Genomic DNA, 72,089 nt, shown 5'->3' with positions numbered 1-72,089 from the left:
AAAACAAAAGGAAAAATTTAAACATGGGACTATATCCAACTAAAAAGCTTCTGCAAAGCAAAAACAAACAAACAAACAAACAAATAACAACAACAACAGCAACAAAACCCAGTTAACAGATCAAAAAGGCAATGTACAGAATGGGGAAAATATTCTCAAACTATATATCTGACAAAGGATTAATATCCAGAATATACATAGAACTGAAACACCTTAACAGTAAAAAAAAAAAAAAAAAAAAAAACAAATAAGCCAATTAAAAAGTAGGCAAAGGAACTGGATAGTTATTTCTCAAAGGAAGATATACAAATGGCCAACAGACACATGAAAAAATGTTCAACATCACTCAGCATCAGGGAAATGCAAATCAAAACCACACTGAGATATCATCCCATGACAGTTAGATGGCTATTATCAAAAAGACATTGAATAACAAATGCTGGTGAGGATGCGGAGAAAGGAGAACTCTCCTACACTGTTGGTGGGACTATAAATTGGTGCAGCCATTATGGAAAACAGATGGAGTTTCCTTAAACAACACAGATAGAAATGCCATATGATCCAGCAATCCCAGTGCAGGGTATTTACCCAAAAGAATAGAAATTATCATGTTGATGTGATACCTGCACTCTCATATTTATTGCAGCTTTATTTACAATAGCCAAGAATTGCAACTGACCTAATTGTCCATTGATGGGTGACTGGATAAGTAAAATGTGGTAAATATGCTCAGTGGAATACTACTCCACCATAATAAATAATGAAGTTCTGCCATTTGCAGCAACATGGATGAACTTAGAGAAAATTACATTAAGTGAAATAATCCAGGCACAGAACGGGAATTACCACATGTCATCACTCATAAGTGGGAGCTAAAAAAATTAAAAAAACAAAATAAAATAATATAGAAGAAAGAAAGAGAGAAAGGTCACAATAATAAGTTGAAATTTCTAAAGGAGAAAATAGAACTGAAGTTACCAAAGGCAGGAAAGGGGGCGGGGGGTGTTAGTGAGAAATTGGTGAGGGGCCACAAATAATGATTACATTGTGTAATGTTGAATATAGCAATCATCCTAATTTGAGTATTGCATATTGCCCAACAGACATGTACAATCAATTATGTTTCAATACAATAAATAAATAAATAAATAATAAATAAATAATACATAAATAAATAAATATACAAATAAAATGGCATAAATGTGTCAGTTGCAAAAATAATGAAAAATAACAAGCTAATATGTTTAAAGTTCTAAGGAATATTACCAGTAATTCTAGAGTTCTATACTAGTGATGTCTATCTAAAATATAATTCATAATGAGACTGGGATAAAAACATTTTTCAAAGGGAAAATACTAAGTTTAATACTCAACCCCCCCACTAAAAGAACTCCTACGGTATATAATTTAAGTAGAAAATTGCATTCAAAAATTTAATGTAAGATTTAAAAAAAGGAGTGGTGAGTGGGTGGGACTTTATGTGATGGAATGAACCCTCATGAGCCCTCATCCTGCAAAGCAACAATTTAATTTAAAAAAATCTTAAAATAAGTATTTAAAAACTGATGGAATTGTCCCAGAGGCATACAGCCAATAAAGAAACATTCATTCAAGGAAATCTACTAGTAATGTTTGTAAAATGGCAGAGTAAATTGTCCTGAAATTCCTCTTCTCAATAAAAGCAATAAAAATACTGGAAAAAAAAAGTTCATTGTCAACTTTTTCAGAATTCTGGAAATTAACCAAAAGAGCGTAAAAATTTAGAAGTTATTTCTTTCAGGTAAAAATGGCTAAATCTCAGTGAAACCATAAGGTTTATTGTGTTTTAGCTTGCTATACTCACATTTTCTACTACCCAGATGCACAGTAGTCTTTAAATCCCATATACTGTGCACAAAAGACACACTTTTGATCCAAAGACACAAGTAGGTTTGAAGTAAAATGATGAAAACTGATATACCATGCAAGCAGTATTCAAAAGATGGTAGGAGTCGTTATAGTAATATCAAACAAAATGGACTTTAATACACAAATTGTTACTAGAGACATAGATGGACATCTAATAAATACAAAGGGCCAATTCATTGAGTATATAAGAATTATAAAGCTATATGTACCTGTATTGGGCTGAATTGTGTCTCTCTAAAGGTTTATATGCTAAAGTAATGACCCCCAATACCTCAGTATGTAAGCGTATTTGGAGATAGGCTTTTAAAAGAGGTAATCAAATTAAAATAAGTTAATTAAGGTGTGTTATAATCCCATATGACTGGGGTCCTTATAAGAAAAAAAAAATTGGACACAGACACAGAGAGAGGGAAGACGATATGAAGACAAAGAGAACAGACATCCATACCCAAGCCAAATAGTGAAGCCTGAAACAGAATCCTCCTTCATGTCGTTTAGAAGGAACCAACACTACTGACACCTTGATCTCAGACTTCTAGCTTTCAAAACTGAGAAAATAATTTTCTCTCGTTTAAGCCACTCAGCCAGTGGTACTTTTTTATGGCATTTAAGACAATTTCACAGCTAGTGTCATACTTGATGACTGATACCCTAACAACAATGATAAAAAATATATGAAGCAAAAATTATCAGAATTGAAAGGAGAAATAGATAATTCAACAACAATAGTTGGAGAATTTAATGCTCAACTTTCAATAATGAATAGAAAAACTAGGCAGAAGATCATCAAGTAAACAAACATGAAAAACACTAAAAAGCAATGAGAGCTGGTGCATATCTATAGAACATTCCTCCTACCAAAAGAATAAACATTCTTCTCAAATGCACATGGAACATATTGCAGATTAGATTATACAGTAGACAACAATAAAAGTCTCTAATTTAAATACACTGAAATAGTACAAAGTGTATTCTACAACCAAAATGGATTAAAATTAGAAATTACTAAAAGAAATATTTTGTAAAATCACAAGTATATTGAAAATAAGCAACACACTCCTAAATATCCAGTGGGTCAAAGAATTCACAAGGCAAATTAGAAAATACGTTGAAATAAATTAAAAGATAGAAACACATACAGAAGCATATGGAATGCAGCTAAAGTAGTGCTTAAGGGAAAATTTATATATACATTTTAAAAGTTATAGCTTAGATTTAAAAGAAAGACAAGTATCAAATAAAAAAAAACTATACGTTCCACCCAAAGACAGTGAAAAAATAAGAGAACACTAAAACCAAAGCAAGCAGAAGGAAGGAAATAATAAAGTAGAAGTAAATAAAATAGAGACTATGAAAACAATAGAGGAAATGAATGAAACAAAAAAAATGGCTCTCTGAAATGATTATATATTGGTGGATTTTTAGCTGATTGGCCAAAAAATAAAATAGTAAACTAAAATTACTAAAATATGAAACAAAAGAGTGGGCCTTATTACCAACTTTAAAGATCAAAATTATTTTAACTGAGTACTATAAGCAGCTCTATAAAAACCTGTTAGATAACTTTAAGGAAAGGAACAAATTCCTACAAAGAAACAAAAATAATGAAACTGATGCAAGAAGAAACTGAGTATCAAGTAGGCCTACAACAAATAAAGAGATTGAGTTAGTAATCCAAAAACTACACAGTGAAGGCTTAGATGTCTTTGCTGGTGCATTCTACAAAATGTTGAAAGAATAACAAACACCAATACTTCACAAACTCTTCCAGAAAATATAAAATGAGAAAACACTTTTTATCTCATTCTATGAAGCCAGTATTACTCTTATATTAAATCCAAAGACACCACAAGAAAACTGTAAACTAATGTATCTTATAGATATAGATGTCAATATGTGCAGGGAAATATAAGCAAACTAAATGCAGCATAATGTCAAAAAGATTATGCACCATGACCTAGCAGTATTAATCCCAGGAATATAAGATTTAACACAAAAAATAATTATTATTATGTCATATTAATGGAATAAAGAACAATATTTACATTATCATGTCAGAGACAAAAGAAAGGGATTTGATAATATGCCACACCATTTTATAATAATAATCAACACACTCAGAATAGAAGGAAACTTTCTCAACCTAATAATGAACACCTAAGAAAATCCCACAGCCAACATCATACTTGATAACTGATACCCTAATATCAGGACTAGAAAAGGATGTTTGCTCTACCCACATATATTCTACATTGTGCTGAATGTTCTAATCAGGGAAGTTAGGTAAGTAAATAAAATGAAAGTCATCCATAATGGAAAGGAAGAAGTAAAAATATTTCTGTTTGAAAATGGCAGGACCTGATATATATAAAAAATCATACAGATTCTATAAAAAACTTTTAATATTAATAAATGAATTAAACAAAGTTGTAGGAAATAAAATCAACATTAAGGCTTAATGTTGGCTTAATATTGGCATTAATATTAAGGCTTAATATTGCTAAAATGACAATACTTCCCAAATTGATCTAAAGATTCAATGTAATCCCTATGAACATCTTAGTTGCTTTTTTGTTTTTTTTTTTTTCAGAAATTGACAAGCTGATCCCAAAATTCATCTGAAAAGTTGCTGGACTTAGACTAGCCCAAAAATCTTTAAAAAGATGACCAAAGTCAGAGGACTCACACTTCACAACTTTAGAAGTTAATACAAGCAGCAGTAATCAAGACAGTGTGGTGCTGACATAAGGATACTCATGTAGATCAGTGGAATGGAATTTACTTTACAGTATAAACCTATATAACTTACCATCAATTGTTTTTCAACAAGGGTGTCAATACTGTTAAATAGAGTAAAAATCATCTTTACAATAAATGGTGTTGGGACAACTAAATATCCAGCCACACGCAAATAATAAATTTGGACACTCATCTCACACTATATACAAAATTTTACTCACAATAGATCAAAGACCTAGGTGTAATAACTAATAACTAAAGCTATTAAACTCTTAGAAGAGTTTCTTTCTGATTTCAGATCAGACTATGTTTCATAGATGTGACACCACAAATTTAAGCAATAATAGGTGAAATAGACAAATTGAACATTGGTAATTTTTTAAAAATGCTTTTCAAAGGACACTATCAACAAAGTGAAAAGACAACCCACAGAATGTGAGAAAATATGCAAAACATATTTGATAAGAGTTGAAGTGTATTAAAATACATTAAAAATCTGACAATGTGTGGAGATTGCTATGGCAAAGAATAGTGGAGTCTATCAGTATGAATCATGTTGCAGTGCCACTGCAGCCCCTCTTGGCCTGTTCTACAGAGGATAGTGACAGCCTTCGCCAATGAAGTAACCAAGCCATCCCTGCCTCCTAACCACCCAGAGGTACATAATTCTGCTACCCCTATCACAAGAAGGCACCACTGTTGTGCCATCTTGGGATGGCCACCACTTACCACAACCCTGTCCTTGCCTACATTCCAGAACCCATCTCTGTGGCCATACCATGAGGATCTGCACTACAGACACTAGTGTCACCTGCTCTGACAACAGGTGTTTCTGTATCCTGCTCCCAAAGCATCAGTAACCCTGCAAACACCTATTATTTGGACTTCATCTTCACACCTCTTGGTGGTTACATGCACATGGTGACTAAGGCAGTAGCAAGGGTGCCTGAAGCCTGGCTGCTGGTTCCACTGCTGCCATAGACCCCAGAGCCATGCTCTCTCCACATGTGCCCAAGTTCCAAACCCCAGACCTATAGCTGCTCCATGGGCACTGCTCATTAGACACTGGTGCCAACATCACCACAAATGTGCCTGTGAGCCCTGGCTAGGCACCAAGAGGGATGCCCACAGCCCAAACTTCCTTCTTGGAGGAAAAGTGATCAAGAGAATCCTAACAGCTTCCACTACTAAGAAGCCAATGACCCTTGCTGCCACTGTAGCACCCACAGCCTTGGCCATTAAAGAACCCAACAATCAAAGATAAATTGATTTCAGCTTAAAATGACCTGTCATAACTATAAGATATTCTGTGTAAGCCTCATGGTAACCACAAAGCAAAACCTATAGTAGATACATAAAATATAAGGAGAATCAAAGCATACCACTAAACATCATCCAATCATAAAAAAAGGCAGTGAGAGTGGAAGTAAAGAACTAAAGATCATCAAAACAATCAGAAAACAATGAACAAAATGGCAATAGTAAGTCCTTATCGGTCAGTATTACCCGAAATGTAAATAAAGTGCTCCAATCAAAAGACATCAATTGGCTGAGTGGATATGAAAAATATTCATCTATATGCTGCCTACAAGAGACTTACTTCAGCTTTAATGAAACACATAGACTGACAATGAAGGGATGGAAAAGGTATTCCATGTAAAAGGAAACCAAAAAAGATCACGGTTAGCTATATTTATATTGGGCATAATCGACTCTAATGATAAAAACTATAAAAAGGAGAAAAAAGTGTAAAATATAATGATTAAGGGGTCATTTTTATCGAGACTGTAAGAACTGTAAATATATATATGTGCTCAACATCAAAATATCTAAACATATAGAGCAACTGTTAATAGATCTGAAGAGAGAGATAGGCAGCAATACAGTAATAATATGGGACATCACTGTCCCCCCTTTCAACAATAGATAGATCATGCTGGCAGAAAATCAACAGGAAATTATGGGACTTGAAATACACATTAGACCAAATGGACCTAAGAGACATGTACAGAACATTCCATTCACAGATGCAGAACACATATTCATGCAAAATGCACATGGATATATCAAGAATGCATCACATGTTAGGCCACAAAATAAGTCTTACCAAATTTAAGAATATTTAAATCATACCAATTATCATCTCAAATCAAAATGATATGAAACTAGAAATCAATAAAAGAGGGAACACTGGAAAATTCATGAATAGGTGTAAATTAAACAACATGCTTCTGAACAACTAATGGATCAAATAAATTAAAAGTGAAATTTAAAAATAACTTGAGACAAACAAACATGGAAAACAACTTAGAGGATGCAGCAAAAGCAGTTCCAAGAGGGAAGTTTATAGTAATAAATGCTTATGTTCAAAAAAAAGAATGATCTCTAGTAATCTAATGTTACATCTCAAGGAACTAGAAAAGAACAAACTAACGCCAAATTAGCAGAAGGCAATAAATACTAAAGATCAACCAGAAATGAATGAAATAGAGATTAGAAAAACAATAGAAAAAAATCAACACAAATAAGAGTTGTTTACATAAACAAAATTGATAAATGTTTAGCTAGACTAAGAAAAAAGAGAAGACTAAATAAAATCATAAATGAAAGAGAAGTGATTACAACTGATACTACAATTAGTAGGTGTATAATTGACCATTGTAGTCTGCTATGCTTCTTTTTGAAGTACCTTCACACAAAGGAGCATAATAGAGTACAATGAACAATTATGAACCAATTAATTTGAAAACCTACAGGAAATGTCTCAATGAGAAACATACAACCTACCAAGACTGAATCATGAAGAAGCAGAAAATCTGAATAGACCAATAATGAGTAAAAACTTTGAATCAGTAATAATAATAATAATAAAATATATACCCATCAGAGAAAAGCCCAGGATCTGATGGCTTCACTGGTGCGTTCTACCAAATATGTAAAGAAGAATCAATAGTAATCCTTCACAAACTCTTCCAAAAATTTGAAAATCACACAACACTTCCAAACTTATTTTACAAGACTGGCATTATTCTGACACCAAAGCCAGAGATGGATGTCACCAAAATAAATAAATAAACAAGCAAATAATTAAAATTGCATGCCAATATCCCTGATGAACAGAGATGCAAAAATCCTAAACAAAATACTAACAAACTAAATTCAACAGCAATTTAAATGATCATACACCATGAGCAAGAGAAATTTATCTCTGGGATGCCAGAAAGGTTCAGTATATGCAAATCAATAAATGCAATGCATCACTTTAACAGAATAAAAAATAAAAATTATATGATTATCTCAAGGGATACAGAAAAAAAATTGACAAAATTTGACATCATTTCATGATAAGAACTCTCAACAAATTAAGTACAGAAGAAATGTATTTCAACACATTAGAAGCCACATATGCAAAGCCAACAGCTAATTTCATATCAATGGTGAAAAAATTTAAACTTCTCCTCTAAGACCAGAAACAAGACGAAGAGGTTTACTCTATCCTCTTCTATCAACATTGCATTAGAAGTCCTAATCAGAACAATTAGGCAAGACATCAAAATCAGAAAGAAAGAATTTAAGTTGCTTTTCTTTTCAGGTGACATGATCTTATATATTAAAATTCTAAAAGCCACCAAAATGCTGTTAGAACTAGAACTCAGTAAAGTTGCAGGATACATAATCAACATAAAAAAGCACTTGCATATCTGTAAACCAACAATTAAATATCCCCCAAATAAATTAAGAAATCGGTCTCATTTACAATAACATCAAAAAGCATAGAACACATAGGAATAAATTTAACTAAAGAAGTAAAAAATTTGTACACTGAAAACCATAAATCATTGATAAAGGAAATTAAAGAAGACACAAATAAATGAAAATGTATCCCATGTTCTTTGATTGAAAGGTCAATATTGACAAAATGACCATACTATCCAAAGCAATCTATGGATTTAATATAATTTCTATCAAAATTCCAATGCCATTTTTTACAGAAATAGAAAAAAGCAATTCCACAATTTGTATGAAATCACAAAAGATTCCAAATAGCTAAATCAATCTGTGGAAGAAGAACAAAGCTGTAGGAATCATATTTCCTGATTTTACATTACAGTACAAATCTACAGTAAATAAAACAATATGATACTGATATAAAAATAAATACATAGACCAATAAAGCAGAATGAAAAGTCTGTAGAAGAAACCATGCATAAATGATGAACTAATCTTCAACAAAGTTCACCAAGAATACATGATGGGGAAAGGATACTCTTTTCCAAAAATGTTGTTAGGAAAACATGATATACATATGCAAAACAAATTAAAATTGGATACTTATCTTACACCATACACACAAATCAACTCATGTGGATTAATGACTTAAATATAATACCTGACACTGTAAAACTCCTAGAAGAAGCACAAAGAAAGGCCCATGTCACTGGTCTTGGCAATTATTTTATGGGTATGATAACAAAAGCACAGTCAACAAAAGCAAAAATACACAAGTGTGCTAAATCAAACTGAAGTTTCTGCACAACAAACAATCAGCATAATGAACTTTTTTTTTTTTTTTTTTGTGACGGGTAAGGGGATCGCAACCCTTGGCATGGTGTCGCCTGCACCGTGCTCAGCCAGTGAGCGCACTGGCCATCCCTATATAGGATCCGAACCTGTGGCGGGAGCGCCTGCACTCCCAGCACTGCACTCTCCCGAGTGCACAACAGGGTTGGCCCACAATCAGCATAATGAAAAGGCAATCTTTGTAATGAAAGAAATAAATAGTTGGAAACCATTTATGGAAGAAACTCATACAACTCAATAGTTAAAAAAAATAATAACCGTTATGAAAAAGAATATGGTGGTTCTTTAAAAAATCCAAAATAGAATTATCAAATGATCCAGCAATCCCTCTTTCAGGAACATGTCCTATAGAAAATAAATTTAGTATAGCAAAAAGATGTCTGCACTTTCATGCTCATTAAAGCATTATTCACCATAGTCAAGATAAAATCTTAAGTGTGTGTAAACAAGTGAATGCATAAAGAATAAGAGTATATGGCATACATATACAAGAGAATATAATTTAACCTTGAATAAAAAGGAAATTCTGCCATTTGTGACCACATATATGAACGTGGAGGGCATTATGCTAAAGAAAATAAGCCATTCACAGAAAGACAAGTATTGTATGATCTTACTTATATTCAGAATCTTAAAAAAAAAAATTGAGCTCATAGAAATCAGGTACAAGGGTGGTTACTAGCGGTGGGAAGGTGAGGGAAATGGGGAAATTTTGGTCAAAGTATATAAACTTTCAGTTACAAAATGAATAAGTTCTGGAGACCTATGGTATTGAAAAGCTTTTCCTGTGCTTGTTGGCCATTCATGTATCTTCCTTGAAGAAATGTTTATTTACATTTGCACATTTTCTAACCGTGTTGTATTTTTATAGAAATGGAAACTGCAACAGAAGCTACTTCTCATTTACTAAGATTGCTTTTAAAAAGAAAACATGAGACAAGATTAAGTGTTGATTAATTTGTATGTGGAGCTTTGTAGTACAGTTTAAAGCCAGGTAGTGTTATGCCTCCAGTTTTATTTTATTTTATTATTATTATTTTTTCATTCATTCATTCATTCATTCATTCATTCATTCATTCATTCATTTATTTATTTATTTATTTTGCTCAGAATTGCTTTGACTATTTGTGGTCTTTTGTTATTCCATATAAATGTTAGCATAGTTTTTTTCCCATTTCTGAGAAAAATGTCATTGGAATTTTGATGGGGATTGCATTGAATTTGTATATCACTTTGGATAGTATGGACATTTTCACAATGTTAATTCTTCCAATCGAAGAGCATGGGATATCTTTCGATCTTCTTGTGTCCTCTTTAATTTCTCTCAACAGTGGTTTGTAGTTCTCATTGTAGAGGTCTTTCACCACCTTTGTGAAATTAATTCTTAGTTTTTTTGTGTGACTATTGTAAATGGGCTTGCTTTCTTGATTTCTTTTTCTGCTAGTTCATTATTGGAGTATAAAAACACTACTGATGTGGGAGAAAATATTTGCATACTATACACCTAATAAGGGATTAATATCCAGAATATATATGGATATTATACAGTAAAAAACAAACAAGTAACCCAATTAAAAAATGGGCAAAGAAGCTAAATAGGCATTTCTCGAAGGAAGATATATGAATGGCCAACAGACACATGAAAAAATGCTCAACATCACTCAGCATTCGAGAAATGCAAATCAAAACCACACTGAGATACCATCTCACCCCAGTTAGGATGGCTAATATCCAAAAGACTGTGAATGATAAATGCTGGTGAGGTTGCGGAGAAAAAGGAACCCTCCTACACTGTTGGTGAGACTGCAAAATGTTGCAGCCTTTATGGAAAATGGTTTGGAGGTTTCTCAAACAATTGCAGATAGATCTACCATATGACCCAGCTATTCCACTGCTGGGAATATACCCAGAGGAATGGAAATCATCATGTCGAAGTGATACTTGTACTTCAGTGTTCATTGCAGTGCTATTTACAATAGCCAAGAATTGGAACCAGCCCAAATGTCCATCATCAGATGAGTGGATATGAAAAATGTGGTATATCTACACAATGGAATACTACTCTGCTATAAAAAGAATGAAATACTACCATTGGCAGTAAAATGGATGGACTTAGAAGAAGTTGCATTGAATGATATGTCAGGTAGAGAAAGAGAAATATCACATGTTCTCACTTATTTGTGGTAGCTAAAAATAAATAAATACACAAACAAACAGGGTGGGGCGGGAGAAGACACAACAATCACAATTCCTTGAAGTTGTTAAGACAAGCAAACAGATATGATGCTGATGGGTGGGAAGGTGGAGTTGGAGGGGGTGGGAGGATTTGGTAAAGGGACAAAAAAAAAAAAAAGATGTATGCAGAGAAAGTAATATCCTCGTACATTGTGGACAGGCATGTAAATGATACACGCGCTTTGGAAAATGGTTTTGGCTGTTCCTCAAAAAGTTCATCATATGACTATATGACCAAAATTTTCACTTCTATGTATCTATTTATGCAAAAGGAAGGCATACCTCCACACAAAAACTTATATGTAAATATTCATAACAGCATTATCAACAATATCCCGAAGTGGCAACAACTTTAAATGTCTATCAACTGCTAACAAAGTGAATAAAAATTGCTGTATCTGTGTAATGAAATATCATTTAGCAATAAAAGTGAGTGAAATACTGATACATGTACAACATGGACAAACCTTGAAAATGTTATGTCAAGTGAAAAATGCCAGTCACAACCCTACATGTTATACTATTATATTTGTATGAAATGTCCTGATGGGCCAATCTATAGGGACAAAAAGTAGATTAGTGACTGCTTAGGACTAAAGAGTCAGGAGTGGTAGGCAGATATGAAAGGAAAAAGAAATGTTCACCAAGTACTTTTTCAAGGTTTCAGAAATATTGTTACATTTTTTTTTTTTTTGTCGTTTTTTCGTGACCGGCACTCAGCCAGTGAGTGCACCGGTCAGTCCTATATAGGATCCGAACATGCGGCGGGAGCGTCGCCGCGCTGCCAGCGCAGCACTCTACCAAGTGCGCCATGGGCTCGGCCCAAAGAAATATTGTTACATTTGATTGTGGTGATGGCTGCTTAACTTGTGAAATATCAAAAACTACTGTACAAGTTAAATTGGTGAATTATTGGTATGTTAATTACATCTACGTAATTCTATTTTATAAAAAGGAGCACTGGTGATAAAATACATTATAAAATATGTGGCTAAATCTATATAAACATCAGCAATAAAAGTAACAGTGACTTACAGGATATTTAAAACTAAAGTGATGTTAAAATATGAAAAACTTTAACATGGGAGATTGCAGGAGGGAAGAGTCATCAGAATAAACTGTTCTAAATACCTTGTATTGAAAGTAGAAGAATCAAAATCACAATTGATTTTTCTTTTTTCTCTGATATTTTTCATCTATATTTTTTAGTTTTTTTAATTGAACAATAACTGATTATACATATTGGAGGAGTACAGAATCAAATATCAATACATTTGTATAATATGTGGTAATCAAATCAGGATAACTAGCACAGTCATATTTAAGAGATATAATCAGTCATTGTAGCCCTTAAATACTTTGTTGCCAACCTCTCTCACCCTCCCCCTTTCCCACCTCTAAAAACCACAGTTTGATTCTCTTTTTGTTTGTTTTGAAAGTTTAATGCATTGTTGTGACCCACCCTTCCTTCCTTCCTTCCTTCCTTCCTTCCTTCCTTCCTTCCTTCCTTCCCTCCCTCCCTCCCTCCCTCCCTCCCTCCCTCCCTCCCTCCCTCCCTCCCTCCTTCCTTCCTTCCTTCCTTCCTTCCTTCTCCCACTTATGAATGAGGACATGTGGTATTTCTTTTGGTGCCTGGCTTATTTCACTTAACGTAATTTTCTCTAAGTTGATTCATGTTACTATGAATAGCAGAATATCATTCTTTTTTATGACTTAGTGGTATTCCATTGAATATATATACCATATTTTCCTTCTCCAGTCATCTGTCAATGGAAACAGGTTAATTCCAACTCTCGACTATGGTAAATAGAGCTGCAATAAACATAGGAGTACAGGTATTCCTTTGAAATTAAGATTTCCATTCCTTTGGGCATATACCCAAAAATGGGATTGCTGGATTGTATGGCAGTTCAATATGTAGTTGTCTGAGGAACATCCATACCATTATATATAATGGCTGCAACAATTTACACTCCCACCAACAGTGTAGGAGGGCTCCCCTTTCTCCACATCCTTGCCAGCATTTGTTATTCTGTCTTTTCGATAATAGCCAGTCTAGTTGGAATGAGATGGAATCTCAGTCTGCTTTTAATTTGTATTTCCAAGATGCCGAGTGATGTTGAACATCTTTTTCATGTGTCTGTTGGTCATTTGTATATCTTCATATGAGAAATGTCTGTTCAACTCCTCTGCTCATTTTTTAATTGGGTTACTAGTTTTCTTACTGTTGAGTTGTTTGAGTTATTTGTATATTCTGCATATTAATCACTTGTCAGATGCATAGTTTGAAAATATTTTCTCCCAATCTGTAGGTTGTATTTTCACTCTATTAGTTGTTTCTTTAGCTGTGGAGAAGCTTTTTAGTTTGATATAATTCCATTTGTTTATTTTTTCTTTTGTGGCCTATGCTTTTAGGATCTTATTCACAAAGTCTTTGCCCAGTTCTACACCCTGAAGTGTTTCCTCTATATTTTATTTTATGAGTTTTACAGTTTCAGGTGTAATATTTAAATCTTTAATCCATTTTTATTTGATTTTACTATATGTTGACAGGTACAGGTCTAGTTCCATCTTTCTACATATGGATTTTCAGTTTTCTCAGAACCATTCATTAAAGAGGCAGTGTTTCCCCCAATGTATGTTTTTGCTGCTTTTGTCAAAGATCAGTTGGCTGTAAGTATGTGGGTTGACTTCTGGGTTCTCTATTCTGTTCCGTTGTTATGATTGTCTGTTTTTATGCCAGTGCCATGCAGTTTTGGTCATATAACTTTGTAGTATAGTTGGAAGTCAGAGAGGGTCATGTCTCTGGCTTTATTTATTTGTTTATTTATTTTTATTTTTTTATTATGCTCAGGAGTGCTTTTGATATTTGGGTTTTTTGTTGTTCCATATGAATGTTAGAATTGTTTTTTTTATTTCTGTGGAGAATGTGATTGCTATTTTGGTGGGGATTGCTGTGGGCCTGTAGATCACTTTGGGTAGTACGAACCTTTTCCTAATGTTGATTCTTTCAATCCAAGAGCATGGAATATATTTCCTTCTTTTTGTGTCCTCTTTAATTACTTTCAGCAGTGATTTGTAGTTCTCATTATAGAGATCTTTTATCTCCTTAAATAAATTGATTCCTAGGTATTTTACATTTTTGTTATCTATTTAATTTGGCTTGAATTCTTGATTTCTTTTTCTGTTAGGTTGTTATTGGAGTATAAAACTGCTACTGATTTTTGCATGTTGATATTATATCCTGCAACTTTACTGAAATCATTTATCAGCTCTAAGAGATTTTTGGTAGAGTCTTTAGTTTTCTCTATATATAGGGTAACATCATCCACAAATAGGGACAGTTTGACTTCAGCATTTCCAATCTGGATGTGCTTTATTTCTTTCCCTTACCTGATTGCTCTGGCTAGTACTTCCATTACTATGTTAAATAGAAGTAGTGACAGTTGGCATCTTTGTCTTGTTCCTAGCCTTAAGGGAAAAGATTTCAGCTTCTCCCCATTCAGAATGATACTCTCAGTAGTTTTGTCATATATGGCTTTTATTGTGTTGAGATACTTTTCTTCTATACCCAATTTGCTAAAAATCTATAATGAGAAGATGTTGAATTTTGTCAAATATTTTTTCTGCATCTATTGAGATAATTATATGATTTTTGTCCTGGATTTGGTTGATATGGTTTATCATTACATTTATTGATGTGTACATGTTGAGTCATTCTTGCATCTGTGGGATGAATTCCATTTGATCATGGTGCATATTTTTTTTTGATGTGTTGCACTATCCTGATTGCTAGTATTTGTTGAGAATTTTTGTGTTTATGTTCATCAAAGATATTGCCTGTAGTTTTCTTTTCATTATCATTGTTTCTTTGTCTGGTTTTGGTATGAGAATGATGCTGGCCTCATAAAATGAGTTTGAGAAAATTGCTTCTGTTTCAATTTTTTAGAATAGTTTGAAGAGAACTTGTATTAATTCCTCTTTATAGGTTTGGTAGAATTTAGCAGTAAAGCCTTTTGGTCCTGGGCTTTTCTTTGTTGGGAGACTGCTGATCACTGCTTCAATCTAGTTGCTTGTTATTGGTCTATTCAGGTTTTCTGTGTCTCCTTCGTTCAGTCTTGGTAATTTATATGTATCAAGATATTCATCCATTTCCTCCAGGTTTTCAAATTCATTAGCCTATAGTTGTTTGCAAGAGTCTGTAACGTTTCTTTGTATTTCTGTGGTATTGTTTGCAAAGTATCCTCTTTCATTTCTGATTTTGGTTATTTGGATATTCTCTACTTTTTTTTTAGTTGGCTTTGCTAATAATTTGTCTATTTTCTTTATCTTCTCAAAAAAACATAACTTTTTGTTTTGTTGATCTTTTGTATCATTTTGGGGGGATCTGTTTCATTTATTTCTGCTCTGATCTTAATTATCTGTCTACTAATTTGGGGTTTGGATTGTTCTTGTTTTTCTAGTTCTTCGATGTGTAGCATTATGTTGTTTATTTGAAAACTTTCTATTCTTTTGATGTGAATGTTTATTGCAATAAACTTCCCTCTTAGTATTGCTTTTGCTGTATCCCACATGTTTTGGTGTGATGTGCGTTTATTTTCATCAGTGTCAAGAAGTTTTTTGGCTTCCTGTTTTATTTCTTCTTGGACCCATGGGTCATTCAGGAGCATGTTGTATAGTTTCCACATGTTTGTATAGTTTCTTGAGTTTTGCTTCTTATTGATTTCTAGTTTCAATCCATTGTGGTCCAAGAAAACACTTAAAATTATTTCAGTTTTTTAAAAAAAATGTGTTGAGTTTTGATTTGTGGCCTAACATGTGGTCTGTCCTGGAGAATGCTCCATGTGATGATGAGAAGAATGTATTTTTTGTAGTTGTTGGATGAAGTGTTCTGTAGGTATCTGCCAAGTCCAGTTGTTCTAAAGTATAGTTTATGTCCTGTGTTTCTTTTTCATTTGTTGCCTAGATGCTCCATTCAATGCTGAGATAATCATGTTCAGGTCCCTGACTATTAATGTGTTTAGATACATCTATTTCTTTAGGTCTAATAGTGTTTGTTTTATATATCTGGGTGCTATGGTGTTGGGCCCATATGTATTTATGATTGTTATGTCTTCTTGCTGAATAGATCCCTTTATCATTATTTAATGGCCTTCTTTTTCTGTTTTTATGGTTTTGGTTTAAAGTCTATTTTATCCAATATGAGAACAACTATTCCTGCTAGTTTTAGTATTTCTTTTTCCATCCCTCCCTGATTAGTCTGAGTGCATCATTTTTACTGGTGAGGTGATTCTCTGGAAGACAGCATATAGTTGGGTCTAGCTTTTTAAACCAATCAGTTCATTCTGTGACTTTTGAGTGTGGAATTTAATCCATTTACATTTAGGCTTGTTATTGAGAGGTACTGTCTTACTCCTGTCATTTAATTACTTTTCCAATGGCTGATTTAAATATCTTTTGTTCTTGTCCTTACCTTTTATTATTTGTCTTTATTTTATTTTATTTTTTTTTTGAGTTTGGATGGTATAGTTTTCTTCTTTCTAATTTACATATGTGCTGTACCAGTGGTGTTTGTTCTTTCTAGTGTATTCATAGTGGTGATTATCATTTTGGGGGTTCTGAGTGCAAGACTCTATTAAGAATTCCTTGTATAGCTGGTCGTGTTATGGTGAACTCCCATAGATTTTGTTTGTCTGGGAAATGCACTATTTCAGAAAGATAGCCTTGCTGGGTAAAGTATTCTGGTTGGCAGGTTGTAGTTTTTTTTTCTTTTAGCACTTTGAATATAACATCCCAATCTCTTATGACCTGTAGAGTTTCTGTTGAGAAGTCTGCAGCTAAGTCTCAGGGGGATTCCCTTGTAGGTGACTTGACCTTTACCTTGTGTTGTACTTAGCATTCTCTTGTTGTCTTTGACTTTTGAAAGTTTGGCTACAATGTGTATCAGAGAGGACTTTTTTTTGAGTTCAGTCAGTTTGAGGACCTTTGAGCCTCTTGGATCTGGTAGTCCATATCTCTACCAATACCTGGGAAGTTTTTCACTATTATTTCATTGAATGTGTTTTTGATGCCTTTTCCTTTCTCCTTCCCCTCCAGAACACCCATGATTTGAATGTTTGTGCACTTGAAATTTTCTGCTCTCAGATTCTCTTCATGTTTTTAAATTTTTTTTTTCTTTTTCTTTTCTCTGCTTGGGCTATTTCAAAAAGACTATCCTAGATAGAAATTATTCTGTTTGCTATAGATGGCTGTTGACATTCTCAATTGTAGTTTTTGCTTCATTGAATGAGTCTTTCAGTTCCAAGAGTTTTGCTAAGTTCTTTTCTATGGAATTTATCTCTGTAAATTTCACCCGTCCTGGATTGTTTTCATTGTGTTCTCTGAGTCTTTCTGTATCTCACTGAGTTTGTTTATGATCATTACTCAAAATTCCTTTTCAGACATTTCAGGTTTTTCCTGCTCTATGGGGTCTTGTTTTTGAGAATTTTCATATCCCTTCAGTTCTGCCATATTTTCTTGTTTTTCTTTTTTTCATATTTCTAGTCCATATATATTGATTTCTAGTCATCTGGTTGAGCAGCTGTTTCTTCTATTACTCTGAAATGGGCTTTGAGGAGAGAGATTTCCTACTGTAGATGTATTTTATATTGATTGTTAAGTAGAGTGTATTAGTATTGGTTCTGGGTGCACTCATTAGTGTAGTCTCTGTGTGGGTACTTCTACTGTATTTAATGTTGGAGCTGTGTGTAGTGTCTCTGTGGTGTAGTCACTGGGGCACTTAGTGGTGTCTTGTTGAGGTTAGTTGGGATGTTGAAAATGTGTGCTAGCTCTTGAGGTCTTGGGTGAAGTGCTGGGTTTCCTTGTAACTCTTTGGCTGGGATGAGTGACCCTAGATTGACTTGTTGGTGCCCTAGCTAGTACCACGATGGGTTCACTGGGGTATACTGGAACTTCTCAGCTTGAATGAATGACCCTGGGAAAGATTTCTCTTTCCTAATTCCTATTGGCCAAGACTTCTCCTGGGTTTATGCCTCCCTTGGTTGGGGGCTGGATTGGTGGTGGCTGGAATTTACTTCTGTAAGCTATTTGGCTATCCTGGGTTACTGTGTTTTCCAGATTCTCTATGTGTGACTCTCCTTGGGTGAAGGCAGCTGTGCTCACTACATACTAGATGAAATTCCCCCTGTGAATTGTGTCACTGGGGTGTGGATCTGTGCTGGCTTATCTCTTTCTGGTGTCTCCACTTGTGACCCTTTTGTGTCAATTTGTGGTGGCAGTGGTTGTTCCTGCCTTCAGCCAGTCTGACTAGTGCAGCAGCAGTGGTAGCAGTATGTGTGTCTTCCAGAAGTGGCAGTTGCAAAAGCAGTGGTGCAGGAGATAGTAGCTGGGGTTCTATAACCAGTTAGGCTGGCTATTGCTTCAGTGTTGACATGACATTGTGCCTGTTGCTGCTCTGGCTGATGCAGTGGCATGGGTGGGGGTTCTGTGCCCAGTTGATCCAACTGGTGCAATGGTTATGTTAGCAGTAGCTACCCTGCATGCGACTACAGCAGGGATCCTACATGTAGCAGGGCAAGCTGGTGAGGTGGCATGGGCAGGGGTCCCATGTATACCTGGTCTGGCTGGTGAGGCGGCCTGGGTGGCGCTTGGTGATGACCACTGCACTTCAGGTAGATGAAGTAGGGGTCCCACACACAGACTGGCTGGACTAGTGAGGTGGCTTGTGCAGGGGTCCCAGGCATAGCTGGTCTGGCTGGTATAGCAGCCTGGAAATTCCCTAGTAATGGCCTCCACACTGTAGGCAGTAGCAGCAGGGTGTCCCATGCCCAGATGTTGTAGTTATTCCTTCAGTGTTAGCAGGGGGCTCCTACACGCAGCTGGTCCCACTTATGTGATGGCTATGGTGGTGGCAGCCACACTGCATGCAACTAAGGGAGGGGGACCCACAAGTAGCTGAGCTGGCTGTTGAAGCTGCTTGGGCATGAGTCCTGTGCATGGCTGGTCTGGCTGGTACAGTGACATAGACAGCTGCTAGCACAGGCCACTGCACTGCAGGTGGCTGTGGCAGGGGTCCCATGCATGGCCGGGCTGGCTGATGCAGCATTGTGTGCAGGGATCCTGTGGATGTATGACCTGGTCAGATGTGTAACACCAGTTTGGATGGCTACTGGCAACAGCAGCAGCTGGGGCCATGCTACAGCTGACTGCAGCATGGGATGGGGCAAAACTCACAGTGAGAAGATGGGCAATGGCCCTGGGTCCTGACAATTTCACCAGTGAGTTCAGTGTTGGTAGCGGTGGGCCAGTTCTGGTCTTCCTCTGTGGGAGAAACATGTTCTAAGTTTCTCTAGTCTGCCATCCTCCCCAAATTCCCCTCTGATTTGAGTTTTCTTCAGCAAAATGCTCATGGAAAACTAAGCTTACCACTAAAATAATAATAATAATGAAAAAAAAAAAGATGGAAAATATCCACATTTGTACAGAAAAAGGAACATAGAGAAAACCCATGAAATCCAATAATAGAAAAGGAGTGGGTAGGGAATAAATACTGAGGAATACTGTACTGAGGCTGCCTGGTTTCAAATTCTGACTTCACTAATTTCTTGCTACTTAACCTTGGGAAAATTACATAACTCCTTAGTTTTCAGGTTTATTGTTTGTAACTTGAGGAGTATAATACCATGCATAATAAATTTGGTGTTAGAAATGAATTAAGTAATGGAGGCAAAGTGCCTACTTAGAACAATAACTGGTGCAAATAAAAATGCAAGTAAAATAGGAAGAATAATCAGGACAACTGATTATAGAGTATAAAACACTCAGGATCTATTGTTATTACTTAAATACTTGTTTTGTATAGATAAGGACATTCATTGATTTTGCTTCTTTCACAGTTCCTTTCTTTTCTCTCATCTCTACCTCTCTCTTTCTTCTTGTGTTGTACACATGCATACATACATGCATGTGTCCATGCACATGTGTGCACGTGCACACACACACACAGAGCTCTGGGTCACATTAAGCCCCTTGGAAATTAATTTTAATCTGAATTATAAACACTGAATCACTATTCACAACTGCAGTATAGAAAGAGAGCAGCATATGATTTAAATTCATGCTTATGTTCTTCATTCATTGTGAAATATCCCACCAACATGAATTCCTTTGTTTTGTTTTTAAAAATCCAGAAAAAGCTTTCTTTGAATTTAGGAAAAAAATAGTAAAGAAATAGTAAAGAAGTTTCAATGTATTAATAAAAAATACTAAAACCATAGAACAGATGCATGAAGCATGCCTTCAGGAGTAAGGAACTTGGAAGGAGACAACATTCACAATATGCTTTGCCTAATCACATTTGCAATCCTGCACATGATGAAATGTATGCCTTAGGGTCAACTTCTTTGGCGGTCAGAGTACACAATCTGTGTCCGTAGTAGCATTTGGTCCTTGGATAAAACCTTGCGTAATTAATATGGTCTCAAATTTTAGAAAAAAATGTCCTATGTTATTGAAATCACTGGTTTTTACCTTCAGGGTTAGAGAAAATATTATCAAAGTTGTGGAATCCTGGGAAAAGATGGAGTGGAGAAGAGAAGAAAAGAGTAAGCATTTTAAAATGTAAGGCAGCTGGTTGCCCCTAGTTTAAAGAGAGGGTAGTGTTTTGCCGAGCTATATTGTTTCTCAGCAAATTTGGCCATTCCTCCATCAGATCCATGTGTTCTTTAGTGCAGAGTTACATTACAATGTTAATATTAGCAGTGTGTCTTTCTGACTGGATGGATCCCATGTTTCCTCCTATAGGTATATTTAAGCCTCAGTCACCGGCGAACTGTTTCTCCTACCCTTTCTCACTTTGCCTGGCTTATCCGATCCTGATTTTATCTCATTTACTCAGTTTAGGGGAAAGGATTGCTATGTTAATAGAGATCATATACTATGACAGCTGGGGACAATTTTATCTAGTTTCACAGCTTCTGCTCGGGGAGAAAAAGTGAAATATAAGCTCTGTTTTAGGCAAGTGGAGGAAGTTTAATTGGACTGACGTATTCCAGGGTCATCAAATCACCAATACAGGGAACATTTATTCCACTTTGGTGTAAGACTCATTTCAGTGAAAAGACAAATTGACCTAGTAGTCATTTTGGTGGCAGGGTATAACATAGTTTCCTGTTAACTGTTACACCCCTTCAGCTGTAGTCTGAATGTTTGTCTCTTCCAAAATTCATGTGGAACTTAATTCCCAATATAGTATTTGAAAAGTGGGGCCTTTAAGGGTGATTGGATCATGAAGACTATGCCCTCATGAATGGATTAATCCATTTATGAATTAATGGGATAATGGTTTAATGGGTTATTAGGGAGTATACTGGCTTTATAAGGAGGGTAAGTGAACATATAAAAGCACTCTTGCTCAACCACTCTTGCTATGTGATATCCTGTATTGCCACATGACTCTGTAGAGAGTACCCACCAAGATGAAGGCCCTCACCTGATGTGCCCCTAAGACTTTGGACTTCCCAGCATTTAAAACAGTAGAAACAGACCTCTTTTCTTTATAAATATACAGTTTCAGGGATTGTTATGAACAACAGAAAACAGATTAATACACCCTCCCTCTGCCAGCAATTCATTAAATATTGATAGGCAGACATTGCTAATTATATCTTGAAAAAAGACTAATAATTTGATACAGAATATCCACAAAAAATTGGAGTATGACGGAATGTTAGAAAAAATAATATAACTCAGTTATTTCATAATTCAAACAAGTCAACTATGTAAAATAAAATTTGAAGAAGCATCAGGAAAGACAGTATTTTGAAAATCTGTAACTCAGGCTTGATCATGACATTATCTGAAAATGCTTTGTAAGTTTCATAGTTTAGTCATTACAATTCAAATTATTATATTAATTCATTTTCTTGAAACATATTTTCTCCAATCTCTTTGGTAATAGATATTTTATCGATGCACTTATTGCTGAAAAAAGCTCTCTTTGATAGTTGGAATTGATAAAGGTATTACAGAACTTTCTAAAATACTCAAGAAGTTATACGTGGAGGTGGAATGAAAACTGTTCAGCTCCAAAATACAGATTTTAAAGTAAGTTGAGAGATATTAGCAAAGTGAAAACATAAGTCCCAAGTCCTTGTTCCTCTATGTAACGATTTAGCAACTATAGGTACTTTATATAATTGGAATCAGAGTATATCTGTTCTTTTATGTCTGGATTATTTCACATAGGATGTTGTATTTAAGGTTTTTTCATGTTTTAGCATTTCATTCCTTCTAAAGACTGAATAATATTTCACTTTATGTGTATACTAAATTTCGTTTATACATTTATGCATTGATAGATATTTGGGTTGTTTACAACTTTTGGCTATTGCTAACAATGCTGCTATATGACGTTGGTGTACAAATATCTTTTCCACTCCCTGCTTTCAATTATCTGGTATATACTCAGAAGTGAAATTGCTGGATTACATAATTCTGGGTTTAATTTTGGGGAGAAATTTCATACCGTTATTCATAGTGGCTGCACAATTGTACATTCCCACCAACAGTGCACAAGGGTTCCAATTTCTCCACATCCTCAGCAACACTTATTATTTTTCTGGTTTGGTTTGTTTATTTATTTATTATCTTTATTTATATATATTTATGGAGCACAGAGTTGAATATCAGTATTTGTGGACAGTATGTTATAATCAAATCAATATTATTAGCATGCTTATCATTACAAATAAAATAATTACTTTTTGTGTCCCTTACCTCATTACTCCCTATCCTCACCCCTTCCCCTCCCCCTATCCCACCTCTAGTACATATAGGTCTATTCTCTCCTTCTGAAAGTTCAATATTTATTATGGTCTTTCTTTCTTTATTAGTTTCTCAGCTCCCACTTATGAGTGAGGACATGAGGTATTTCTCCTTCTGTGCATGGCTTATTTCACATAGCACAGTTTTCTCCAAGCTCATCCATGTTGCTGTGAATGGTAGAATTTCATTCTTTTTTAAGACTGAGTAGTATTCCTTTGTGTATATATATATCACATTTTTCTTATCCAGTCATCCATTGATAGACGTTCAGGCAACATCATCCTGAATAAGGAAAAAATGAAAGCTTTCCCTTTAAGAACAGGAACAAGATAAGGATGCCCAGTCTCACCGCTCTTATTCAACACAGTATTAGAAGTATTAGCCAGAGCAATCAGGAAAGAGAGAGAAATAAAGAGCATCAAAATAGGAAAAGACAAAGTCAAATTGTCAGTGTTCACAAACGACATAATCTTATTTATAGAAAAATCCATAACCTCTACCAAAAAAACTGGAGCTGGTAAATGAATTCAGTAAAGTTACTGAATACAAAACCAATACACAAAATCAGTAGCATTCTTATACACCAATAATGAACAAGCAGAAAAAGAAATCAAGAAAGCAAGCCCATTAGCAATAGCTACCAAAACAATAAGATACCTAGGAATAAATTTAACTGAAAGGTGAAAGATCTCTCCAATGAAAACTACACAATTCTGCTGAAAGAAATTAAAGAGTACAGTAAATAATGGAAAGACATTCCTTGTTCATGTATCAGAAGAATAAACATTTTGCAAACGTCCTTACTACCCAAAGCAATCTACATACAGATTCAATGAAATCCCCATCGAAAGAAAATTTTTGTTTATTTTATAATAGCCATATTAATGAATGTAAAGTGAAATCTCATGGTTTTAATTTACATTTTCCTAACAGTTAATGACATTGAGCATATTTTATGTGTTCATTGGCAATCTGTTTATCTTCTCCAGAGAAAGTCTTGGGCCAATTTTTAACTGGGTTTTTTTGTTTATTTTCTTGTTGTTATGTTGTAGAAATTCCTATTTTTATATTGGTTATGAATATTCACGGGGTACAAAGCTGATTGCCCAAGATGTGATGGCCAGATCCATACCGGAAGCATGCCTATTACCACAAATTGTGATTGTACCCTGAAACCCCCACCCAATTATCCCCACTTCCCTTCCCATCCCCGATCCCCCACTCAACTTTGTATCCATAGGTACGCTCTCACCCCCTGCAAGTCCAATGCACCACCGTGGTCTTTCTTTCCTTCCTTCTTTCTCTCTTAGCTCCCAATTATGAGTGAGTACATGTGGTATTTATCCCTCTGTGCTTTACTTACTTCACTCAGCATAAGTTTTTCCAAGCTTATCCATGTTGTTGCAAATGGCAGAATTTCATTCTTCTTTATGGCAGTGTAATATTCCATGGTGTATATATACCACAGTTTCCTTATCCAATCATCCATTGATGGATATTTAGACTGTTTTCATATCATGCCTATTGTGAACAGAGCTGGGATGAACATGGGAGGGCAGGTATCCTTTCGACATGATGATTTCCATTCCTTTGGGTATATACCCAGAAGTGGGATTGTTGGATCTTATGGGAGGTCTATCTGTAGTTGTATGAGAAACCTCCATACTGTTTTCCAAAGTGATTGTACAAATTTACAGTCCCACCAACAGTGTAGGAGTATTCCTTTCTCTCCACATTCTTACCAGCATTTGTTATTCTCAGTCTTTCTGATTCTAGCCAGTCTAACTAGGGGGAGGTTATATCTCAATATGTTTTTAATTTGCATTTCCCTGATGACTAGTGATGTTGAGCATTTTTTTCATGTACCTGTTGGCCATTTGTATGTCTTCCTTTGAAAATGTCTATTCAGCTCCTTTAACCATTTTTTAGTTGGGTAATTTGTTTTTTTACTGTGTAATTGCTTGAGTTCCTTATATAATCAGGATATTAGTCCCATGTTGGATGCATAGTTAGCAAAAATTTTCTCCCACTCTGTAGATTGTTGTTTTGCTCTGTTGATTGTTTCCTTCACTATGCATAAGGTTTTGAGTTTGATATAATCCTATTTGTTTATTTTTTTCATTTGTTGCTTTTGCTTTTTGGCTCATGTTTGTAAAGTCTGTACTTTCCCCTTAGTAATTTTAGTTTCAGGTCTTATACTTAAGTCTTTAATCCATCTTCAGTTGATGTTAGTATATGGTGAAAGGTTCATGTCTAGTTTCATTCTTCTGCATATGAATATCCAATTTTCCCAGCACCACTTATTGAAGTGTATGTTTTTGTTGCTTTTGTCGAATATCAGATGGCTTTAGGCCTGAGGAGTGATTTCTTGGTTCTCTATTTTGCTGTACTGGTCCAATTTTCTATTTTTATGCTAGTACCATGCTCTTTGGGTTACTGTAGCTTTGCAGGATAATTTGAAGACAGGTAGTGTTATGCCTCCAGCTTTAATTTTTTTGCTCAGAATAGCTTTGGCTATTCAGGGTCTTTTGTTGTTCCATGTGAAAGTTAAGATTGTTTTTTCCACTTGCGTGAAGACTGTCATTGGTTTTTTGATGGGGATTACATTGAATCTATAGATTGCTTTGGGTACTATAGACATTTTCACAATGTTAATTCTTCCAGTCCAAGAGCATATAATGTCTTCCCTTCATTTTGTGTCTTCTTTAATTACTTTCAGTAGTGGTTCGTAGTTATCTTTGTATAAATCTTTCACCTTCTTGGTTAAATGAATTCCTAGGGATTTTATTTTTGTGTGTGACTGCTGCATATGGGCTTACTTTCTTGATTACACTTTCTGTTAGGTAATTATTGGAGAATATAAATGGAACTGATTTGGGGCATTTATTTTGTATTCTGCAATGTTACAGAAATCATTAACCAGCTCTACTCATTTTTTGATAGTCTTTAGGCTTTTCTATATATAGTGTCATGTCATCTGCAAATAAGGACAATTTGACTTCAACTTTTCCTATCGGGATGCCTTTTATTTATTTTTTTTCTCTTGCATGATTCCTGTGGCTAGTATATCCAGTAGTATGATAAATAGAAGTAGTGAGAGTGGGCACCCTTGTCTTGTTCTTGTTATTAAGGGAAAGGCCTTCAGTTTTTAACATTCAGAATGATACTGGCAGTGGGCTTGTCATAGATGGCTCTTATTGTGTAGAGATACGTTCCTTCCATACCTAACTTGTTGACAGTCTTCTTCATAAAGGGATGTTGAATTTTTTCAAATGCTTTTTCAGTGTCTGTTGAGATAATCATGGTTTTTGTCCTTGATTTTGCTGATGTGCTGTATCACATTTATTGACTTTTGAAGGTTAAATCATCCTTGTATCCCTAGGATCAATCCTGCGTGATCATGATGGATAACTTTTGTGATGTGTTGCTGTATTCTGTTTGCTAATATTTTGTTGAGGATGTTTGCCTGTAATTTTCTGTTTTGTGTGTATCAGAGTTATGTTGGCCTCATAGAATGAGTTTGGGAGAAGATAAAACAACCAAAATTACTTGAAGTTGATGCGACAAGCAAACAGAGGGGACATCGGTGGGGGGAGGGGGGAGGGAGGAGGAAGGGAGGTTTTGGTGAGGGGCAACAATAATCAGCCACAATGTATATCAACAAAATAAAATTTAAAAAAAAAAAAGAAGTCATGCTGAATTTTGAAAAGGTCAATTCCAGAATACCAAGTCCATGAGTTAAAAATGCATTCACACAAGGTATTTTCCATCCAAAGGGAGACTAGTCTGAGAAACGAGCCTTGGGAAGCACAAAGCTGAACTTCCCCTCAGGAGCTACCAGCTAGTCTAGTAAAGAGAGCACAAGAAGCTACACGGATGTGGAGAGGGCGGAACTGCCGAGCTTGAGCATCAGTGGATCTCGAAGCTCATTTGTCACCGGCCGCAGCGGTGGGAGGGGGGAAGGGGGAGGTGGAAGGCAGCACTGGAAGCTCATTGGCCTTGTAGGAAGGGCGGGAAATGTAGCAGAAGCCGGGTTTTCCCTCAGGCCTCTTGTCCCAGCTGATCGATTCCGACCTGCTGTAGACTTAGGTAAGGCTTTTGACACAGGTTTTCGTCAGGAATACCACCCTTGTTCTCCATGCCTCTTCTTTCCTCCCTCCCTCCTGCTCCGAATCCCCAGCCCCTTCCCCTCTCCTCCACCTCAGCGGGGTATCCCCACCCGCCATGACATCCCACTCAGCCCCTACACTTCCCCACACCCCTTTTGGGAGAAACCTTCGCCCCTGCCCCTGGGACAGGGCTCATGCCCCTGCCTTTTATTCGGAGGTGGGGGAGACAGTGAGTGATCGGGCTTCCTGAGGAGATGGTACACTCCAGGACGGTGGGGTGGAATGGGATGCGGGGGGTGGGGCGGAGTGTGGTGATGGTGTGTGCTCAAGCACAATCGTTGAAGTGTGGAGAAGAGTATGGAAGATTGTTGGGAGGCTGCAGAGGGAGTGCATGGGTTTGCATGAAAGCAGAGAGGGTGCGTCGGCCCAAGAGAAAAATTAGTTTAATGAGGAGTTGCCGATTGGCTAGATTAAGGCCTGGCACTTCGCAGAGGGCTCAACAAATATCTGTTGAGTAAAGAATGGAGGGAATGAATGAAGGGGTGAATGAAAACAATAATTGAAAGAGGGCTGGGGATCCAGGAGAACATTATGGTTTCATGGGGTGGAAGAGGGTATTCAGCTTAAAGGGGGAGCAAGGGAATAATTAAGATTGCAGTGGGGTGCAAGAAAAGTCAGAATGGAGTGTGAGGGGAAAACTGAACACAGGGCAAACGTGAAACTAATAGAGTTGAGTGTAGGGAGCATAAAATCCTGTGTGGCGAGTGAATGAAGGCAGGAGGTTAGGAAGACTATTGTTGATGTGGATGCCAGAAATAATAGTTGGGTTTGGCAGAATACACGATGATACACAAGAAGAGGGTGGAGTAACTGTTGAAGGGGGCACGGGAGTACATGTGCATGCTGAAAATGAAATCTATGGCGGAGTGAAGGTAAGCAAGGAGAAGAGCGATCGGCTTGAATGTGTATGCGGCCCATGCTAAGAGTTTCTTGGTGGGGAGGCTATGTATGAGTGGGGCTTCCTGGGAAGGAGGCTATGTGAGTAAGAAGGTTGGGGTGAAGATTAGAGAAAGCCATGGGAGAACAAGGGAGGAGGCAATCTGATTCCAGTGGTGAGAGGGATGGAGAAGAAGAATCGAGCCACTTCACATAGGACTTTCCAAGGGCGAAGGAAGTACGTTGGAGGGAGGGCATCACGTGGACATTCTGACCTCCACTACTGACCCTAGAACCATGGATCCCCAAGAAACACCTGCTGTGCCCTGCTGCTCCTCCAACTTGGAATGCACCACAGGGTGTGAGATCGGAGCCCCATGGGGGGCTGAACTTGTCCCCAGAAGAGCTATAGGCCGCCGTGACCACTGCCAGAAGCGTGACATGTCTACCCAAATCAGAGGCCACAAGCGTTTCTGCATCTTCCGGGCCTGCATGTGTCACGATTGTGCCCTCTTCTTGTGAGTATGCTGTCTGGCAAGGAGAAGGGTCAGGCCTCCTCTAAATGTGACTAACCTTAGACCTGTAATCCCTCACTTTAGGGAACACCGCCGGGTCTTGCCTGCTGTGAGTGTCTTGAAGGAGGAGCAGAGGGCAGCGCTAAAGAGGCACCTGGCTCGAAGACTGAAAAGGAGTGTGGCAGCCCCTGCCAAAGCTCACATCCCTGTCAAGAATTTGGGCATCAAAGGAGTCCTCAGTGAGTATCTCTGGCCAGGGAGGGAGCCTGAGTTTGGGTGGAGGAAGCAGGAGTAATTCTGTCACCAGTTCTATCACTGAATTGCTATGTGGCCTTGGGCAAGTTACTCGCTGGACCTTAGCTCGCCCAAGTGTAAAACATCGTCAACATTATTTACCAAATGTTTGTGGGAATGACAGACCGGGGAGTCGAAAAGGTCCCTGGTGAGATGAGACTTCAGATTGGGGGTGGACAGAGTGGGGTGGGGCTGAGGGGGAAAGGCTCACCAAAGCTGTCCCTGGTCTTTCACAGCTGGGAAGGTGGACATTGTGCCTCAGCCTGAGGCCCACCCCCACACAACCCCCGAGGAGGTAAGTAGAGTCTGTTGCCAGTGGGGGAGGCTCCCACCCAGCCACTGCCCAGACCCCTTCCACTGTGTCCCAAAGACGTGGGTTCCATCTCCAATCCTACCACCGTCTTGCCATGTGACCTTGGGAAAAAAATCACTTCTCCTCCCCGGCCCTCAGTTTCCCTAGTTGCAAAATGAAAGATAAGACTGTCTGGTCTTCAAGATCTTCAGAGCTCTGGCATTCTGGGCTCCTATCCTCATCCCCAAACATGCCCACACCTCCTCTCTCCATGGCCGACCTGGTACCTGACTCCAACCTGTGCTCTGCGCCCCTGCAGGAGAGCTCCCAAGGGGCTCTGCTCCTCGGCCAGCCCCCAGAACCTCTGTCTCTGCCCTGCACTCCAGTGACCTTGGAGCAGCAACCGATGGCTTCTCTTTCTAGGCAGCCCCACGGGTCCCCTGTCCTGTGCAGCAGGTGAGTAGAGCAAGGTCATGTCTTGTGTTGTTGTGTGCCCACCCTTGTGCTTGATGCTATGGGAGACAGGAGGAGGAAGAGGAGAAGGAGGAGGAGAAGGCAGCATCTCAGGCTAATGGGCAAGACAGGGCTCTCCCAGCTTTGCCATTTCCTACTTGTGAGGCTTTGGACAAGTGAGTTCATGTTTTTGAACCCCCCATTTCCCTATGGGTGTATACTGGGGACAATATTCTACACCTACAGCATTGACAAGAGAACTAGCCTGAGGCCTGACACATAGTAGGCCTTCAACTAGTGAAGGCTGTTATTTCACATGAAACAGATAGATGGGATAGAAGGTCCTGCTGAAAAGTAGGGCCATGATGGCGACGGCCACAGAGGACCAGGGGAAAGCCCAGAGGCCGTTAGAGAAGGCTTCCTGGAGATGAGGCAAACTTGTCCGTCAAGACCCATGGGGATTGGACACTATGGAGGCGAGAACCAGTCCCTGAACCGGGACAGTAGTCACATCTCTGCAGGTGCTTTGCAGGTAAAAGCACGGACACCTGTGTGATTTTCCATACTCTTCGCTGTTGCCCCAGGAGGAAAAAAGCTGGCAGAAATTAGTGTCTCACAAAAGATATAGAAAAAAGAGGTATGGAAAAGAAAACAGGCCAAGCAGGAGAAGAGGCTTGCCCAAGCCACGGCAATGGCTCAGCAGGCATTCGGATTCCCACATCCAGATATTGCAGAATCCTTCCCCTCTCTCTGTTGACTGGTGCTATGTGTCTGCCACAGGGTTTAATCCCCTGGCCTCTCCTCTCCTTGTTTCTAGATGCTCAGCGCTGATCCTGCAGCCCAGTGCCACCCTTGACTCTCTTCTACTGCAGTCACAGGTCCTGGAAGAGTAGTGGGGTCCAGAACCCTGGGAGGGGCCGAACTTAGTGAATGGAAAGAACAGAAGACCTCGGGGGTTGGGAGGGGGTGCGGGCTCTCTAGAACTGGAGGCTTCAGAGGCACTTGTCGCGTTGGAAGGAGGTATGGTTTCCCAGCCCCCATTCTCTCAAGCCCTTTCCTTTGCAGGCCGCTACAGCCTCCGACCAGGCTTTGGCTTCTGCCTCCTCAGAGTGGCAGCGGAAGCTGGAGGCTGTCGAGGCTCTGCTGAGTCTGAGACACTCTTTTCAGACCCCTTCTGACTCCATCTCCCTCCACCAGGCCTGTGACCCACCAGGTAGCCTGCTCCTTGAGAGGACACGGGGTGGGGATGGTTGGGAAATGGGGGTTGTTGTGGTAAGCAGGTTCTAACTGGGAAATCAGGGTGGGTGGATTGAACCTCCTTGGAGCCAGCTACCCAAGCTCCTCAGTCTAACTCCTGAGATGGTCGTTGAGAGCTGCTCAGTGAATCTTTAGTTTATCGAACTTTGTGCCCTTGTCCAGTGCCCTTTGTGCAGAGGTTGAGCGCCCTTTAGTCAAGAAACAAGGAAACTGAGGCCCTGAGAGTGGCAGGGACTTGCCCTAGGGTATGCAGCACACATGTTAGGTGGAAGAACTAGGTCTCCCGACTCTCCGCCCAAGGCTCTCTATCGAGACCCCTGAAGTCTTCTGTGGCCTGGGGAGGACATACAGAGGTGATAAGGGCCTAGTCTGGAAGGAGGTCTGGTCCCTGCCTTCAAGAAACTTCCAGCCTAGATGTGGAGCCTGGATGCCTGTACCTCCTGTGTTTTGTGGCTAAATCTCAATGGTGTGCCCAGAGGGGAAGGGCTGGAGGAGCCCTGAGGGAAGATAAACTCCTGGGAAGGCTGAGAGGGAAGGCTTGGTATTCCAAGTCCGAAATGGTGGATGGGGCATGGTGTGTGAGTGAAGAGGCAACCCTGGAGGAACTAATGGAACAGAGGGAAATGGGGCTGGAGAGTCTACCAATCACGGACCAGCAGCTGTGGGTGACGAGGGGCCAGGCAACGCTTTTGAGCGAGGGAGGAGCATATTCAGAGACCCCAGCCTTGAGGAAAGAGACGTGGTGGCTGTGATGGAGGGATTGGGGAAGGCAAGAGGGGTGATGAGGAAATCAGAGAGGAAGAGGTCTGTGCAATAGTCCAGGTGACAAATCTTCAGTTGGGTAGGACAAAAAAAGAGGGGACAGCCAGGAGGGGACATGGATGTGACCTGGCTCTGGCCTCTTCTTTTCTGTCTATAGCTTCTGCTGAAGAAAGAGGACTCCAGCCTCCCAGTCGCTCTATCGGACCCAGGCCAGACAGTTCCACCTCACTGTCTATTTGATATCTGCGATGCATCTTCCTCTTGCGCTAGGAGCCAAGAGAAGGAGGCCTCACTAAAGCACGGCCTACCCTGTTTCTGAATGTGCGAAATGGTTAATGCACAAAATGCTTCATATCTATTTTTTTTTTTTTTAAGAATTTAGGTGTTTTATAAGCTTTCACATCCCTTTAAGTATATGGGGCAATTCCTTGACTGAGCGTGGATTTTCTTGTACCTCCATCCCACCTTACTCCTTTGGATGCTGGGGCCTCTCCAATGACTCTTATTAAACAGGATTGTGCTACCCAGAGGAATGGAAATCCTCAAGTGGAAGGTATACCTGTTCCCCAATGTTCATCGCAACACTCTTTACAATAGCCAAGAGTTGTAACCAGCCCAAATGTCCACCATCAGATGAGTGGATACGGAAAATGTGGTACATCTACACAATGAAATACTACTCAGGTATAAAAACGAATGAAATACTGCCATTTGCAACAACATGGATGGACCTTGAGAGAATTATATTAAGTGAAACGAGTCAGGCACAGAAAGAGAAATACCACATGTTCTCACTTATTGGTGAGAGCTAAAAATTAATATATAATTCACACACACACACACACACACACACACACACACACACACACAAAAACCCAAATAAAAAAACCGGGGGTTGGGGAGAAGATATAACAACCACAATTACTTGAAGTTGATGCGACAAGCAAACAGAGGGGACATCGGTGGGGGGAGGGTGGAGGGAGGGAGGTTTTGGTGAGGGGCAACAATAATCAGCCACAATGTATATCGACAAAATAAAATTAAAAAAAAAAAAGAAGAAGTCATGCTGAATTTTGCAAAGGTCAATTCCAGAATACCACGTCCATGAGTTAAAAATGCATTCACACAGGGTATTTTCCATCCAAAGGGAGACTAGTCTGAGAAACGAGCCTTGGGAAGCACAAAGCTGAACTTCCCCTCAGGAGCTACCGCCTAGTCTAGTAAAGAGAGCACAAGAAGCTACACGGATGTGGAGAGGGCGGAACTGCCGAGCTTGAGCATCAGTGGATCTCGAAGCTCATTTGTCACCGGCCGCAGCGGTGGGAGGGGGGAAGGGGGAGGTGGAAGGCAGCGCTGGAAGCTCATTGGCCTTGTAGGAAGGGCGGGAAAGGTAGCAGAAGCCGGGTTTTCCCTCAGGCCTCTTGTCCCAGCTGATCGATTCCGACCTGCTGTAGACTTAGGTAAGGCTTTTGACACAGGTTTTCGTCAGGAATACCACCCTTGTTCTCCATGCCTCTTCTTTCCTCCCTCCCTCCTGCTCCGAATCCCCAGCCCCTTCCCCTCTCCTCCACCTCAGTGGGGTATCCCCACCCGCCATGACATCCCACTCAGCCCCTATACTTCCCCACACCCCTTTTGGGAGAACCCTTCGCCCCTGCCCCTGGGACAGGGCTCATGCCCCTGCCTTTTATTCGGAGGTGGGGGAGACAGTGAGTGATCGGGCTTCCTGAGGAGATGGTACACTCCAGGAGGGTGGGGTGGAATGGGGTGTGGGGGGTGGGGCGGAGTGTGGTGATGGTGTGTGCTCAAGCACAATCGTTGAAGTGTGGAGAAGAGTATGGAAGATTGTTGGGAGGCTGCAGAGGGAGTGCATGGGTTTGCATGAAAGCAGAGAGGGTGCGTCGGCCCAAGAGAAAAATTAGTTTGATGAGGAGTTGCCGATTGGCTAGATTAAGGCCTGGCACTTCGCAGAGGGCTCAACAAATATCTGTTGAGTAAAGAATGGAGGGAATGAATGAAGGGGTGAATGAAAACAATAATTGAAAGAGGGCTGGGGATCCAGGAGAACATTATGGTTTCATGGGGTGGAAGAGGGTATTCAGCTTAAAGGGGGAGCAAGGGAATAATTAAGATTGCAGTGGGGTGCAAGAAAAGTCAGAATGGAGTGTGAGGGGAAAACTGAACACAGGGCAAACGTGAAACTAATAGAGTTGAGTGTAGGGAGCATAAAATCCTGTGTGGCGAGTGAATGAAGGCAGGAGGTTAGGAAGACTATTGTTGATGTGGATGCCAGAAATAATAGTTGGGTTTGGCAGAATACACGATGATACACAAGAAGAGGGTGGAGTAACTGTTGAAGTGGGCACGGGAGTACATGTGCATGCTGAAAATGAAATCTATGGCGGAGTGAAGGTAAGCAAGGAGAAGAGCGATCGGCTTGAATGTGTATGCGGCCCATGCTAAGAGTTTCTTGGTGGGGAGGCTATGTATGAGTGGGGCTTCCTGGGAAGGAGGCTATGTGAGTAAGAAGGTTGGGGTGAAGATTAGAGAAAGCCATGGGAGAACAAGGGAGGAGGCAATCTGATTCCAGTGGTGAGAGGGATGGAGAAGAAGAATCGAGCCACTTCACATAGGACTTTCCAAGGGCGAAGGAAGTACGTTGGAGGGAGGGCATCACGTGGACATTCTGACCTCCACTACTGACCCTAGAACCATGGATCCCCAAGAAACACCTGCTGTGCCCTGCTGCTCCTCCAACTTGGAATGCACCACAGGGTGTGAGATCGGAGCCCCATGGGGGGCTGAACTTGTCCCCAGAAGAGCTATAGGCCGCCGTGACTACTGCCAGAAGCGTGACATGTCTACCCAAATCAGAGGCCACAAGCGTTTCTGCATCTTCCGGGCCTGCATGTGTCACGATTGTGCCCTCTTCTTGTGAGTATGCTGTCTGGCAAGGAGAAGGGTCAGGCCTCCTCTAAATGTGACTAACCTTAGACCTGTAATCCCTCACTTTAGGGAACACCGCCGGGTCTTGCCTGCTGTGAGTGTCTTGAAGGAGGAGCAGAGGGCAGCGCTAAAGAGGCACCTGGCTCGAAGACTGAAAAGGAGTGTGGCAGCCCCTGCCAAAGCTCACATCCCTGTCAAGAATTTGGGCATCAAAGGAGTCCTCAGTGAGTATCTCTGGCCAGGGAGGGAGCCTGAGTTTGGGTGGAGGAAGCAGGAGTAATTCTGTCACCAGTTCTATCACTGAATTGCTATGTGGCCTTGGGCAAGTTACTCGCTGGACCTTAGCTCGCCCAAGTGTAAAACATCGTCAACATTATTTACCAAATGTTTGTGGGAATGACAGACCGGGGAGTCGAAAAGGTCCCTGGTGAGATGAGACTTCAGATTGGGGGTGGACAGAGTGGGGTGGGGCTGAGGGGGAAAGGCTCACCAAAGCTGTCCCTGGTCTTTCACAGCTGGGAAGGTGGACATTGTGCCTCAGCCTGAGGCCCACCCCCACACAACCCCCGAGGAGGTAAGTAGAGTCTGTTGCCAGTGGGGGAGGCTCCCACCCAGCCACTGCCCAGACCCCTTCCACTGTGTCCCAAAGACGTGGGTTCCATCTCCAATCCTACCACCGTCTTGCCATGTGACCTTGGGAAAAAAATCACTTCTCCTCCCCGGCCCTCAGTTTCCCTAGTTGCAAAATGAAAGATAAGACTGTCTGGTCTTCAAGATCTTCAGAGCTCTGGCATTCTGGGCTCCTATCCTCATCCCCAAACATGCCCACACCTCCTCTCTCCATGGCCGACCTGGTACCTGACTCCAACCTGTGCTCTGCGCCCCTGCAGGAGAGCTCCCAAGGGGCTCTGCTCCTCGGCCAGCCCCCAGAACCTCTGTCTCTGCCCTGCACTCCAGTGACCTTGGAGCAGCAACCGATGGCTTCTCTTTCTAGGCAGCCCCACGGGTCCCCTGTCCTGTGCAGCAGGTGAGTAGAGCAAGGTCATGTCTTGTGTTGTTGTGTGCCCACCCTTGTGCTTGATGCTATGGGAGACAGGAGGAGGAAGAGGAGAAGGAGGAGGAGAAGGCAGCATCTCAGGCTAATGGGCAAGACAGGGCTCTCCCAGCTTTGCCATTTCCTACTTGTGAGGCTTTGGACAAGTGAGTTCATGTTTTTGAACCCCCCATTTCCCTATGGGTGTATACTGGGGACAATATTCTACACCTACAGCATTGACAAGAGAACTAGCCTGAGGCCTGACACATAGTAGGCCTTCAACTAGTGAAGGCTGTTATTTCACATGAAACAGATAGATGGGATAGAAGGTCCTGCTGAAAAGTAGGGCCATGATGGCGACGGCCACAGAGGACCAGGGGAAAGCCCAGAGGCCGTTAGAGAAGGCTTCCTGGAGATGAGGCAAACTTGTCCGTCAAGACCCATGGGGATTGGACACTATGGAGGCGAGAACCAGTCCCTGAACCGGGACAGTAGTCACATCTCTGCAGGTGCTTTGCAGGTAAAAGCACGGACACCTGTGTGATTTTCCATACTCTTCGCTGTTGCCCCAGGAGGAAAAAAGCTGGCAGAAATTAGTGTCTCACAAAAGATATAGAAAAAAGAGGTATGGAAAAGAAAACAGGCCAAGCAGGAGAAGAGGCTTGCCCAAGCCACGGCAATGGCTCAGCAGGCATTCGGATTCCCACATCCAGATATTGCAGAATCCTTCCCCTCTCTCTGTTGACTGGTGCTATGTGTCTGCCACAGGGTTTAATCCCCTGGACTCTCCTCTCCTTGTTTCTAGATGCTCAGCGCTGATCCTGCAGCCCAGTGCCACCCTTGACTCTCTTCTACTGCAGTCACAGGTCCTGGAAGAGTAGTGGGGTCCAGAAACCTGGGAGGGGCCGAACTTAGTGAATGGAAAGAACAGAAGACCTCGGGGGTTGGGAGGGGGTGCGGGCTCTCTAGAACTGGAGGCTTCAGAGGCACTTGTCGCGTTGGAAGGAGGTATGGTTTCCCAGCCCCCATTCTCTCAAGCCCTTTCCTTTGCAGGCCGCTACAGCCTCCGACCAGGCTTTGGCTTCTGCCTCCTCAGAGTGGCAGCGGAAGCTGGAGGCTGTCGAGGCTCTGCTGAGTCTGAGACACTCTTTTCAGACCCCTTCTGACTCCATCTCCCTCCACCAGGCCTGTGACCCACCAGGTAGCCTGCTCCTTGAGAGGACATGGGGTGGGGATGGTTGGGAAATGGGGGTTGTTGTGGTAAGCAGGTTCTAACTGGGAAATCAGGGTGGGTGGATTGAACCTCCTTGGAGCCAGCTACCCAAGCTCCTCAGTCTAACTCCTGAGATGGTCGTTGAGAGCTGCTCAGTGAATCTTTAGTTTATCGAACTTTGTGCCCTTGTCCAGTGCCCTTTGTGCAGAGGTTGAGCGCCCTTTAGTCAAGAAACAAGGAAACTGAGGCCCTGAGAGTGGCAGGGACTTGCCCTAGGGTATGCAGCACACATGTTAGGTGGAAGAACCAGGTCTCCCGACTCTCCGCCCAAGGCTCTCTATCGAGACCCCTGAAGTCTTCTGTGGCCTGGGGAGGACATACCGAGGTGATAAGGGCCTAGTCTGGAAGGAGGTCTGGTCCCTGCCTTCAAGAAACTTCCAGCCTAGATGTGGAGCCTGGATGCCTGTACCTCCTGTGTTTTGTGGCTAAATCTCAATGGTGTGCCCAGAGGGGAAGGGCTGGAGGAGCCCTGAGGGAAGATAAACTCCTGGGAAGGCTGAGAGGGAAGGCTTGGTATTCCAAGACCGAAATGGTGGATGGGGCATGGTGTGTGAGTGAAGAGGCAACCCTGGAGGAACTAATGGAACAGAGGGAAATGGGGCTGGAGAGTCTACCAATCACGGACCAGCAGCTGTGGGTGACGAGGGGCCAGGCAACGCTTTTGAGCGAGGGAGGAGCATATTCAGAGACCCCAGCCTTGAGGAAAGAGACGTGGTGGCTGTGATGGAGGGATTGGGGAAGGCAAGAGGGGTGATGAGGAAATCAGAGAGGAAGAAGTCTGTGCAATAGTCCAGGTGACAAATCTTCAGTTGGGTAGGACAAAAAAAGAGGGGACAGCCAGGAGGGGACATGGATGTGACCTGGCTCTGGCCTCTTCTTTTCTGTCTATAGCTTCTGCTGAAGAAAGAGGACTCCAGCCTCCCAGTCGCTCTATCGGACCCAGGCCAGACAGTTCCACCTCACTGTCTATTTGATATCTGCGATGCATCTCCCTCTTGCGCTAGGAGCCAAGAGAAGGAGGCCTCACTAAAGCACGGCCTACCCTGTTTCTGAATGTGCGAAATGGTTAATGCGCAAAATGCTTCATATCTATTTTTTTCTTTTTAAGAATTTAGGTGTTTTATAAGCTTTCACATCCCTTTAATTATATGGGGCAATTCCTTGACTGAGCGTGGATTTTCTTGTACCTCCATCCCACCTTACTCCTTTGGATGCTGGGGCCTCTCCAATGACTCTTATAAAAACAGGATTGTGCTACCCAGAGGAATGGAAATCCTCAAGTGGAAGGTATACCTGTTCCCCAATGTTCATCGCAACACTCTTTACAATAGCCAAGAGTTGTAACCAGCCCAAATGTCCACCATCAGATGAGTGGATACGGAAAATGTGGTACATCTACACAATGAAATACTACTCAGGTATAAAAACGAATGAAATACTGCCATTTGCAACAACATGGATGGACCTTGAGAGAATTATATTAAGTGAAACGAGTCAGGCACAGAAAGGGAAATACCACATGTTCTCACTTATTGGTGAGAGCTAAAAATTAATATATAATTCACACACACACACACAAACACACACACACAAAAAAAACCCAAATAAAAATACCGGGGGTTGGGGAGAAGATATAACAACCACAATTACTTGAAGTTGATGCGACAAGCAAACAGAGGGGACATCGGTGGGGGGAGGGGGGAGGGAGGGAGGTTTTGGTGAGGGGCAACAATAATCAGCCACAATGTATATCGACAAAATAAAATTAAAAAAAAAAAAGAAGAAGTCATGCTGAATTTTGCAAAGGTCAATTCCAGAATACCACGTCCATGAGTTAAAAATGCATTCACACAGGGTATTTTCCATCCAAAGGGAGACTAGTCTGAGAAACGAGCCTTGGGAAGCACAAAGCTGAACTTCCCCTCAGGAGCTACCGCCTAGTCTAGTAAAGAGAGCACAAGAAGCTACACGGATGTGGAGAGGGCGGAACTGCCGAGCTTGAGCATCAGTGGATCTCGAAGCTCATTTGTCACCGGCCGCAGCGGTGGGAGGGGGGAAGGGGGAGGTGGAAGGCAGCGCTGGAAGCTCATTGGCCTTGTAGGAAGGGCGGGAAAGGTAGCAGAAGCCGGGTTTTCCCTCAGGCCTCTTGTCCCAGCTGATCGATTCCGACCTGCTGTAGACTTAGGTAAGGCTTTTGACACAGGTTTTCGTCAGGAATACCACCCTTGTTCTCCATGCCTCTTCTTTCCTCCCTCCCTCCTGCTCCGAATCCCCAGCCCCTTCCCCTCTCCTCCACCTCAGTGGGGTATCCCCACCCGCCATGACATCCCACTCAGCCCCTATACTTCCCCACACCCCTTTTGGGAGAACCCTTCGCCCCTGCCCCTGGGACAGGGCTCATGCCCCTGCCTTTTATTCGGAGGTGGGGGAGACAGTGAGTGATCGGGCTTCCTGAGGAGATGGTACACTCCAGGAGGGTGGGGTGGAATGGGGTGTGGGGGGTGGGGCGGAGTGTGGTGATGGTGTGTGCTCAAGCACAATCGTTGAAGTGTGGAGAAGAGTATGGAAGATTGTTGGGAGGCTGCAGAGGGAGTGCATGGGTTTGCATGAAAGCAGAGAGGGTGCGTCGGCCCAAGAGAAAAATTAGTTTGATGAGGAGTTGCCGATTGGCTAGATTAAGGCCTGGCACTTCGCAGAGGGCTCAACAAATATCTGTTGAGTAAAGAATGGAGGGAATGAATGAAGGGGTGAATGAAAACAATAATTGAAAGAGGGCTGGGGATCCAGGAGAACATTATGGTTTCATGGGGTGGAAGAGGGTATTCAGCTTAAAGGGGGAGCAAGGGAATAATTAAGATTGCAGTGGGGTGCAAGAAAAGTCAGAATGGAGTGTGAGGGGAAAACTGAACACAGGGCAAACGTGAAACTAATAGAGTTGAGTGTAGGGAGCATAAAATCCTGTGTGGCGAGTGAATGAAGGCAGGAGGTTAGGAAGACTATTGTTGATGTGGATGCCAGAAATAATAGTTGGGTTTGGCAGAATACACGATGATACACAAGAAGAGGGTGGAGTAACTGTTGAAGTGGGCACGGGAGTACATGTGCATGCTTCATGAAATCTATGGCGGAGTGAAGGTAAGCAAGGAGAAGAGCGATCGGCTTGAATGTGTATGCGGCCCATGCTAAGAGTTTCTTGGTGGGGAGGCTATGTATGAGTGGGGCTTCCTGGGAAGGAGGCTATGTGAGTAAGAAGGTTGGGGTGAAGATTAGAGAAAGCCATGGGAGAACAAGGGAGGAGGCAATCTGATTCCAGTGGTGAGAGGGATGGAGAAGAAGAATCGAGCCACTTCACATAGGACTTTCCAAGGGCGAAGGAAGTACGTTGGAGGGAGGGCATCACGTGGACATTCTGACCTCCACTACTGACCCTAGAACCATGGATCCCCAAGAAACACCTGCTGTGCCCTGCTGCTCCTCCAACTTGGAATGCACCACAGGGTGTGAGATCGGAGCCCCATGGGGGGCTGAACTTGTCCCCAGAAGAGCTATAGGCCGCCGTGACTACTGCCAGAAGCGTGACATGTCTACCCAAATCAGAGGCCACAAGCGTTTCTGCATCTTCCGGGCCTGCATGTGTCACGATTGTGCCCTCTTCTTGTGAGTATGCTGTCTGGCAAGGAGAAGGGTCAGGCCTCCTCTAAATGTGACTAACCTTAGACCTGTAATCCCTCACTTTAGGGAACACCGCCGGGTCTTGCCTGCTGTGAGTGTCTTGAAGGAGGAGCAGAGGGCAGCGCTAAAGAGGCACCTGGCTCGAAGACTGAAAAGGAGTGTGGCAGCCCCTGCCAAAGCTCACATCCCTGTCAAGAATTTGGGCATCAAAGGAGTCCTCAGTGAGTATCTCTGGCCAGGGAGGGAGCCTGAGTTTGGGTGGAGGAAGCAGGAGTAATTCTGTCACCAGTTCTATCACTGAATTGCTATGTGGCCTTGGGCAAGTTACTCGCTGGACCTTAGCTCGCCCAAGTGTAAAACATCGTCAACATTATTTACCAAATGTTTGTGGGAATGACAGACCGGGGAGTCGAAAAGGTCCCTGGTGAGATGAGACTTCAGATTGGGGGTGGACAGAGTGGGGTGGGGCTGAGGGGGAAAGGCTCACCAAAGCTGTCCCCTGGTCTTTCACAGCTGGGAAGGTGGACATTGTGCCTCAGCCTGAGGCCCACCCCCACACAACCCCCGAGGAGGTAAGTAGAGTCTGTTGCCAGTGGGGGAGGCTCCCACCCAGCCACTGCCCAGACCCCTTCCACTGTGTCCCAAAGACGTGGGTTCCATCTCCAATCCTACCACCGTCTTGCCATGTGACCTTGGGAAAAAAATCACTTCTCCTCCCCGGCCCTCAGTTTCCCTAGTTGCAAAATGAAAGATAAGACTGTCTGGTCTTCAAGATCTTCAGAGCTCTGGCATTCTGGGCTCCTATCCTCATCCCCAAACATGCCCACACCTCCTCTCTCCATGGCCGACCTGGTACCTGACTCCAACCTGTGCTCTGCGCCCCTGCAGGAGAGCTCCCAAGGGGCTCTGCTCCTCGGCCAGCCCCCAGAACCTCTGTCTCTGCCCTGCACTCCAGTGACCTTGGAGCAGCAACCGATGGCTTCTCTTTCTAGGCAGCCCCACGGGTCCCCTGTCCTGTGCAGCAGGTGAGTAGAGCAAGGTCATGTCTTGTGTTGTTGTGTGCCCACCCTTGTGCTTGATGCTATGGGAGACAGGAGGAGGAAGAGGAGAAGGAGGAGGAGAAGGCAGCATCTCAGGCTAATGGGCAAGACAGGGCTCTCCCAGCTTTGCCATTTCCTACTTGTGAGGCTTTGGACAAGTGAGTTCATGTTTTTGAACCCCCCATTTCCCTATGGGTGTATACTGGGGACAATATTCTACACCTACAGCATTGACAAGAGAACTAGCCTGAGGCCTGACACATAGTAGGCCTTCAACTAGTGAAGGCTGTTATTTCACATGAAACAGATAGATGGGATAGAAGGTCCTGCTGAAAAGTAGGGCCATGATGGCGACGGCCACAGAGGACCAGGGGAAAGCCCAGAGGCCGTTAGAGAAGGCTTCCTGGAGATGAGGCAAACTTGTCCGTCAAGACCCATGGGGATTGGACAGTATGGAGGCGAGAACCAGTCCTGAACCGGGACAGTAGTCACATCTCTGCAGGTGCTTTGCAGGTAAAAGCACGGACACCTGTGTGATTTTCCATACTCTTCGCTGTTGCCCCAGGAGGAAAAAAGCTGGCAGAAATTAGTGTCTCACAAAAGATATAGAAAAAAGAGGTATGGAAAAGAAAACAGGCCAAGCAGGAGAAGAGGCTTGCCCAAGCCACGGCAATGGCTCAGCAGGCATTCGGATTCCCACATCCAGATATTGCAGAATCCTTCCCCTCTCTCTGTTGACTGGTGCTATGTGTCTGCCACAGGGTTTAATCCCCTGGCCTCTCCTCTCCTGTTTCTAGATGCTCAGCGCTGATCCTGCAGCCCAGTGCCACCTTGACTCTCTTCTACTGCAGCCACAGGTCCTGGAAGAGTAGTGGGGTCCAGAACCCTTGGAGGGGGCCGAACTTAGTGAATGGAAAGAACAGAAGACCTCGGGGGTTGGGAGGGGGTGCGGGCTCTCTAGAACTGGAGGCTTCAGAGGCACTTGTCGCGTTGGAAGGAGGTATGGTTTCCCAGCCCCCATTCTCTCAAGCCCTTTCCTTTGCAGGCCGCTACAGCCTCCGACCAGGCTTTGGCTTCTGCCTCCTCAGAGTGGCAGCGGAAGCTGGAGGCTGTCGAGGCTCTGCTGAGTCTGAGACACTCTTTTCAGACCCCTTCTGACTCCATCTCCCTCCACCAGGCCTGTGACCCACCAGGTAGCCTGCTCCTTGAGAGGACACGGGGTGGGGATGGTTGGGAAATGGGGGTTGTTGTGGTAAGCAGGTTCTAACTGGGGAAATCAGGGTGGGTGGATTGAACCTCCTTGGAGCCAGCTACCCAAGCTCCTCAGTCTAACTCCTGAGATGGTCGTTGAGAGCTGCTCAGTGAATCTTTAGTTTATCGAACTTTGTGCCCTTGTCCAGTGCCCTTTGTGCAGAGGTTGAGCACCCTTTAGTCAAGAAACAAGGAAACTGAGGCCCTGAGAGTGGCAGGGACTTGCCCTAGGGTATGCAGCACACATGTTAGGTGGAAGAACCAGGTCTCCGACTCTCCGCCCAAGGCTCTCTATCGAGACCCCTGAAGTCTTCTGTGGCCTGGGGAGGACATACAGAGGTGATAAGGGCCTAGTCTGGAAGGAGGTCTGGTCCCTGCCTTCAAGAAACTTCCAGCCTAGATGTGGAGCCTGGATGCCTGTACCTCCTGTGTTTTGTGGCTAAATCTCAATGGTGTGCCCAGAGGGAAGGGCTGGAGGAGCCCTGAGGGAAGATAAACTCCTGGGAAGGCTGAGAGGGAAAGCTTGGTATTCCAAGACCGAAATGGTGGATGGGGCATGGTGTGTGAGTGAAGAGGCAACCCTGGAGGAACTAATGGAACAGAGGGTAATGGGGCTGGAGAGTCTACCAATCACGGACCAGCAGCTGTGGGTGACGAGGGGCAGGCCAACGCTTTTGAGCGAGGGAGGAGCATATTCAGAGACCCCAGCCTTGAGGAAAGAGACGTGGTGGCTGTGATGGAGGGATTGGGGAAGGCAAGAGGGGTGATGAGGAAATCAGAGAGGAAGAGGTCTGTGCAATAGTCCAGGTGACAAATCTTCAGTTGGGTAGGACAAAAAAAGAGGGGACAGCCAGGAGGGGACATGGATGTGACCTGGCTCTGGCCTCTTCTTTTCTGTCTATAGCTTCTGCTGAAGAAAGAGGACTCCAGCCTCCCAGTCGCTCTATCGGACCCAGGCCAGACAGTTCCACCTCACTGTCTATTTGATATCTGCGATGCATCTCCCTCTTGCGCTAGGAGCCAAGAGAAGGAGGCCTCACTAAAGCACGGCCTACCCTGTTTCTGAATGTGCGAAATGGTTAATGCGCAAAATGCTTCATATCTATTTTTTTTTTTTTTAAGAATTTAGGTGCTTTATAAGCTTTCACATCCCTTTAATTATATGGGGCAATTCCTTGACTGAGCGTGGATTTTCTTGTACCTCCATCCCCAACTTACTCCTTTGGATGCTGGGGCCTCTCCAATGACTCTTATAAAAACAGGATTGTGCTACCCAGAGGAATGGAAATCCTCAAGTGGAAGGTATACCTGTTCCCCAATGTTCATCGCAACACTCTTTACAATAGCCAAGAGTTGTAACCAGCCCAAATGTCCACCATCAGATGAGTGGATACGGAAAATGTGGTACATCTACACAATGAAATACTACTCAGGTATAAAAACGAATGAAATACTGCCATTTGCAACAACATGGATGGACCTTGAGAGAATTATATTAAGTGAAACGAGTCAGGCACAGAAAGAGAAATACCACATGTTCTCACTTATTGGTGAGAGCTAAAAATTAATATATAATTCACACACACACACACACACACACACACACACAAAAAAAAAAAAAACCCAAATAAAAAAACCGGGGGATGGGGAGAAGATATAACAACCACAATTACTTGAAGTTGATGCGACAAGCAAACAGAGGGGACATCGGTGGGGGGAGGGGGGGAGGGGGGAGGGAGGGAGGTTTTGGTGAGGGGCAACAATAATCAGCCACAATGTATATCGACAAAATAAAATTAAAAAAAAAAAAGAAGAAGTCATGCTGAATTTTGAAAAGGTCAATTCCAGAATACCAAGTCCATGAATTAAAAATGCATTCACACAAGGTATTTTCTATCCAAAGGGAGACTAGTCTGAGAAACGAGCCTTGGGAAGCACAAAGCTGAACTTCCCCTCAGGAGCTACCGCCTAGTCTAGTAAAGAGAGCACAAGAAGCTACACGGTTGTGGAGAGGGCAGAACTGCCGGGCGTGAGCGTCAGTGGATCTCGAAGCTCATTTGTCACCGGCCGCAGCGGTGGGAGGGGGGAAGGGGGAGGTGGAAGGCAGCGCTGGAAGCTCATTGGCCTTGTAGGAAGGGCGGGAAAGGTAGCAGAAGCCGGGTTTTCCCTCAGGCCTCTTGTCCCAGCTGATCGATTCCGACCTGCTGTAGGCTTAGGTAAGGCTTTTGACACAGGTTTTCGTCAGGAATACCACCCTTGTTCTCCATGCCTCTTCTTTCATCCCTCCCTCCTGCTCCGAATCCCCAGCCCCTTCCCCTCTCCTCCACCTCAGTGGGGTATCCCCACCCGCCATGACATCCCACTCAGCCCCTACACTTCCCCACACCCCTTTTGGGAGAACCCTTCGCCCCTGCCCGGGACAGGGCTCATGCCCCTGCCTTTTATTCGGAGGTGGGGGAGACAGTGAGTGATCGGGCTTCCTGAGGAGATGGTACACTCCAGGAGGGTGGGGTGGAATGGGGTGTGGGGGGTGGGGCGGAGTGTGGTGATGGTGTGTGCTCAAGCACAATCGTTGAAGTGTGGAGAAGAGTATGGAAGATTGTTGGGAGGCTGCAGAGGGAGTGCATGGGTTTGCATGAAAGCAGAGAGGGTGCGTCGGCCCAAGAGAAAAATTAGTTTGATGAGGAGTTGCCGATTGGCTAGTTTAAGGCCTGGCACTTCGCAGAGGGCTCAACAAATATCTGTTGAGTAAAGAATGGAGGGAATGAATGAAGGGCTGAATGAAAACAATAATTGAAAGAGGGCTGGGGATCCAGGAGAACATTATGGTTTCATGGGGTGGAAGAGGGTATTCAGCTTAAAGGGGGAGCAAGGGAATAATTAAGATTGCAGTGGGGTGCAAGAAAAGTCAGAATGGAGTGTGAGGGGAAAACTGAACACAGGGCAAACGTGAAACTAATAGAGTTGAGTGTAGGGAGCATAAAATCCTGTGTGGCGAGTGAAAGAAGGCAGGAGGTTAGGAAGACTATTGTTGATGTGGATGCCAGAAATAATAGTTGGGTTTGGCAGAATACACGATGATACACAAGAAGAGGGTGGAGTAACTGTTGAAGTGGGCACGGGAGTACATGTGCATGCTTCATGAAATCTATGGCGGAGTGAAGGTAAGCAAGGAGAAGAGCGATCGGCTTGAATGTGTATGCGGCCCATGCTAAGAGTTTCTTGGTGGGGAGGCTATGTATGAGTGGGGCTTCCTGGGAAGGAGGCTATGTGAGTAAGGAGGTTGGGGTGAAGATTAGAGAAAGCCATGGGAGAACAAGGGAGGAGGCAATCTGATTCCAGTGGTGAGAGGGATGGAGAAGAAGAATCGAGCCACTTCACATAGGACTTTCCAAGGGCGAAGGAAGTACGTTGGAGGGAGGGCATCACGTGGACATTCTGACCTCCACTACTGACCCTAGAACCATGGATCCCCAAGAAACACCTGCTGTGCCCTGCTGCTCCTCCAACTTGGAATGCACCACAGGGTGTGAGATCGGAGCCCCATGGGGGGCTGAACTTGTCCCCAGAAGAGCTATAGGCCGCCGTGACTACTGCCAGAAGCGTGACATCTCTACCCAAATCAGAGGCCACAAGCGTTTCTGCATCTTCCGGGCCTGCATGTGTCACGATTGTGCCCTCTTCTTGTGAGTATGCTGTCTGGCAAGGAGAAGGGTCAGGCCTCCTCTAAATGTGACTAACCTTAGACCTGTAATCCCTCACTTTAGGGAACACCGCCGGGTCTTGCCTGCTGTGAGTGTCTTGAAGGAGGAGCAGAGGGCAGCGCTAAAGAGGCACCTGGCTCGAAGACTGAAAAGGAGTGTGGCAGCCCCTGCCAAAGCTCACATCCCTGTCAAGAATTTGGGCATCAAAGGAGTCCTCAGTGAGTATCTCTGGCCAGGGAGGGAGCCTGAGTTTGGGTGGAGGAAGCAGGAGTAATTCTGTCACCAGTTCTATCACTGAATTGCTATGTGGCCTTGGGCAAGTTACTCGCTGGACCTTAGCTCGCCCAAGTGTAAAACATCGTCAACATTATTTACCAAATGTTTGTGGGAATGACAGACCGGGGAGTCGAAAAGGTCCCTGGTGAGATGAGACTTCAGATTGGGGGTGGACAGAGTGGGGTGGGGCTGAGGGGGAAAGGCTCACCAAAGCTGTCCCTGGTCTTTCACAGCTGGGAAGGTGGACATTGTGCCTCAGCCTGAGGCCCACCCCCACACAACCCCCGAGGAGGTAAGTAGAGTCTGTTGCCAGTGGGGGAGGCTCCCACCCAGCCACTGCCCAGACCCCTTCCACTGTGTCCCAAAGACGTGGGTTCCATCTCCAATCCTACCACCGTCTTGCCATGTGACCTTGGGAAAAAAATCACTTCTCCTCCCCGGCCCTCAGTTTCCCTAGTTGCAAAATGAAAGATAAGACTGTCTGGTCTTCAAGATCTTCAGAGCTCTGGCATTCTGGGCTCCTATCCTCATCCCCAAACATGCCCACACCTCCTCTCTCCATGGCCGACCTGGTACCTGACTCCAACCTGTGCTCTGCGCCCCTGCAGGAGAGCTCCCAAGGGGCTCTGCTCCTCGGCCAGCCCCCAGAACCTCTGTCTCTGCCCTGCACTCCAGTGACCTTGGAGCAGCAACCGATGGCTTCTCTTTCTAGGCAGCCCCACGGGTCCCCTGTCCTGTGCAGCAGGTGAGTAGAGCAAGGTCATGTCTTGTGTTGTTGTGTGCCCACCCTTGTGCTTGATGCTATGGGAGACAGGAGGAGGAAGAGGAGAAGGAGGAGGAGAAGGCAGCAACTCAGGCTAATGGGCAAGACAGGGCTCTCCCAGCTTTGCCATTTCCTACTTGTGAGGCTTTGGACAAGTGAGTTCATGTTTTTGAACCCCCCATTTCCCTATGGGTGTATACTGGGGACAATATTCTACACCTACAGCATTGACAAGAGAACTAGCCTGAGGCCTGACACATAGTAGGCCTTCAACTAGTGAAGGCTGTTATTTCACATGAAACAGATAGATGGGATAGAAGGTCCTGCTGAAAAGTAGGGCCATGATGGCGACGGCCACAGAGGACCAGGGGAAAGCCCAGAGGCCGTTAGAGAAGGCTTCCTGGAGATGAGGCAAACTTGTCCGTCAAGACCCATGGGGATTGGACACTATGGAGGCGAGAACCAGTCCCTGAACCGGGACAGTAGTCACATCTCTGCAGGTGCTTTGCAGGTAAAAGCACGGACACCTGTGTGATTTTCCATACTCTTCGCTGTTGCCCCAGGAGGAAAAAAGCTGGCAGAAATTAGTGTCTCACAAAAGATATAGAAAAAAGAGGTATGGAAAAGAAAACAGGCCAAGCAGGAGAAGAGGCTTGCCCAAGCCACGGCAATGGCTCAGCAGGCATTCGGATTCCCACATCCAGATATTGCAGAATCCTTCCCCTCTCTCTGTTGACTGGTGCTATGTGTCTGCCACAGGGTTTAATCCCCTGGCCTCTCCTCTCCTTGTTTCTAGATGCTCAGCGCTGATCCTGCAGCCCAGTGCCACCCTTGACTCTCTTCTACTGCAGTCACAGGTCCTGGAAGAGTAGTGGGGTCCAGAACCCTGGGAGGGGCCGAACTTAGTGAATGGAAAGAACAGAAGACCTCGGGGGTTGGGAGGGGGTGCGGGCTCTCTAGAACTGGAGGCTTCAGAGGCACTTGTCGCGTTGGAAGGAGGTATGGTTTCCCAGCCCCCATTCTCTCAAGCCCTTTCCTTTGCAGGCCGCTACAGCCTCCGACCAGGCTTTGGCTTCTGCCTCCTCAGAGTGGCAGCGGAAGCTGGAGGCTGTCGAGGCTCTGCTGAGTCTGAGACACTCTTTTCAGACCCCTTCTGACTCCATCTCCCTCCACCAGGCCTGTGACCCACCAGGTAGCCTGCTCCTTGAGAGGACACGGGGTGGGGATGGTTGGGAAATGGGGGTTGTTGTGGTAAGCAGGTTCTAACTGGGAAATCAGGGTGGGTGGATTGAACCTCCTTGGAGCCAGCTACCCAAGCTCCTCAGTCTAACTCCTGAGATGGTCATTGAGAGCTGCTCAGTGAATCTTTAGTTTATCGAACTTTGTGCCCTTGTCCAGTGCCCTTTGTGCAGAGGTTGAGCGCCCTTTAGTCAAGAAACAAGGAAACTGAGGCCCTGAGAGTGGCAGGGACTTGCCCTAGGGTATGCAGCACACATGTTAGGTGGAAGAACCAGGTCTCCCGACTCTCCGCCCAAGGCTCTCTATCGAGACCCCTGAAGTCTTCTGTGGCCTGGGGAGGACATACAGAGGTGATAAGGGCCTAGTCTGGAAGGAGGTCTGGTCCCTGCCTTCAAGAAACTTCCAGCCTAGATGTGGAGCCTGGATGCCTGTACCTCCTGTGTTTTGTGGCTAAATCTCAATGGTGTGCCCAGAGGGGAAGGGCTGGAGGAGCCCTGAGGGAAGATAAACTCCTGGGAAGGCTGAGAGGGAAAGCTTGGTATTCCAAGACCGAAATGGTGGATGGGGCATGGTGTGTGAGTGAAGAGGCAACCCTGGAGGAACTAATGGAACAGAGGGAAATGGGGCTGGAGAGTCTACCAATCACGGACCAGCAGCTGTGGGTGACGAGGGGCCAGGCAACGCTTTTGAGCGAGGGAGGAGCATATTCAGAGACCCCAGCCTTGAGGAAAGAGACGTGGTGGCTGTGATGGAGGGATTGGGGAAGGCAAGAGGGGTGATGAGGAAATCAGAGAGGAAGAGGTCTGTGCAATAGTCCAGGTGACAAATCTTCAGTTGGGTAGGACAAAAAAAGAGGGGACAGCCAGGAGGGGACATGGATGTGACCTGGCTCTGGCCTCTTCTTTTCTGTCTATAGCTTCTGCTGAAGAAAGAGGACTCCAGCCTCCCAGTCGCTCTATCGGACCCAGGCCAGACAGTTCCACCTCACTGTCTATTTGATATCTGCGATGCATCTCCCTCTTGCGCTAGGAGCCAAGAGAAGGAGGCCTCACTAAAGCACGGCCTACCCTGTTTCTGAATGTGCGAAATGGTTAATGCACAAAATGCTTCATATCTATTTTTTTTTTTTTAAGAATTTAGGTGTTTTATAAGCTTTCACATCCCTTTAATTATATGGGGCAATTCCTTGACTGAGCGTGGATTTTCTTGTACCTCCATCCCACCTTACTCCTTTGGATGCTGGGGCCTCTCCAATGACTCTTATAAAAACAGGATTGTGCTACCCAGAGGAATGGAAATCCTCAAGTGGAAGGTATACCTGTTCCCCAATGTTCATCGCAACACTCTTTACAATAGCCAAGAGTTGTAACCAGCCCAAATGTCCACCATCAGATGAGTGGATACGGAAAATGTGGTACATCTACACAATGAAATACTACTCAGGTATAAAAACGAATGAAATACTGCCATTTGCAACAACATGGATGGACCTTGAGAGAATTATATTAAGTGAAACGAGTCAGGCACAGAAAGAGAAATACCACATGTTCTCACTTATTGGTGAGAGCTAAAAATTAATATATAATTCACACACACACACACACACACACACACACACAAAAAAAAAAAAAACCCAAATAAAAAAACCGGGGGTTGGGGAGAAGATATAACAACCACAATTACTTGAAGTTGATGCGACAAGCAAACAGAGGGGACATCGGTGGGGGGAGGGGGGAGGGAGGGAGGTTTTGGTGAGGGGCAACAATAATCAGCCACAATATATATCGACAAAATAAAATTAAAAAAAAAAAAGAAGAAGTCATGCTGAATTTTGAAAAGGTCAATTCCAGAATACCAAGTCCATGAGTTAAAAATGCATTCACACAAGGTATTTTCCATCCAAAGGGAGACTAGTCTGAGAAACGAGCCTTGGGAAGCACAAAGCTGAACTTCCCCTCAGGAGCTACCGGCTCGTCTAGTAAAGAGAGCACAAGAAGCTACACGGATGTGGAGAGGGCGGAACTGCCGAGCTTGAGCATCAGTGGATCTCGAAGCTCATTTGTCACCGGCCGCAGCGGTGGGAGGGGGGAAGGGGGAGGTGGAAGGCAGCACTGGAAGCTCATTGGCCTTGTAGGAAGGGCGGGAAAGGTAGCAGAAGCCGGGTTTTCCCTCAGGCCTCTTGTCCCAGCTGATCGATTCCGACCTGCTGTAGGCTTAGGTAAGGCTTTTGACACAGGTTTTCGTCAGGAATACCACCCTTGTTCTCCATGCCTCTTCTTTCCTCCCTCCCTCCTGCTCCGAATCCCCAGCCCCTTCCCCTCTCCTCCACCTCAGTGGGGTATCCCCACCCGCCATGACATCCCACTCAGCCCCTATACTTCCCCACACCCCTTTTGGGAGAACCCTTCGCCCCTGCCCCTGGGACAGGGCTCATGCCCCTGCCTTTTATTCGGAGGTGGGGGAGACAGTGAGTGATCGGGCTTCCTGAGGAGATGGTACACTCCAGGAGGGTGGGGTGGAATGGGGTGTGGGGGGTGGGGCGGAGTGTGGTGATGGTGTGTGCTCAAGCACAATCGTTGAAGTGTGGAGAAGAGTATGGAAGATTGTTGGGAGGCTGCAGAGGGAGTGCATGGGTTTGCATGAAAGCAGAGAGGGTGCGTCGGCCCAAGAGAAAAATTAGTTTGATGAGGAGTTGCCGATTGGCTAGTTTAAGGCCTGGCACTTCGCAGAGGGCTCAACATATATCTGTTGAGTAAAGAATGGAGGGAATGAATGAAGGGGTGAATGAAAACAATAATTGAAAGAGGGCTGGGGATCCAGGAGAACATTATGGTTTCATGGGGTGGAAGAGGGTATTCAGCTTAAAGGGGGAGCAAGGGAATAATTAAGATTGCAGTGGGGTGCAAGAAAAGTCAGAATGGAGTGTGAGGGGAAAACTGAACACAGGGCAAACGTGAAACTAATAGAGTTGAGTGTAGGGAGCATAAAATCCTGTGTGGCGAGTGAAAGAAGGCAGGAGGTTAGGAAGACTATTGTTGATGTGGATGCCAGAAATAATAGTTGGGTTTGGCAGAATACACGATGATACACAAGAAGAGGGTGGAGTAACTGTTGAAGTGGGCACGGGAGTACATGTGCATGCTTCATGAAATCTATGGCGGAGTGAAGGTAAGCAAGGAGAAGAGCGATCGGCTTGAATGTGTATGCGGCCCATGCTAAGAGTTTCTTGGTGGGGAGGCTATGTATGAGTGGGGCTTCCTGGGAAGGAGGCTATGTGAGTAAGAAGGTTGGGGTGAAGATTAGAGAAAGCCATGGGAGAACAAGGGAGGAGGCAATCTGATTCCAGTGGTGAGAGGGATGGAGAAGAAGAATCGAGCCACTTCACATAGGACTTTCCAAGGGCGAAGGAAGTACGTTGGAGGGAGGGCATCACGTGGACATTCTGACCTCCACTACTGACCCTAGAACCATGGATCCCCAAGAAACACCTGCTGTGCCCTGCTGCTCCTCCAACTTGGAATGCACCACAGGGTGTGAGATCGGAGCCCCATGGGGGGCTGAACTTGTCCCCAGAAGAGCTATAGGCCGCCGTGACTACTGCCAGAAGCGTGACATGTCTACCCAAATCAGAGGCCACAAGCGTTTCTGCATCTTCCGGGCCTGCATGTGTCACGATTGTGCCCTCTTCTTGTGAGTATGCTGTCTGGCAAGGAGAAGGGTCAGGCCTCCTCTAAATGTGACTAACCTTAGACCTGTAATCCCTCACTTTAGGGAACACCGCCGGGTCTTGCCTGCTGTGAGTGTCTTGAAGGAGGAGCAGAGGGCAGCGCTAAAGAGGCACCTGGCTCGAAGACTGAAAAGGAGTGTGGCAGCCCCTGCCAAAGCTCACATCCCTGTCAAGAATTTGGGCATCAAAGGAGTCCTCAGTGAGTATCTCTGGCCAGGGAGGGAGCCTGAGTTTGGGTGGAGGAAGCAGGAGTAATTCTGTCACCAGTTCTATCACTGAATTGCTATGTGGCCTTGGGCAAGTTACTCGCTGGACCTTAGCTCGCCCAAGTGTAAAACATCGTCAACATTATTTACCAAATGTTTGTGGGAATGACAGACCGGGGAGTCGAAAAGGTCCCTGGTGAGATGAGACTTCAGATTGGGGGTGGACAGAGTGGGGTGGGGCTGAGGGGGAAAGGCTCACCAAAGCTGTCCCTGGTCTTTCACAGCTGGGAAGGTGGACATTGTGCCTCAGCCTGAGGCCCACCCCCACACAACCCCCGAGGAGGTAAGTAGAGTCTGTTGCCAGTGGGGGAGGCTCCCACCCAGCCACTGCCCAGACCCCTTCCACTGTGTCCCAAAGACGTGGGTTCCATCTCCAATCCTACCACCGTCTTGCCATGTGACCTTGGGAAAAAAATCACTTCTCCTCCCCGGCCCTCAGTTTCCCTAGTTGCAAAATGAAAGATAAGACTGTCTGGTCTTCAAGATCTTCAGAGCTCTGGCATTCTGGGCTCCTATCCTCATCCCCAAACATGCCCACACCTCCTCTCTCCATGGCCGACCTGGTACCTGACTCCAACCTGTGCTCTGCGCCCCTGCAGGAGAGCTCCCAAGGGGCTCTGCTCCTCGGCCAGCCCCCAGAACCTCTGTCTCTGCCCTGCACTCCAGTGACCTTGGAGCAGCAACCGATGGCTTCTCTTTCTAGGCAGCCCCACGGGTCCCCTGTCCTGTGCAGCAGGTGAGTAGAGCAAGGTCATGTCTTGTGTTGTTGTGTGCCCACCCTTGTGCTTGATGCTATGGGAGACAGGAGGAGGAAGAGGAGAAGGAGGAGGAGAAGGCAGCATCTCAGGCTAATGGGCAAGAAGGGCTCTCCCAGCTTTGCCATTTCCTACTTGTGAGGCTTTGGACAAGTGAGTTCATGTTTTTGAACCCCCCATTTCCCTATGGGTGTATACTGGGGACAATATTCTACACCTACAGCATTGACAAGAGAACTAGCCTGAGGCCTGACACATAGTAGGCCTTCAACTAGTGAAGGCTGTTATTTCACATGAAACAGATAGATGGGATAGAAGGTCCTGCTGAAAAGTAGGGCCATGATGGCGACGGCCACAGAGGACCAGGGGAAAGCCCAGAGGCCGTTAGAGAAGGCTTCCTGGAGATGAGGCAAACTTGTCCGTCAAGACCCATGGGGATTGGACAGTATGGAGGCGAGAACCAGTCCCTGAACCGGGACAGTAGTCACATCTCTGCAGGTGCTTTGCAGGTAAAAGCACGGACACCTGTGTGATTTTCCATACTCTTCGCTGTTGCCCCAGGAGGAAAAAAGCTGGCAGAAATTAGTGTCTCACAAAAGATACAGAAAAAAGAGGTATGGAAAAGAAAACAGGCCAAGCAGGAGAAGAGGCTTGCCCAAGCCACGGCAATGGCTCAGCAGGCATTCGGATTCCCACATCCAGATATTGCAGAATCCTTCCCCTCTCTCTGTTGACTGGTGCTATGTGTCTGCCACAGGGTTTAATCCCCTGGCCTCTCCTCTCCTTGTTTCTAGATGCTCAGCGCTGATCCTGCAGCCCAGTGCCACCCTTGACTCTCTTCTACTGCAGCCACAGGTCCTGGAAGAGTAGTGGGGTCCAGAACCCTTGGAGGGGCCGAACTTAGTGAATGGAAAGAACAGAAGACCTCGGGGGTTGGGAGGGGGTGCGGGCTCTCTAGAACTGGAGGCTTCAGAGGCACTTGTCGCGTTGGAAGGAGGTATGGTTTCCCAGCCCCCATTCTCTCAAGCCCTTTCCTTTGCAGGCCGCTACAGCCTCCGACCAGGCTTTGGCTTCTGCCTCCTCAGAGTGGCAGCGGAAGCTGGAGGCTGTCGAGGCTCTGCTGAGTCTGAGACACTCTTTTCAGACCCCTTCTGACTCCATCTCCCTCCACCAGGCCTGTGACCCACCAGGTAGCCTGCTCCTTGAGAGGACACGGGGTGGGGATGGTTGGGAAATGGGGGTTGTTGTGGTAAGCAGGTTCTAACTGGGAAATCAGGGTGGGTGGATTGAACCTCCTTGGAGCCAGCTACCCAAGCTCCTCAGTCTAACTCCTGAGATGGTCGTTGAGAGCTGCTCAGTGAATCTTTAGTTTATCGAACTTTGTGCCCTTGTCCAGTGCCCTTTGTGCAGAGGTTGAGCACCCTTTAGTCAAGAAACAAGGAAACTGAGGCCCTGAGAGTGGCAGGGACTTGCCCTAGGGTATGCAGCACACATGTTAGGTGGAAGAACCAGGTCTCCCGACTCTCCGCCCAAGGCTCTCTATCGAGACCCCTGAAGTCTTCTGTGGCCTGGGGAGGACATACAGAGGTGATAAGGGCCTAGTCTGGAAGGAGGTCTGGTCCCTGCCTTCAAGAAACTTCCAGCCTAGATGTGGAGCCTGGATGCCTGTACCTCCTGTGTTTTGTGGCTAAATCTCAATGGTGTGCCCAGAGGGGAAGGGCTGGAGGAGCCCTGAGGGAAGATAAACTCCTGGGAAGGCTGAGAGGGAAAGCTTGGTATTCCAAGACCGAAATGGTGGATGGGGCATGGTGTGTGAGTGAAGAGGCAACCCTGGAGGAACTAATGGAACAGAGGGTAATGGGGCTGGAGAGTCTACCAATCACGGACCAGCAGCTGTGGGTGACGAGGGGCCAGGCAACGCTTTTGAGCGAGGGAGGAGCATATTCAGAGACCCCAGCCTTGAGGAAAGAGACGTGGTGGCTGTGATGGAGGGATTGGGGAAGGCAAGAGGGGTGATGAGGAAATCAGAGAGGAAGAGGTCTGTGCAATAGTCCAGGTGACAAATCTTCAGTTGGGTAGGACAAAAAAAGAGGGGACAGCCAGGAGGGGACATGGATGTGACCTGGCTCTGGCCTCTTCTTTTCTGTCTATAGCTTCTGCTGAAGAAAGAGGACTCCAGCCTCCCAGTCGCTCTATCGGACCCAGGCCAGACAGTTCCACCTCACTGTCTATTTGATATCTGCGATGCATCTCCCTCTTGCGCTAGGAGCCAAGAGAAGGAGGCCTCACTAAAGCACGGCCTACCCTGTTTCTGAATGTGCGAAATGGTTAATGCGCAAAATGCTTCATATCTATTTTTTTTTTTTTTAAGAATTTAGGTGCTTTATAAGCTTTCACATCCCTTTAATTATATGGGGCAATTCCTTGACTGAGCGTGGATTTTCTTGTACCTCCATCCCAACTTACTCCTTTGGATGCTGGGGCCTCTCCAATGACTCTTATAAAAACAGGATTGTGCTACCCAGAGGAATGGAAATCCTCAAGTGGAAGGTATACCTGTTCCCCAATGTTCATCGCAACACTCTTTACAATAGCCAAGAGTTGTAACCAGCCCAAATGTCCACCATCAGATGAGTGGATACGGAAAATGTGGTACATCTACACAATGAAATACTACTCAGGTATAAAAACGAATGAAATACTGCCATTTGCAACAACATGGATGGACCTTGAGAGAATTATATTAAGTGAAACGAGTCAGGCACAGAAAGAGAAATACCACATGTTCTCACTTATTGGTGAGAGCTAAAAATTAATATATAATTCACACACACACACACACACACACACACAAAAAAAAAAAAAAAAACCCAAATAAAAAAACCGGGGGATGGGGAGAAGATATAACAACCACAATTACTTGAAGTTGATGCGACAAGCAAACAGAGGGGACATCGGTGGGGGGAGGGGGGAGGGGGGAGGGAGGGAGGTTTTGGTGAGGGGCAACAATAATCAGCCACAATGTATATCGACAAAATAAAATTAAAAAAAAAAAAGAAGAAGTCATGCTGAATTTTGAAAAGGTCAATTCCAGAATACCAAGTCCATGAATTAAAAATGCATTCACACAAGGTATTTTCTATCCAAAGGGAGACTAGTCTGAGAAACGAGCCTTGGGAAGCACAAAGCTGAACTTCCCCTCAGGAGCTACCGCCTAGTCTAGTAAAGAGAGCACAAGAAGCTACACGGTTGTGGAGAGGGCAGAACTGCCGGGCGTGAGCGTCAGTGGATCTCGAAGCTCATTTGTCACCGGCCGCAGCGGTGGGAGGGGGGAAGGGGGAGGTGGAAGGCAGCGCTGGAAGCTCATTGGCCTTGTAGGAAGGGCGGGAAAGGTAGCAGAAGCCGGGTTTTCCCTCAGGCCTCTTGTCCCAGCTGATCGATTCCGACCTGCTGTAGGCTTAGGTAAGGCTTTTGACACAGGTTTTCGTCAGGAATACCACCCTTGTTCTCCATGCCTCTTCTTTCATCCCTCCCTCCTGCTCCGAATCCCCAGCCCCTTCCCCTCTCCTCCACCTCAGTGGGGTATCCCCACCCGCCATGACATCCCACTCAGCCCCTACACTTCCCCACACCCCTTTTGGGAGAACCCTTCGCCCCTGCCCCTGGGACAGGGCTCATGCCCCTGCCTTTTATTCGGAGGTGGGGGAGACAGTGAGTGATCGGGCTTCCTGAGGAGATGGTACACTCCAGGAGGGTGGGGTGGAATGGGGTGTGGGGGGTGGGGCGGAGTGTGGTGATGGTGTGTGCTCAAGCACAATCGTTGAAGTGTGGAGAAGAGTATGGAAGATTGTTGGGAGGCTGCAGAGGGAGTGCATGGGTTTGCATGAAAGCAGAGAGGGTGCGTCGGCCCAAGAGAAAAATTAGTTTGATGAGGAGTTGCCGATTGGCTAGTTTAAGGCCTGGCACTTCGCAGAGGGCTCAACAAATATCTGTTGAGTAAAGAATGGAGGGAATGAATGAAGGGCTGAATGAAAACAATAATTGAAAGAGGGCTGGGGATCCAGGAGAACATTATGGTTTCATGGGGTGGAAGAGGGTATTCAGCTTAAAGGGGGAGCAAGGGAATAATTAAGATTGCAGTGGGGTGCAAGAAAAGTCAGAATGGAGTGTGAGGGGAAAACTGAACACAGGGCAAACGTGAAACTAATAGAGTTGAGTGTAGGGAGCATAAAATCCTGTGTGGCGAGTGAAAGAAGGCAGGAGGTTAGGAAGACTATTGTTGATGTGGATGCCAGAAATAATAGTTGGGTTTGGCAGAATACACGATGATACACAAGAAGAGGGTGGAGTAACTGTTGAAGTGGGCACGGGAGTACATGTGCATGCTTCATGAAATCTATGGCGGAGTGAAGGTAAGCAAGGAGAAGAGCGATCGGCTTGAATGTGTATGCGGCCCATGCTAAGAGTTTCTTGGTGGGGAGGCTATGTATGAGTGGGGCTTCCTGGGAAGGAGGCTATGTGAGTAAGGAGGTTGGGGTGAAGATTAGAGAAAGCCATGGGAGAACAAGGGAGGAGGCAATCTGATTCCAGTGGTGAGAGGGATGGAGAAGAAGAATCGAGCCACTTCACATAGGACTTTCCAAGGGCGAAGGAAGTACGTTGGAGGGAGGGCATCACGTGGACATTCTGACCTCCACTACTGACCCTAGAACCATGGATCCCCAAGAAACACCTGCTGTGCCCTGCTGCTCCTCCAACTTGGAATGCACCACAGGGTGTGAGATCGGAGCCCCATGGGGGGCTGAACTTGTCCCCAGAAGAGCTATAGGCCGCCGTGACTACTGCCAGAAGCGTGACATCTCTACCCAAATCAGAGGCCACAAGCGTTTCTGCATCTTCCGGGCCTGCATGTGTCACGATTGTGCCCTCTTCTTGTGAGTATGCTGTCTGGCAAGGAGAAGGGTCAGGCCTCCTCTAAATGTGACTAACCTTAGACCTGTAATCCCTCACTTTAGGGAACACCGCCGGGTCTTGCCTGCTGTGAGTGTCTTGAAGGAGGAGCAGAGGGCAGCGCTAAAGAGGCACCTGGCTCGAAGACTGAAAAGGAGTGTGGCAGCCCCTGCCAAAGCTCACATCCCTGTCAAGAATTTGGGCATCAAAGGAGTCCTCAGTGAGTATCTCTGGCCAGGGAGGGAGCCTGAGTTTGGGTGGAGGAAGCAGGAGTAATTCTGTCACCAGTTCTATCACTGAATTGCTATGTGGCCTTGGGCAAGTTACTCGCTGGACCTTAGCTCGCCCAAGTGTAAAACATCGTCAACATTATTTACCAAATGTTTGTGGGAATGACAGACCGGGGAGTCGAAAAGGTCCCTGGTGAGATGAGACTTCAGATTGGGGGTGGACAGAGTGGGGTGGGGCTGAGGGGGAAAGGCTCACCAAAGCTGTCCCTGGTCTTTCACAGCTGGGAAGGTGGACATTGTGCCTCAGCCTGAGGCCCACCCCCACACAACCCCCGAGGAGGTAAGTAGAGTCTGTTGCCAGTGGGGGAGGCTCCCACCCAGCCACTGCCCAGACCCCTTCCACTGTGTCCCAAAGACGTGGGTTCCATCTCCAATCCTACCACCGTCTTGCCATGTGACCTTGGGAAAAAAATCACTTCTCCTCCCCGGCCCTCAGTTTCCCTAGTTGCAAAATGAAAGATAAGACTGTCTGGTCTTCAAGATCTTCAGAGCTCTGGCATTCTGGGCTCCTATCCTCATCCCCAAACATGCCCACACCTCCTCTCTCCATGGCCGACCTGGTACCTGACTCCAACCTGTGCTCTGCGCCCCTGCAGGAGAGCTCCCAAGGGGCTCTGCTCCTCGGCCAGCCCCCAGAACCTCTGTCTCTGCCCTGCACTCCAGTGACCTTGGAGCAGCAACCGATGGCTTCTCTTTCTAGGCAGCCCCACGGGTCCCCTGTCCTGTGCAGCAGGTGAGTAGAGCAAGGTCATGTCTTGTGTTGTTGTGTGCCCACCCTTGTGCTTGATGCTATGGGAGACAGGAGGAGGAAGAGGAGAAGGAGGAGGAGAAGGCAGCAACTCAGGCTAATGGGCAAGACAGGGCTCTCCCAGCTTTGCCATTTCCTACTTGTGAGGCTTTGGACAAGTGAGTTCATGTTTTTGAACCCCCCATTTCCCTATGGGTGTATACTGGGGACAATATTCTACACCTACAGCATTGACAAGAGAACTAGCCTGAGGCCTGACACATAGTAGGCCTTCAACTAGTGAAGGCTGTTATTTCACATGAAACAGATAGATGGGATAGAAGGTCCTGCTGAAAAGTAGGGCCATGATGGCGACGGCCACAGAGGACCAGGGGAAAGCCCAGAGGCCGTTAGAGAAGGCTTCCTGGAGATGAGGCAAACTTGTCCGTCAAGACCCATGGGGATTGGACACTATGGAGGCGAGAACCAGTCCCTGAACCGGGACAGTAGTCACATCTCTGCAGGTGCTTTGCAGGTAAAAGCACGGACACCTGTGTGATTTTCCATACTCTTCGCTGTTGCCCCAGGAGGAAAAAAGCTGGCAGAAATTAGTGTCTCACAAAAGATATAGAAAAAAGAGGTATGGAAAAGAAAACAGGCCAAGCAGGAGAAGAGGCTTGCCCAAGCCACGGCAATGGCTCAGCAGGCATTCGGATTCCCACATCCAGATATTGCAGAATCCTTCCCCTCTCTCTGTTGACTGGTGCTATGTGTCTGCCACAGGGTTTAATCCCCTGGCCTCTCCTCTCCTTGTTTCTAGATGCTCAGCGCTGATCCTGCAGCCCAGTGCCACCCTTGACTCTCTTCTACTGCAGCCACAGGTCCTGGAAGAGTAGTGGGGTCCAGAACCCTGGGAGGGGCCGAACTTAGTGAATGGAAAGAACAGAAGACCTCGGGGGTTGGGAGGGGGTGCGGGCTCTCTAGAACTGGAGGCTTCAGAGGCACTTGTCGCGTTGGAAGGAGGTATGGTTTCCCAGCCCCCATTCTCTCAAGCCCTTTCCTTTGCAGGCCGCTACAGCCTCCGACCAGGCTTTGGCTTCTGCCTCCTCAGAGTGGCAGCGGAAGCTGGAGGCTGTCGAGGCTCTGCTGAGTCTGAGACACTCTTTTCAGACCCCTTCTGACTCCATCTCCCTCCACCAGGCCTGTGACCCACCAGGTAGCCTGCTCCTTGAGAGGACACGGGGTGGGGATGGTTGGGAAATGGGGGTTGTTGTGGTAAGCAGGTTCTAACTGGGAAATCAGGGTGGGTGGATTGAACCTCCTTGGAGCCAGCTACCCAAGCTCCTCAGTCTAACTCCTGAGATGGTCATTGAGAGCTGCTCAGTGAATCTTTAGTTTATCGAACTTTGTGCCCTTGTCCAGTGCCCTTTGTGCAGAGGTTGAGCGCCCTTTAGTCAAGAAACAAGGAAACTGAGGCCCTGAGAGTGGCAGGGACTTGCCCTAGGGTATGCAGCACACATGTTAGGTGGAAGAACCAGGTCTCCCGACTCTCCGCCCAAGGCTCTCTATCGAGACCCCTGAAGTCTTCTGTGGCCTGGGGAGGACATACAGAGGTGATAAGGGCCTAGTCTGGAAGGAGGTCTGGTCCCTGCCTTCAAGAAACTTCCAGCCTAGATGTGGAGCCTGGATGCCTGTACCTCCTGTGTTTTGTGGCTAAATCTCAATGGTGTGCCCAGAGGGGAAGGGCTGGAGGAGCCCTGAGGGAAGATAAACTCCTGGGAAGGCTGAGAGGGAAAGCTTGGTATTCCAAGACCGAAATGGTGGATGGGGCATGGTGTGTGAGTGAAGAGGCAACCCTGGAGGAACTAATGGAACAGAGGGAAATGGGGCTGGAGAGTCTACCAATCACGGACCAGCAGCTGTGGGTGACGAGGGGCCAGGCAACGCTTTTGAGCGAGGGAGGAGCATATTCAGAGACCCCAGCCTTGAGGAAAGAGACGTGGTGGCTGTGATGGAGGGATTGGGGAAGGCAAGAGGGGTGATGAGGAAATCAGAGAGGAAGAGGTCTGTGCAATAGTCCAGGTGACAAATCTTCAGTTGGGTAGGACAAAAAAAGAGGGGACAGCCAGGAGGGGACATGGATGTGACCTGGCTCTGGCCTCTTCTTTTCTGTCTATAGCTTCTGCTGAAGAAAGAGGACTCCAGCCTCCCAGTCGCTCTATCGGACCCAGGCCAGACAGTTCCACCTCACTGTCTATTTGATATCTGCGATGCATCTCCCTCTTGCGCTAGGAGCCAAGAGAAGGAGGCCTCACTAAAGCACGGCCTACCCTGTTTCTGAATGTGCGAAATGGTTAATGCACAAAATGCTTCACATCTTTTTTTTTTTTTTTTTTTTTTAAGCCTTTAGGTGTTTTATAAGCTTTCACATCCCTTTAATTATATGGGGCAATTCCTTGACTGAGCGTGGATTTTCTTGTACCTCCATCCCACCTTACTCCTTTGGATGCTGGGGCCTTTCCAATGACTCTTATAAAAACAGGATTGTGCTACCCAGAGGAATGGAAATCATCAAGTCGAAGGTATACCTGTTCCCCAATGTTCATCGCAATACTCTTTACAATAGCCAAGAGTTGGACCCAGCCCAAATGTCCATCATGAGATGAGTGGATATGGAAAATGTGGTGTATCTTCACCATGGAATACTTCTCAGCCATAAAGATGAATGAAATACTGCAATTTGCAATGACTTGGATGGACGTAGACATAATTATATTAAGTGAAAGAAGTCAGGCACAAAAAGAGAAACATCACATTTTCTCACTTATTTGTGGGAGCTAAAAATAAATAAATAAATACAGAGAAAACCTGGGGAGGGGGGAGGGAAGAAGACCTAGCAATTACAATTCCTTGAAGTTGAGACAACAAGCCAAGAGAAAGGAGATTATTGGGAGTGAGCAGGTTTCGGTAATTGGCCACAATAATCAAGTCTAATGTATATTGACAAAGTAAAATAAAATTTGGAAAAAAAATAAAATAAAAAATAAAAAAGTATATGTGTTAGAAAATTCCTCGAGACTAATGAAAATAAAAAAATATATACCAAAACTTACGGGACACAGGGAAATCAATTCTTAGAGGGAAACTTATAAATCTTATAACAATAAATGCCTACATCAAAACCTTAAAAATATTTTAAGTATCCTAGAAGTTAAAAAAAATACACTAAATATCAATAAATCAAAGAGTTGTTTTTTTGTCAATTTAAACAAAATTTTAAAAGAGGAGACATTACACCTGATACCACAGAAATACAAAGGAAAATAAGAGACTAATATGAACAACTATGCAGCACCAAACTGGACAATGTAGAATAAATTTACAGATTTCTGGACACATACAATAAGATTGAATAATAAAAAAATTAAAAACCTGGACAAAGCAATAGAAAGTAATGAGATTGAAGTAGTAATATAATGTCTGCCATCAAAGAAAAGCCCAGAACCTGATAGCTTCACTGCTGATTTTAACAAATGTTTAAGGACAAACTAATATACATTATCTTCAAATGCTCCCAGAAAATTTGAAGAAATCATTCTAAACTCATTCCATAAGGCCAGACTTACCTTGATATCAATACCAGGCAAAAACACAACAAAAACAAATAAATAAATAAAACTATTACCCATATCCTTGATGAACACACATGCAGAAATTCTCCACAACTTGGAAGCAAAGGAAATCTAACATCACTTAGCATTGGAGAAATGCAAATCAAAACCACTTTGAGATACCATCTCACTCCAGTTAAGATGACCAATGTCCGAAAGACTGAGAATGATAAATGCTATGAGGATGCAGAGAAAAAGGAGCCCTCCTATACTGCTGGTGGGAATGCAAAATGGTGCAGCCTTTATGGAAAATGATATGGAGGTTACTCAAACAATTAAAGATAGATCTACCATATGATCCAGATATTCCACTGCTGGGTATATACTTAGAGGAATGGAAGTCATCATGTCAAAGGGATACCTGTACTCCCAAGTTTATTGCAGAGGTATTTATAATAGCCAAGAGCTGGAACCAGCCTAAATGCCCATCATCAGATAAGTGGATAAGGAAAATGTGGTATATCTACACAGTGGAATACTACTCTGTTATGAAAAGAAAATGAAACACTATCATTCGGAGCAACACGGATGGACTTAGAGAAAATTATTTTAAGTGAAGTAAGCCAGGCACAGAAAGAGAAATGCCACTTGTTCTCACTATTTGTGTGAGCTAATAAAAATAAACAAAAAAATATTTGAACATATAAGCAGGAAGGGGGAAGAAGACACAACAATCTCATCAATTACTTGAACTTGTTAAAACAAGTGAACAGATATGATATTGATTGGGGAAGGGGTAAAGGGAGGGAGAAAAAGGAGGAATTGATAAAGGCACACAAAAATCAACTGCATTGTGTATTGATAAACTTAAATAGTAAAAACAGTATACTCTTTAAAAAAAAGTTTACTTCTACTGTTAAGTAGGTAACTTTAACCTAATACATCTTCCAGAAATGTAATTTACATAAAACAACAAAGATAGTAGTGTATTACTGTGTTTACCTGACTCACGGTAATGAAAGCTATCACATCTCTGTTTTCTTATGTCTGTGTGTCTGCATGTCTATGTATGTATATATATTATATCTGTGATATTTTCTACTTCCAAATGGTATTAAAAATTAATTTATAATATCCCATAATGGAGCTTGACTTAAATTGACTCACAGATTAGTGAGCATCGACCCAGATCCAAACTTAAAATGCCCAACCTGACTGTCAATATAGAATACTTCTATAGGAAAGGGTCTGTCCCATCAAATTCCCTCCAAGAATTAAAAGAAGTGACTACACCATCAGATGCCTAGCCATCATTGAAGAGATATGGGTTGCATGAAAAAACAGGGAAACATTACTACACTCCCACCAAAGACTCCAAATATTCAATACCAGACCCCAAATAACAGGAAATTGATGAATCACCTGTAGAGGAATGCCAAATTGAAAAACTAAGGAAACTCAAATGGATGGATAAAAATATAGACAACAATCACAGTGAACTAAAACAAACAAACAAAACAAAACAAAATAAAAACTAAAAACATTTATGAAAAATTAAAGAAAAGATAGATGCAATAAAAAAAAGCATAAACCACATAACTGAAGATTTCATTCAATAAAATACAAAACAAAACCAAGAGCATAAACAAGAGACCAGAACAAGCAGGAGAATTTCTGAACAAGACGACAAGCTTCTTGAATTAACACAGTTGGATCAAAAAATAAACAAATATTTATATTTTTTAAATGAAGAAAACCTATGAGATCTTTTTGATAATGTTAAGCATACACACATTCATATTATGGTTGTGCTGGAAAAGGGAGATAAAGAAAAAGACGTTGAAATTCTATGAAATAATAGTTAAAAATTTCCCAAATATTGGGAGAGATAAGGTTTTACAGATCCAAGAAGCTCAAAGATCTCCAAACAGATTAAACTCTACAATTAACTCCCAAAGACACATTATAGTCAAATTATCAAAAGTCAAAACCAAAGAGAATTCTAAAGACAGCAAGAGAAAAGCATCAAATTACCTGTAAGGGAATACCCATCAGGCTAATAGCATACTTCTCAAGAGAAACCCTGCAGTGCAGGACAGAGTGGGATGACATATTCAAAGTGCTAAACAAACAAAAAAAAAAAGAAAGAAAGAAAGAAAAAAGAAAAGAAACACAACAAAACAAAACTACCAACCAAGAATAGTATATCCAGTAAAGCTTTCCTTCAGAAAGGAAGGGGAAATATTATCTTTTTCAGACAAATACTGTGGGAATTTACTACCACAAGACTGGCCTTTCAGCAGATCCTGAAGGAAGTCCTGCATCTGGAATCAGAAGAGGTATACATACACACACACACACACACACACACACACACACACACACACACACACACACACACACACACACACACACACCATAAATACACAAGAAAAAATTAAAACTGCTGGTAGAGCAGATATACAAATACAAAAGAGAAAGAAATTGTGTCTTATCACTACCCCCCCAAAAAATACCCAACAGTACATATAAACAATAAAATGGAAAGAAAGGAGCAAAAGAAATATAAAACAACCATAAAAATAAGTAAAATGACAGGAATAAGGCAATTCCTTTAAATAACAACCCTGAATATAAATGGATTAAATTCCCCAATTAAAATATATAGACAGGATAAATGGATTAAAAAACTAGATCCAGCTATACACTGCCTGCAAGAAACTTATTTCACCAACAAAAACACACATAGACCAGTAGTGAAGGAATGGGAAAAAGACATTCCCTGCAATTGGAAACCTAAAATGAGCAGGAGTTACCATACTTATATCAGATAAAATACACTTCAAAGAAAGAACTATAAGAAGAGACAAAGGATATCATACAATGACAAAAGAATCAATGCAACAAGAAGATATAACAATCATAAATATATATGCACCCAACATCAGAGCACACAGATATATAAAGCAACTTTTAATGGATCTAAAGGGAGAGATAGACCCTCAACACAGTAATAGTTGGAGACTTTAACACACCACTCCCAGCATTAAATAGATCACCTAGGCAAAAAATTAGCAGAGAAATATCACATTTAAACAGCACTTTACATGAAACGGGCTTAACAGACATATACAGAACATTTCATCCAACAATGGCAGAATATACATTCTTCTCATAGCATATGTATCATTATCCAGGATAGACCACATGTTCGTACACAAATTAAGTGTCAACAAATTTATTTATTTATTTATTTATTTGGCACAGACAAAAGCTTTATTTTTCTATTATTTATTTATTAAGAATATTCATGAGATACAAAGTTTATTGTCCATCCTCCTGCCCATGCTGTGAGGGTCAGATCCATACTGAGGGCATACCCATTATCAGAAATTGCTTTGTACCCTTTGTCCCCTCCCAATTATCCCACAACCTCCCTCACCCTCCTCCTTTCCCGTCCATTCCTAATTGTAGCCCAGGGAATGTACCCTCCCTCTGTTAGACCACGGCACTACTTTGGTCTTTCTTTCCTTCCTTCCTCTCCCTCTAAGCTCCCACATATGAGTGAGCACATACAGTATTTATCCCCCTCTGCTTTGCTTGTTTCATTCAACATAAGTTTCTCCAGGTTCATCCATGTTGTTGCAAATAAGAATATCTCATTCTTTTTTGTGGTGGAGTAGTATTCCATAGTGTATATATACCACAGTTTCCTTATCGAATCATCCATTGATGGACATTTAGGTTGGTTCCATATCTTAGCTGTTGTAAACAGAGCTGTGATAAACATGGGAGTGCAGGTATCTCTTTGACATGATGATTTCCATTCCTCTGGATATATATCCAGGAGAGGGATTGATGGATCATATGTAGATCTATCTGTAGTTGTTTGAGAAAACTCCATGTTTTTTTCCAAAGTGGTTGCACTAATTTACAGTCCCACCAACACTTCAGTAGTGTTCCCTTCTCTCTACACCCTCTCCAGCATTTGTTATTCACCATCTTTTTCATTATACCCAGTCTAACTGGGGTGAGGTGGTATCGCAATGTAGTTTTAATTTGCATTTCCCTGATGTCTAGTGATGTTGAGCATTTTTTCATATATCTGTTGGCCATTTGAATGTCTGTTTGAAAAATGTCTATTTAACTTCTTTGCCCATTTTTTAATTGGGTCATTTATTTTTTGACTGTATAATTGCTTGTGTTCTATCTATATTCTGGATATTAGTCCCTTGTTGGATGCATAGTTAGCAAAATTTTTCTCCCATTCTGTACGTTGTCTTTTCCCTCTGTTGATTGTTTCCTTTGCTGGACAGAAGCTTTTTGGTTTGATGTAGTTACATTTGATGGCTTTTTATTTTGCTGCTTGTGCTTCCCGGCTCATGTTCATAAACCCTTTGCCCTGACCTAACTGCTGAAGTGTTTCACCAATATTTTCTCTTAGTAATTTTACAGTTTTGAGTCTTATACCTAGGTCTTTAATCCATTTTGAGTTGATTTTAGTGTATAGTAAGAGATGCATATCTAGTTTTATTCTTCTTCATATGTATATCCAGTTTTCCCAGCACCACTTGTCTAATATCAGATGGCTATAAGCCTGAGGAGTGATTTCTGGGTTCTCTATTCTACTACACTGTTCTGAATGTCTATTTTTATATCAGTGCCATGCTGTTTTAGTTACAACAGCTTTTTTTTTTTGCTCAGGGTTGTTTTGGATACTTGGGGTCTTTTGGTTTTCCATATGAAAGGTAAAATTGTTTTTTTTCCATTTCTGTGAAGAATGCCATTGGTATTTTGTTTGGGATTTTATTGAATCTGTAGATCACTTTGGGTAGAATAGACATTTTCACAATGTTAATTCTTCCATTCCAAGAGCATGGAATATCTTTTCATCATTTTGTGTCTTCTTTAATTTCTTTCATAAGGGGTTTGTAATTCTCATTGTAGAGGTCTTTCACCTCCTTGGTTAAATTGTAAATGGGCTTACTTTATTTACCTTTCTGTTAATTAATTATTTGAGTGTATAAATACTACTGATTTGGGGTCATTTATTTTGTATCCTGCAACATTACTGAAGTTATTAACCAGCTCTAGGAGTTTTTTGATAGAGTCTTTAGGTTTTTCTACATATAGTATCATGTCATCTGCAAATAGGGAAAGTTTAACTTCATCTTTTCCTATCTGTATTCCCTTTATTTCTTTCTCTTGCCTGACAGCTCTAGCTAGTACCTCCAGTACTATATTGAATATAAGTAGTGAGAGTGGATATCCTTTTCTTGTTCCTGTCCTTAAGGGGAGGGCCTTCAATTTTTCCCCATTCAGAATAATACTAGCAGTGGGCTTGTCATAAATTGCTTTTATTGTGTTAAGGTATTTTCCTTCTATACCTAATTCGTTGAGAGTATTTATCATTAAGGAATGTTGAATTTTGTCAAATGCTTTTTCAGCATCTATTGAGATAATCATATGGACTTTGTCCTTGAGCTTGTTGATGTATCACATTTATTGACTTTCATATGTTGAACCATCCTTGCATCCCTGGGATGAATCCCACTTGATCATAGTGTATAATTTTTTTTTAATATGTTGATGCATTCTCATTGCTAATATTTTGTTGAGGATTTTAGCATCTAGGTTTATCAAGGATATTGGCCTGTAATTTTCTTTTTTTGTTGTGTATCTATCTGGTTTTGGTATCAGAATTATGTTGGCCTCATAGAATGAGTTTGGGAGAGTAGCATCTGTTTCAATTGTTTGGAAAAGTTTGAGGAGAATTGGTATTAACTCCTCTTTAAAAGTTTGATAGAATTCAGTTGTAAAGCCATCCGGACATGGAGATTTTTTTGTTGGAAGATTGCTAATTACCACTTCAATCTCCTTGCTTGTTATAACAAACAAATTTAAGAAGATTGAAATCATATCACCTATGTTTTTTAGAACACAATGGAATAAAATTAGAAATTGACAATGAACAAAACTTTGGGGAATATACAAATTTATGGAAACTAATCAGCATGCTCTTGGTGACCAATGTCTCAAAGAAGAAATAAAGCAAGAAATCAAAAAATTTCTTGAAACAAATGAAAATACTAGCACAACTTACCAAATCCTATGACATTTTAAATCTATAGCTCAACTCTAGGGTATTTACATATTAGCAATGTAAGTCTTTCTATCTATGCACATACGATGCCTTTTCATAATTAGGTGTTCTTTTAGTTCTTTCAAAAACATTTTGGAGTTTTCAAATTATAAGTAATGAAGTTTTTTTTCCTGTTAGATTTATTTCTGAGTGTTCTCTTCTTTTTGATGCTATTTTACTTTAAATTTATATTTAAATTTTATTTTCTGTGTGTACATTGTTTATTTATACAAATGCAACATAATTTATTTAAAAAAAGATCTTGTACTTTTCAAACTTGTTTAACTTATGTATTTGTTCTAATAGGTTTTTAGTGAATTTCTAAATATTTTCCATATATAAGATTATGTAATATACAAATATAGATAATTTTTTCTTCCTTCATAAACTGAATATCTTTTTTTTTTTTTTGACAAATTGCCCTGGCTTCAAACTCCAGTACAGTGTTGAATAGAAGTGGTGAGAGTAGACAACCTTATCTTGTTCCTAATCTTAGGGGGTGTTATAGTACATTTTGTGCTGCTAAAACAGAATACCTGAGACTGAGTAATTTACAAAAAATAGAAATTTGTTTTACCACAGTTATGGAGCCTGGAAAGTCCAAGATTAAGGTGCCTGTATCTGGTGAGAAACTTCTTTCTTCATCTTCACATGGTGTAAGCAAAAGGGCCAAAAAGGAGTGAACTCTGTTTCGTCGCATGACAGAAGAATAGAGAAAATTAACTCACTCCCCAAAATCCTTTTTATAACAGCATTAACTAATTCATGAAGGTGAATACTCATGACCTGAACAACTCTCATTAAGCCCCATTTCCCAACACTGTTAAATTGGGGAATGTTTTCAACATATGAATTTTGGGAGACACATTCACACTATAGCAAAAAGAAAGCAATCATTCTATTGCCATTGAAGATGTTAGCTATGTATTGTTCATTAATGCCTTTCTCAAGTTGACAAAGTTCTTTTCTGTTCTAGTTTTTAAAATGTTTTTATTATAAAACTATGCTGGATCTTGTCAAATTATTTTCATCAGTTCATGGAAATTATCATGTACTTTTTGTTATTTAGGTGACATTAATTGTATCAATTGACATAATTTAAACCAGCTAAGATATTTGATGGTACATTTTATTTTGTACATATGATATATTCACAATTAGAATATTTAAGAAATAAACTCAGAGGAAAAGAGTCAATTCAAGGACAGGTGAAACTTAAATTTATAAAATCATCAGCAAGATAAATAAGGAATTGTATACATTATACTGTAATAATGCATAAAACAACACCCAGACATAAAGGTATACTTTTGGAAATTATAAATACAGTAGCTGAAATAAAATAAAATAAATGATAGGCTTTGAATATGGAGGAAAGAAATCAGCACAAATGTAGAACAGAAAGAAAAAAACATAAAAAAAGAGAAAACATAAACATTATTAAACAATAAGTAAATCCCTGAAATCCAGCATCCAAACAAATAGTTTTTTTTATATATAAATAACAGCTCTAATTAAAGAATAGACTTCTCTGAAATAACATGATTTTCTAGGTTGAAAAGGCCTAATATCCAAACACAATAACCAAAATAGTTAAATAAAATGACTACAGAAATATTTATCATCATTTTATTTTTAGGTAGAGAGGATTGAGGATTCAAAAAACTTATTTTATTCAAAGACTTAACTGAGAATGATATTATGTTTCTCAAGGTAATACTACAAACAAAAAGGAAATACAGCAAAATATTCCAAATTTGATGGGAAAATTGTTTCTAATTTAAAATTCTATGTTAAAACATTCAAGTGTGAGAGTAGATCAAACAAGTTTCAGATTTGCAGGTTCTCAGAAAAATAAACACTTCCTTAGAAAGCAGATGGAAAATATAATATGCTCCTTCAAAACTAAGGAAATAAAGTTGCTATCAAAGTATTTGGGAGAAAAGAGATTCATTACAGGAGCAATTGAAAGGGAATTTCTAAGATGCTAATGAAGGCATGTGATGTGATGATAGCTGTGCAGTAGGCCTAAAGATTTAACAGATCAGATTAGTGTATGACTACATATTGATCAAAGGGAAATATTTATCTGTAATATAATATAATATATAATAATGCATTAATATATAGTGTATTATAAAATATATAAAATATATAGTACCTGTAATATGCTATAACATAATAACATATATTATAATATATTTTACCATATTGGAAATAATTTTGAACTTATCTTTGTTGATTGAGAATAAATTTATAAATGTAGTTGTAGGACCGAGGTCCTTATTTCCTCACCGTCTGTCAGCAAGGGATAACTCTCAATTCCTTGAGGCCACAAGAATTCCTTGGCACATATGTCACTTTATCTTCAAAGCCAGTAGTAAAACATTTCCCTCATGTTGAATTCCTTTCATACCCCAAATTTCTGACTTTCTTTGTCTCTGAGCTCTAGGCCCAAATTTAAAAGGCTCATATGATTAGGTTAGGCACATCCAGATAACCTCTCTTTTCTAAAGG

At 43.0% G+C, this 72,089-nt stretch overlaps 6 pseudogenes; all 6 read left to right on the top strand.

The window, feature by feature from the left end:
- The first annotated feature begins 28,628 nt into the window (after positions 1–28,628).
- On the top strand, positions 28,629–32,174 carry LOC134368130 (doublesex- and mab-3-related transcription factor C1-like; annotated as a pseudogene).
- A 2,443-nt stretch (positions 32,175–34,617) lies between these two features.
- Positions 34,618–38,163, top strand: LOC134368129 (doublesex- and mab-3-related transcription factor C1-like; annotated as a pseudogene).
- Positions 38,164–40,595: 2,432 nt separating this feature from the next.
- On the top strand, positions 40,596–44,188 carry LOC134368128 (doublesex- and mab-3-related transcription factor C2-like; annotated as a pseudogene).
- Positions 44,189–46,587: 2,399 nt separating this feature from the next.
- Positions 46,588–50,133, top strand: LOC134368126 (doublesex- and mab-3-related transcription factor C1-like; annotated as a pseudogene).
- Positions 50,134–52,573: 2,440 nt separating this feature from the next.
- Positions 52,574–56,118, top strand: LOC134368125 (doublesex- and mab-3-related transcription factor C1-like; annotated as a pseudogene).
- A 2,447-nt stretch (positions 56,119–58,565) lies between these two features.
- On the top strand, positions 58,566–62,111 carry LOC134368124 (doublesex- and mab-3-related transcription factor C1-like; annotated as a pseudogene).
- Positions 62,112–72,089: the final 9,978 nt, after the last annotated feature.

This window comes from Cynocephalus volans, chromosome X (assembly GCF_027409185.1).
Source record: "Cynocephalus volans isolate mCynVol1 chromosome X, mCynVol1.pri, whole genome shotgun sequence".
Classification (NCBI taxonomy): Eukaryota; Metazoa; Chordata; class Mammalia; order Dermoptera; family Cynocephalidae; genus Cynocephalus; species Cynocephalus volans.
The sequence above is the reverse complement of the archived record's forward strand: the minus strand, read 5'-3'. Positions and strand labels throughout refer to the sequence as shown.